This window comes from Eulemur rufifrons, chromosome 2, assembly GCF_041146395.1.
Source record: "Eulemur rufifrons isolate Redbay chromosome 2, OSU_ERuf_1, whole genome shotgun sequence".
Lineage (NCBI taxonomy): Eukaryota > Metazoa > Chordata > Mammalia > Primates > Lemuridae > Eulemur > Eulemur rufifrons.
In genome coordinates this window covers 89,412,503-89,484,591 of record NC_090984.1, presented here as the reverse complement: position 1 = coordinate 89,484,591, position 72,089 = coordinate 89,412,503, and the positions used below count along the sequence as shown (strand labels likewise).

At 37.1% G+C, this 72,089-nt stretch overlaps 1 protein-coding gene across 6 annotated transcripts; it reads right to left on the bottom strand.

The window, feature by feature from the left end:
* Nucleotides 1-25,856: 25,856 nt before the first annotated feature.
* PPM1A (protein phosphatase, Mg2+/Mn2+ dependent 1A) lies at nucleotides 25,857-71,472 on the bottom strand. Of its 6 annotated transcripts, none has more exons than XM_069465017.1 (10): nucleotides 71,068-71,472; nucleotides 70,243-70,346; nucleotides 69,165-69,252; nucleotides 42,318-42,370; nucleotides 40,652-40,784; nucleotides 36,479-37,332; nucleotides 34,373-34,490; nucleotides 30,144-30,252; nucleotides 28,390-28,447; nucleotides 25,857-27,398 (listed from the first exon to the last, which is right to left on the bottom strand). In XM_069465017.1, exons 6-10 carry the CDS (start codon nucleotides 37,310-37,312, stop codon nucleotides 27,369-27,371), a joined length of 1,149 nt encoding a protein of 382 aa, XP_069321118.1. In that variant the 5' UTR covers nucleotides 37,313-37,332; nucleotides 40,652-40,784; nucleotides 42,318-42,370; nucleotides 69,165-69,252; nucleotides 70,243-70,346; nucleotides 71,068-71,472; the 3' UTR covers nucleotides 25,857-27,368. The 6 variants fall into 6 exon arrangements, with proteins under 6 accessions (XP_069321118.1, XP_069321119.1, XP_069321125.1 ...); XM_069465018.1 differs by having other exon boundaries at nucleotides 40,628-40,762; XM_069465024.1 differs by lacking the exon at nucleotides 40,652-40,784.
* Nucleotides 71,473-72,089: the final 617 nt, after the last annotated feature.

Sequence of the window (72,089 nt, the reverse complement as noted above, 5' to 3'; positions counted from 1 at the left end):
CAACATGCAAAAGAGATAACTTCATCACCAATGAAAAGAAAACCAGTGTAAAGAACAATGCTTTGGATGAAAACATTTGACAGCCAACAGTATCTCCTTAAATTGGAAAGCATTTATGGGAGAATTTAAAGAGCAGAAATGTTTCCAGACAATATTGTTCTACCTATTCTCATGGTACCATTTCTTCAAGATGGCTTTAGTAGTAACAGAGTTGTCATGTATGTATCTGGAACAGATGGTAAGGACAGGGGCAGCCGGCGAGTTAGCATTGCTGTATCTATGCTAGTAACATCTGGTCCAACGCTGAGCCATCTCACAACCTAGAGGTGTCTGAGTTCTGGGCATAGAGAGAGCCAGCACTTTGTCACGAGATACCATGCGACCGACTGTCAACATGATGGGGCAAGTAGGTAAAGCAAAATATAAACATTTTTAAATTTAAAAACGTCCACAGTAGTATTTATCGTTAGCCTAAATGACAGGGCTTTATGTGTGGGTACTATTTCATTTAATCCTCTCAATAACCTTATGAATAATGACTGTTATTATCCCTATTATACAAATAAGACGACAGAGCTCAGAGAAGGCGAGACACTTTCCCAAGGCCACACAACTAGAAAGTGGCAGAGCCAGGACTGGAACCCCCTTCTGTCTGATTCCAGAATGTCCCCAGTAAGCTCAACCACATGATAACAAATCTAGCTTGCCATTTGGAATTTTCTAAGGCTATGTCTGCTACTATAAGCAGTTTGTTCATAGTTTCCTCAGGCTTTGGTCTAAATATTTTTCAAAAGCAGCCTTTTAATTTTTTAATTAGCTTGGTTCCCCAAAGATAAAGCTCTTTAAAGGTCAGATGTTAACTTAATCCTCTTTGGGTTATCGTTGAAAAAGATCAGCTGAATTGACCTTGACAAAACCGCCTCTGAGGCTCGGGGGCAGACGGTCTTTTCGATATCAGTGAACACAGATAACTGCTGTTATGGGAAGGGGCATTTTCTATGCCTTTGATAGCAGGCAGATTTGTTTTTCTTGACAAGACCCGGAGTAAAAAGACTTAATATCCATCTTCAATGTGAATCGAGTCGTGCCCTACTGACATTAGATCCTAGCCCCAGGGAACACCAGACTGGCCGCTGGGGGCCTGATTAGGCCGACCGGATGATCAGAGAAGAAACAGAGCATGACAGGAGCCCAGCTGCTTAGCCAGGGAGGGCGGGCTGGTCGCACTCGTCCGCCTGCCTTTACCGCAGAGCACGGGCAAGGCCCACAGTTCGCATAACCCTTTCATAAGGACACTCGGGATTCCCAAGATACCGACCTAAAACTCAAGAGTTTGACTGAGAAGAACAGAACTCTATCAGCTGAACTCTATCAGACTGTAACAAATAATTTTATACATGACAAACATAAAAGGGCACTGCAGTTCCGGGAGTGCTAGGACAAAGATGGGGGTGTGCTGGACCAACCCCAGGCAAGATGCTGATGTGAGGGACACGGGGTGATTGATGTCTGTGCCTGCCTCCGTCCCCACTCACGGGGGAGGAACAGCTATGACCCGCCCCCCAGCAGGGCCCCCATTGGCTAGGCGGATACATGACCACAGCAGGGTCAATCAGAGTCCTTGCCTAGAATTTTTTTAAAACTGGCAGTGAGAAAAGTGGCAATGGTAGAGGAATTGAGGCTTGGGGCTATCTGCAGCCATTTGTCCCCCCATGTGGAGGAGGCCGCTCTGACCAGTGTAGAAGATAAGAAAGACAGGGGAGAGGGCATAGAGGGCGCTCACATGCCCGGTGTCAGTCGTTCCTGAGGCCCAGCTGCATTCCTGACCAACCACAATTTAATTGTTCAAGCTTAGATTCTCTGAGCTAATAAATCTCCCCCTCTGCCCAACCTACTTTAAGTTCCTATCACTTGTAACCAAGAAAGTCCTGGCTCATTCGGAGACAGCGAGTGGGATTTGCTTTTAGCCCCTCCCACTTCATTTTTAGTATCTTCTCCTCTAAAGTGAACAAATAGTACTTCCCTACAGGGAACACTGTTTTCTTCCATTTTACTTTTTATCTTTTTTTTCATTTATTTTTTATTTGTATATATTCATAAGGTACAAGTGCAATTTTTCTACATTGATATATTGCACTGTGGTGAAGTCAGGGCCTTCAGTGCATCTGTCACTGAAGCAACACATTTCGTACTCACCGAGCAACCTTCCGTTATGCACCCTCCTCCCACTCCCTTGTCCATCATCCCACACTCTGCTTCCGTGTGTACACATTATTTAGCTCCTACTTGTGAGAACATGCGGTGTTTGTCTTTCTGTGTTCCAGTTGTTCCACTTAAGATACTGGCCTTCAGTTCCATCCATGTTGCTGTAAAAGACATGATTTCCTTCTTTTTTATGGAGAATAGTATTCCGTTAATGTGCATATACCTCGTTTTCTCTATCCATTCATTCATTTATGGACATGTAGGTTGATTCCATCTCTTTGCTATTGTGAATAGTGCTGTGATAAACATATGAGTGCAGGTATCTTTTTTCTATATTGATTTCTCTTCCTTTGGGTAGATAGCCAGTAGTGGGATTGCTGGATCAGAGGGCAGTTCTATTTTTAGTCCTTTGAGAAATCTCCATACTATTTTCCATAGAGGTTGCACTAAATCACATTCCCATCAGCAGTGTATGAGTTCCCTTTTCTCTGCATCCTCACCAACATCTGTTATTTTTTGTCTTTTTAATAATAGCCATTTTGATTGATATCTCATTGTGGTTTCAATTTGCATTTCTCTGATTAGTGATGTTGAACATTTTTTTCATAGCTTTTTGGCCATTTGTTTGTCTTCTTTTGAAAAAATGTCTATTCGTTTCCTTAGCCCACTTTTTAATGGATTTGTTGTTGTTGTTGTTGTTGAGTTGTTTGAGTTCTTTGCAAATTCTGGATATTAGTCCCCTGTCGGATGCATAGTTTGCAAATATTTTCTCCCATTCTTCAGGTTGTCTGTTCACTCTGTTGACTATTTCTTTTGTTATGCAGAAACATTGTACTTTAAAAAGTCTCCTTTTTTATTTTTTGTTTTTGTTGCCTGTGCTTTTAAGGTTGTAGTCATGAATTCTTTGTTTAGACCAACATCCAGAAGAGTTTTCCCTAGGTTTTTTTCTAGTATTTTTATAGTTTCAAGTCTTACATTCAAGCCTTTAATACATCTTGTGTATGGTGAGAGATAGGGTCCAGTTTCTTACTTTGTATATGGCAATCCAGTTTTCCCAGCATCATTTACTGAAAAGGATGTCCTTTCCCCAGTGTATGTTCTTGTCAACTTTGTGACTTTTTTTCTGGATTCTCTATTCTGTTCCATTGACCTATGTGTCTATTTGCTATTACTATGCTGTTTTGGTTACTGTAGCCTTGAAATATAATTTGAAGTCAGACAATATGATGCGCCTCCAGCTTTGTTCTTTTTGCTCAAGATTGCTTTCGCTATTCGGGCTCTTTTTTGGTTTCATATGAACTTTAGAATTGTTTTTTTCTAATTCTTTGAAAAATGTCAGTATTTTGACAGGAATTGCATTGAATCTGTAAATTGCTTTAGGTAGTATGGTCATATTAATTCTGATCCATAAGCATGGGATGTTTATCCATTTGTTTGTGGTGTCATCTACAATTTCTTTCATCAGTGTTTTGTAGTTTCCCTTGTAGAGATCTTTCACCTCCTTGGTTAAATATATTTCTAGGTATTTTTTTTTGTAACTATTGTAAATGGGATTGCCTTCTTGCTTTGGTCCTTGGCTAGATCATTATTGCTGTATAGAAATGCTACTGATTTCTGTGTGTTGATTTTGTATCCTGAAACTTTACTGAATTCATTTATCAAATCTAAGAGTTTTCTGGTGGAGTTTTTAGAGTTTTCTTGATATGAGATCATATCATCAGCAAACATTGACAATTTGACTTCCTCTTTGCCAATTTAGATGCCTTTTTTTTCTCTTGCCTGATTGCTCTGGTGAGAACTTCTAGTACTCTGTTGAACAAAAGTGGTGAGGGTGAGCACCCTTGTTTTCTCCCATTTTAAAACCTGACTGATGATGGCTCCTTCACAGAGGATCTGGCCCCTGGCTTTCCGGCATGTGGCTTTAAGAAAATGCTAAAAACTAAAACTTTCTTCTTTGGGGAAAATTTGCATTTTTTCATGAGAATAGGAAAAGAAATGCATTTTAACTCAGTAAGTTGGAGAGAGAGTCGGTCTTCCAGCTGTTGCTCAAATGACCTCACAGTGTTGATCCTAGAAGTATAGGAATGGAAAGAGGTAGGCATTTATTGAATGTTCATCACATGCCTGAAATGTGTGAGGCACATTTTACAAAATACCCTTTTCCAGTAATCCTCACTATCGGATACAAATCGCTAGTCAATTTTTTAGATGTAGTTGAGAAATATGATTTTAACTATTTCTAAATCGTGTATCCTTTCTGTTACCATTCAAACATCCATGGGGACCTCCATATGCCCTCCCTTTAGGGTTCCACTAATATGCCTAGAAGAAAGAAGGAAATCCTTGAAATTTGAGTTCAAAGGTAGACTTTGAAAATATATAGCAGATTAGGCTGATTTTCACATGCAAGAGGCAGGTAGTAGAATAATTTTTCTTTTTTTAAATTCTAAAAACTTGTTTTTAAATACTAAGTACCAAAGACAAGAGGACATAGAGCTCAACTTTATAGTATAAACAAAGGGTCAGCAAACTACACCCTGTGTAAGTAAAGTTTTTTGTAAATTAAGTTTTACTAAAGCACAGCCACACCCTTTTGGTTACATATTGTCTACAGCTAGAGCCATAGAACAGCAGAGCTGAGGAGTTGCAACAGAGACACTGTGGCCCACAAAGCCTAAAATATTTACTACTGGGCCCTTTTCAGAAAGTTTGCTGACCCTTGGTTTTTGGCATTTGGATGTTTAGATTATTTTCTGGGTATAAAATGTACCATAAACCATAAAAAGGAGGGAGAACTCAACAAGAGGAGAGAGATGTTTTCTCCCCCAAAAGGAGATAAGGGTTTGACTTACAGCAGGAAGGGAGAAATTTAAGTGTAGATGACTAGAGCTCAGAGCTTTCTGGGCCCCGGAGATTAGCACAGAGCCTACCAGAATGGGCACAGAGCCCACCATACTGACCTAAGTCCAAAAGAGAGAATGGGAAATAGAAACCACAGATCAACTTGAAGGAAATTAGAGAGCAGAAGAATCTTTGCTTGAAGGTGACCAGTCAGAAGGGTCTGAAGGAAACCTCAATGCAGAGTGGTATCTGCAAGAGTACCCAGAAGCTTCCCTTGTTCCCTACAGAGTGCTGGAGGTGATGGAGAGGGCCGACAGACAAGACGAAGTGTCTCAGTTACTACATGTCAGTGCCATCAACAAAGAAGCTGGAACATACACTTCGGAGGCCTCACCTGGACCAAAAAGGGACAGAGTCAACATCCAAATGCCAACAAGGACAGAGGGGGTCATACATCCAGGTGTCACACCCTCAATGTCATTCTTGGAGCCCCTACTTCACCCTCAGAATTTAGATTACCCCTAGAGAGAAGGACATGGAAGACAGAATCATTGAATAAGTGGTTTCCGAAAGTGTTGAGTGGGCTGTGTGTAGGTTTATATCTACCTCACTGTTAACTATGGCTTTTAACTTACTCTTTAGAAGTTCTGCCCAACAAAGTGTCATCAGCATTAGGACAATAATGCTGGTGTCTGGGACGGCACTGTCCCGCAGCACTTTCTGCTGTAATGGACACGTTCTATATCTGCACTGTCCCAATATGGTAGCCACAAGCCACATGTGGATATTGACCACTTGAAGTACAGCTAGTGCAACCGAGCAATTAAATTTTTAATTTTACCTGATGTTCATTCGTTTTAATTAGAATTTAAATACCCACAATGCATGTCTAAGAGATCAGATTATTTCTAGGTACAAACTGTACTAACACCACTTCAAAATTAAAAGGAGTAACTGAGGAAGTCTAGGTTGAAGGACAGTGGATGTCACGGCCTCTGTTTTCTAATCCCCACAGTAATTACCTCTGGAGTAAATTCTTAGAGTGTTCTGGCAGGTTCTTAGACATAATACAGATCAGAGAACCCACCAGAAGAAGCAAAACACAGATGATTTGACACGAGGATGCCTCAAGAGCTTTTATTTTGATCCTCACAGTCCATCTGGTGCTGCTGTGCGAAGATGGACACAGATCTGAGATCAGGAGACACACAGATCAGAAAAAGAAACCCAAGGTAAGGAGCAGAAGGTGGAGGTGCAAAGATGGGGTGGGAGGAGGGAGATTAAAAGTACCTGCTATGTAACATCCTCAGCTGTAGGTTTTTCCGCTGGGGCCCAGAGCCCCTGTGAGGCAGCCTCCCCCGCTCAGCTGTATTTGGCCTGCCTTCCTCCCTGCTTTCTTCCCTCTGCAAGCCTGTAATTACAGACACCAGGTGCACTGCTTCCACTCCTCTCCCGTGACTTTATCATTCACCAAGCTGTGAATGGTAATTTGCCAACCTCCATCGAAGTTTCTTTTTAAAAGCAGGATATGCTGGGTGTAATGTTACATTGCTAAGAAGCCTGAGACAATAGAAAAGGAAATGGAATTTACCCAGGGAACAAAAGAGTCTGCAGCTCACTTCTCTTTAGCCCTGGATAACAGTGTAGAATTGACTGTAGGGCTCTGGGGGGCAGAGGTTGTGCCCAGAACAAGGAAGCAGCTCACTGCAGGGGAAGCCAGTGGGGTAGGTGCTTAGCTGCTGTAAGTGGGGCATTTGCTCTAATGCCAAATTGAGATTAAGGCAAGGAGGCAAAAGGCTATAGTTCATCCACTCAACAGATTGTAAGTGGGGACCATAGAGTGGGTAGGAGCCTGGACTTAAAGGCAGAATTTTTTTGGTTCAAATCCTGGCTTAACCAGTTGGTAGTGATGCACTCTTGGGCAGCTCGTGTACCTTCTCTCAGCTTCAGTTTTTCATCTGAGTAATGGTAATGGTGATTATCATGCCTGCATCATGGTGTTAGTTTGAAAATTTAAATGAGATGCTACATGGAAGCACTTAGTGTTGTACCTGGCATGGGGTAAACACACAATAAATGTCAACTGACTGGCAGTATCAGTTCCATTTGCTTTGCCTGGCCCTGGGCAAAGTGGCTGTGGCAGACAATAGCCATGTTCTTTTGGACATACTCCTCTAAGCCTTTTCTGTCTTACGTTTTCTGTCTTGAAGAGAACAAGGCATCTGAAGCTAGTTTTACATGTCCATGGGCCTCCGTGCAAGTCTTTCCTTAGGAAGGCGCAGGGAACAAGACCACTCCCTCCTTCCACGCCCTCACCACGCTCAGGAAACCTACTGTTCTGGACTGTGAAGTTGGAAGGTCCCCTCCAGTGAAGTAAAGAGACAAGAGGGGAGTAGTTAGCAAATACTTCTCATCCTGGATGACAGAGGGATGAACAAACTACCTATGGCAACTCAACTCAACCACCTATGGCAGGGGCCTCTCAGCTCTGTGTGCGCGGCCTGTCTTCTCTGTTTCTCGGGTGGGATGAGGCCTGGAGTCAGCTGCAGCGCAATAAATCCCACGGCTCCCCAGCAGGGGAGCGGAGCGTCTCCTGTCCCTTTGAGATCAATGCATTTTCTAAGAAGCTGATTCTGGAGGATTCAGTAATCCTATCCTAGAAATCGGGTGTCCTTGCCCCGCCTCCCCACCACCCTCTTGTGGCCTGCGTTGCCCTTCAGGGCTTGGTGGGACAAGACCCTCCCTCCTGGACAACACCAGCCCCTGGCCATGCTCCTTCTCTCAGGGAAGGGGCTTGAGTCAAGGCTGCAGGAACAAGGAGGAGTGGCGATGTGGGGCGCCCGGGAGGGAGAGGCTCCAGGGAGGATCAGCAGCCTCCCCCAGGGGGTGCTCAGCCACTCTCCCTTCCAGACTCACTCCCGGGCTCAGTCTCCACCCTGCACCAACTGAAAACACTGCCATCCTCCACTTAAAAAAGAAGCAATCGGTCGTGGTTTACAAGTCAGGAATTAGGCCAGATTTAGTCACAGGAATGCAATTCATAGTCACATCCCTTGAAGCCAACTCTCCTGGCCAGGAGGAAGCAGTTACTGAGGAGGTGGCCTCTGCCCCTGGCCCCCTGAAGGTGGTGGCCACTTCGCTGGTGAGCCTGGTGACCACAGTGCTGGCTTCTGTGCTCCCCAAAGGCTGAAAACCTGCCCAAATATATTTTGAAGGTGATTTTTTCACAATTGTGCTTACATGTGACCTTTTTTGTGGTTAAAAGATGAATTGGCCGATTGGAACTTAAGACTGAAATGAACTTTAGAAGTAGTCTCTGCTGTGCTACATGAAATATTTCTTACTGTTCATTCAACTTGCCTCACCCTGATCTGGGAAGAATAATACATTTGAGGACAGGGGGTCACCGGCCTGCAAAGCGGTGGGTGGGTCCCCCACATGAGCCCTCCTCTGCTCTTGGTGATCACAAGTCTAGCTCTACAGGAGCTGGGGACAAAGCAAACAAAGCCACTTGCTGTTCAGGAGGAACCTCAAGCCAACCATTGTGGTTTATGGCTTTGAAGAAGTGGAAGGTGCCACAGAGAACCCAGCAAGCGTCCATCTGAATCCACAGATCCCAAGACTGACATCTGAGTTGTGCCCTAGGAAAGGATGGTGTCAGCCGCCTGCTGACAAGCCAAGGGTTGCGGGGGCGGGGCGGGGGCGGGCGCTGGAGTACTGAAGCCACTCAACACTTCCTCAAGTGCCAGAGCAGGGGGCCCACACCGCACACTGGGCCAGCCAAAGTGCACATCTGGGCTCAGGGCAGCCCTGGGGGAATAGTTCAGAGCTGTTTGGAAAGACAGTGGCAGCCCCTGCGGAGCTCCCCTGCCCTGCTCTCTCTCAATTTGCAAAAGCAGCTGCACCACCAGGGACTGGCTGTGCTGTTCCCAACCCTTCTTGGTCCCCATAACTGGGTGGGACTCGAGAACATGCCTGGGAGGCTCTGGGATGGGCTTTATCTGCTGTCTCCATAGTGACAGGTAACCCTTACTGAGCTCTCACTCTGGGGCGGGCTCTGCCATTCTTTCACTCTGCTGTGAGTCCCCTGGCTTGTCTCAGAATTGTGTCCAGCATCTTTCGATATTCCTCAGTGACAGGAATAAAGTATCCTACAAAGACTGGCTCAGGGGCTTGCATGCGCTGCTGCAAATGTTAAGTGAAATCCTCTCCCTCCATCCTGCATGTGGGGTACTGAGCAGCTGGCACGCTCACAGCCTCTTTTGGTGACCTGGATCTTGCTTTATGTCATGTGACCTTGCTGCCCTACATCAGAGGATGGCACCTGAGTCTAAGGCGGCTGTCTCACACACGGGCCTGTAGCCTGGAAGTGGCCCAAAGGAGGGGCTCAGTCCAACAAGAACTCACAGTTTGGCTGTTTTTCATTTTGATTTACGCTCCCAAACTATTTCACAGTACTTATAAATTTCGATGATGGTTTTAGAAGAGTAAATGTGTCTCTAAATAACGCATGCAATTTTAACTGGACAAATAAAGCCTCAGGGTTACAGCATTCAAGGATATAATAGCTCCAGCCTCTCCCACTTGGGCATCTGTTGCTGTTCACTTTCAAGATTCCACCACATTTGTGACTCCACTTGTTTCTACTACTTTTGTGGCCACCAACTGATGGATCCCTCCACAGATCTTTAACCAAATTTCCCAGAGAGAAGATCTGATTGGTACACAGTCTTTTTCTATTCTCACTATAGTTTATTTGTCCCCAGAGAATGGGAAGTTGAGTATTCTCAATTAATCCACATATATCCATACATATCCCTATAAGATGTTTACATGACAGGCATTGTCAACAAATGTGACACAATAATCAATAATGGCTACCTTCTAAAAAATAAGTCTTGGGCTTAGCTAATAACATGACCAGCCTGTACAAAATTTCCTTTTCCAAATCACTGAGGATTTGAGGGCATCCATCCTGGATGTAATCAGAAGGAAAAAAAGGTCATTGAGTTTCTAATAGGAAAACTACAAGATAAATGATACTAGATAAGTGTTGCCCAAAAGACACAGTGGTTCCTAAAGGTTCCTGATCATGACTGGTGCCGCCTAGGGTGGCCTCCAGGAATCCCCGATGGTCCCAGCTGGCCTACGGCTTAAAGGTCTGGTGTTGTCAAGAACCAAGGGAATTCCGATTCCACTCAAGATGGAGTATCAGGGACCAGATTAATCCTTCCACATAAAGCAACTAAAGAAACAGACAAAATATACGAAACAAAGGTTCTCAAGACATTGGATAACCAAGCAGCAAGGCACAGGGATCCCCAAGAGAAAGGAAACCTGAGCCTGAGGAGCACTTCATCCTCCTGCCCAGGGGGAGGTTCCAGGCCATGGCACAGGGCGCTGAACACGATGAAGCCCAGCGGCTTGGTGAGCAGACAGAATTGCAAGTCCAGGGAAGGCAATGTCATTAGAATTCTCAAACCAGGGTCCCTGAGAAAGCTGAAGAGGAGAAGGGCCGTGGAAATCTGCAGAGATTCCTGCAAGTTGTCAGCTGAGTTCCAATTAGCATGGGAGGAAATCTATCCAAGCCCTGGGGTGGAACCACCCAGCCCAGACAATGATGTAAACATGCCACAAGTTCAGTAGCTAACTTTCAGTGACTTCAGTTTAACTGAGGAATTTAAAAAGTATCACCGTCTATTTGATGAATAAAGAATACAAGTTAATAACAAAACCTTCTTTTACACTGGCTGCTAGGAAGACCAAAACTGAATGGTCTTCCATTCAGTTTAAGCGCATAAGACATGCACTTTGTACACTGGCCTTACTGCAGGCTTTGTCTTACTTATGCTACCCTGCTTCCCTTAATCCTAATTCTCTCTCTTAAAAAAAAAACCCCACCAGATTGTATAGTTTTGAAAACTACCCTTTAGAATAAGTTTTAAACAAATAGTAAAATCAGGACTCATGTTTTGAGAAGAAAAATTCTAGTTTTGATTTTTGGAGAAGCCAATGAGACAAAGATTAGGAGTGGAAGTTTGTCTAAACCTTTCAGGATTGATGGAAAATAGTAAAAATCTACAAGACGTAAAAGAGGGGATAAAAGACAAGGATGGGAAGATTGATGTAATGTTCTCTCAGAAATAAATGCTTTTGATAATACATTGTCAGCGTCCACTCTGCTCTCCAGGGCACACTCCAGACTCCAGGCCAAAGATGGGCTTGGGGAGAGGGAGACAGGAAACTCGGGATGGCTGAAGCCTGGAGACAGAGGATTTGGAATGGGCCGGCAGTGACAAATGAGCTCACGGTCGGAGAGGAGAGTGACAGTGGGTTGAGTCTCAGGACAGAGGAAAGAAGGGGTGGGGAGAGAATACATTAAGCACATTTGTTAATTTTAAGAAACTAAAAGTTGGAGAGAAAAGGCAAAGCCTTTCCTTATAGCAGAAGGAAGGAAGGAATGGAGTTAGAAAATCAACTGATCCTAAAATTAGTGGGTGAGAGTTAAATGAGGGATAGGCTAGGCTATTTACATAGCCTTGAATAATCTCCCCATTAGTTACATATTAATTGCAAAGGGAAAAACAATGACTTTACAGTGGAGAAAACCAGCAAGCACCACCTTAACCAAGCGAACACAGAAAACATCACCAGTAACGGGACAAGTAGGTAACATGTGCCTCCTGACGTGATGTGCTAAGACGAACGTGATGTCAGTTCCGTAGGGTTCCTGTCAGCACTGCATAATCTGAAACTGCTAATGACAAAGCACTGGACAAACCCCAATTGAGGGATACTCTCAGAATAACTGGGCTCTACTCCTCAAAAGTGTCAAAGTCAATAAAGATGAAGGCAGGCTGAGGAACTTTTCCAGACTAAGGAAACTTAGGGGTTGTGACAACTGCATGCAACTGCGTAATCCTGGGTTGAAATCTGGAGAGGGAAAAAATAGCCATAATAGACATTTAGGGGTAATCGATGAAATTTGAATATGGACTGTGGATTAGGTAATAGTATTTTATCAATGTTATATTTCCTGTTATATTTGTGATAATTATACTGTGATTGTTAGAAAACCTCCTGGCTCTCAGGAAATATACATTCAAGTATTTAGGGATAAAGAAGCATAAAGTTTCCAACTTCTTAAACAGTTCAGAAAATCAGATATATATAAAGAGAGAGATAAAAACAAACATGGCAAAATATAAACAACTGGTAAATCTAGGTAAATGGTATTGGGAATAAACCAAACTTTACCAAAATTAAAAACTTTTGTGCATAAAATGACACTTACCAAGAGTACATGGCCAGGCACAGCAGGTCACGCCTATAATCCTAGCACTTTGGGAGGCCCAGGCGGGAGAAGTGCTTGAGGCCAGGAGTTGAGACCAGCCTGAGCAAGAACAAGACTCTCTCTCTACAAAAAATAGGAAGATTAGCCGAGCATGGTGGTGTGCACCTGTAGTCCCAGGTACTTAGGAGGCTGAGGCTGGAGGATTGCTTAAGCCCAGGAGTTTGAGATTGCTGTGGGCTACGATGATACCACTGCACTCTAGCCTGGGCAACAGAGCAAGACTCTGTCTCAAAAAAAAAAAAAAAAAAAATTAAGTACAAAGGCAACCCACAGAATGAGAGAAAATATTTGCAAATCACATATCTGATAAGAGATTAATATTCAGAATATATAAAGAACTCCTATAACTCATCACACACCAAAAAACCCAATTCAACTCAAAATGGGCAAAGAACTTAAATAGGTATGTCTCTGACGAAGGTATACAAATGCCAATAAGCACAAGAAAAGATGCTCAACATCATTAGGCATTAGGGAAATGCAAATCAAAACCACAATGAGATACCATTGCACGCCCGTTAGAATGGCTATTATTTAACAAACAGAAAATAAGTGTTGGCAAGGATGTGGAAGAATTGGAACCCTATGTTTTGCTGGTGGGAATGTGAAAGGGTACAGACACTGTGGAAAATGGTTTGGCAGTTCCTCAGTAAGTTGAACACACAATTATCATAACCACATGACCCAGCAATTCCACTCCTAGATATATAACCCAGAGAGTTGAAAACAGGGACTCAAACTTATACACCAGTGTTCACAGCAACATTATCCACAGTAGCCAAAAGGTGGAAGAAACCCAAGTGTTTATCAATGTACAAGTGGATAAACAGAGGTATCCACGTAAGATGGGATACTGTTCTGTCATAAAGAGCAATGACATTCTGATACATGCTACAACATGGATGAACCTTGAAAAGATCTTGCTAAGTGAAATAAGCCAGGCACAAAAGGTCAAATAATGTACAGCAGGTTCTTGAAAAATGTGGTTTCATTCAACGTCATTCAGTCATAGTAATGGGGGAAAAAATTGCTTCCCATCCGGGGCCACTGTGTGGAGTCTGCACACCCCGACATCTCCGTGGGTTTCCTCACACGTCCTAAAGCTGCGTGTGAGGTGAACTGGCCGGTCTCCGTGGGCCCGGTGTGAGTGTGGGTGTGTGCAAGCACGGCCTGCTACGGGATGGCGTCCTGTCCAGGGCTGGGTCCCCGCCTGGCACCCTGAGCTGCCAGATGGGCGCCGGCCACCCCTGACCATGAACTGCAATAAATGAGTAAATAATGATCTTACTTATTTTCATTAATCTTCCTTTAAAGTATGTAAAGCTCACATTTATTTCAATGTTTAACAGTAGAAGTCTTTATTTAGAAGTTTGGTGATGGTTTTGTGACTGGAAATATGCCATAAGAACTCAACTATTGTTTATATCATTGCCTGCGGCAAAACCAGTTTCCTTATGTGTTGTTTCCCTAAAAGTTGGCATTTCCAAAAATCTACCGACCACGTTAAGTAGGGGCTTACTGTATGATTCCTCCTAGATGGAATATCTAGGACAGACAGATTCCTAGAGACAAAGTGGAGTAGAGGTTACCACACTGCGAGAGAAGGGGAGGACAGGGAGGTATTGCTTAAAATAGGGACAGAGTTTCTGTTTGAGATGATGAAAAAGCTGTTTATAGATAGTGGCGATGGTTACACAACACTGTGAATGTACTTAATGGCACTGAATGGTCACTTACAAAGGGTCAAAATGGTAAATTTTGTTATGCATACTTTACCACAATAAAAAAAATTATGCCAAGAAAAATAATAATAACGCTGGTGCGATCTTCCTTGAGAAGTTAATTTGGGTAGCTCATGTTGATCACAGATGTTTGAATCAAAGTGTTTTTTTGCAGACTTGAGAATTTTTTTTGAACAGGGTATTTTAAATTATAGCAGGAGATAAGTCTAGCATATCTTATTAATATTCTTCAACACATACAATAATCCCTACCACTTACTGATTTTTCTGTCTTTCCCCTGTATCACAAGAAAATGACTGGAAAGACTGACCCCAAACCTGGAGGTTTAAGGTAGTCTAACTTAAAACATAGGTCTGTGGCAAACATCAAATTCACCTTAGCAGTCCCAGAAGGATCTCAGAGATAAGGAGTCGTCCTCTAGAGAAGATGCGCGTGGGGCCCGCGTTTATCTGCTGACAGCAGCACGTGCAGCAGACACAGCAAACGGTCACCACGTCTCAAAGGCAGGAACTCAAAACCACAGGTGCCAGCGGCGATTGAGGCCTCTCACAGGAGGCAGGGTTAGTGACAGCAGGGGTTTGTTTGTTCAATGTTGGTTACTCATTCTCCCAGCAACACTGGGTAGGAAGGCTGGAGAGGCACCAAGGGGAAGCCTCTCTAGTGAGCAGAGCCCACTTTCCTTGGGTATTGTTTCTGTTGCTTAACAATTACACTCTGAGAATTTCTACTCTCAAAAATCACACTCGCCAAGACATTATTGTTTTACATCATGTCCTGGCTGCAACTGGTTACTTTTTGAGAATAGGAGAGTATGTTGGGTGGAGGGAAGATTTCTGATAAAACTAAGGGTTTTGCAATGTTTTTGTCCAAATTCCCATATTCAGAATGAATGGACTTGTGTAATAGCTTTAGAAGCGGCTCAACAATATGCACACAATTATACATCTTAGCATAGCCACATCAGAAACAAATTACCGACAAATTGGAAGCTCTGTTTTATAAAGATTTTTACATTATAAAATGTATGTTGTCCATTGTGAAATACTTGAAACGTGGAATATGACAAACTACCAAATTCTTGAATGCTTTTAGCTCTAATTCCACCTTCTGAATGTTAATGTCATTTTGTTCTGGCTTGGAGGGTGGTGGCAGAGAGCAGCGGCGGTGGCAGCGGAGCCAGAGCCAGTGGGAACCCTCAACCCCTCCCAACAGCATCGCACACGGTCTCGGCCTCTGCTCCCACGCACTCGTCTCAAAGCCCACAGTTCAAACCAGACCACGACTCCTGGCACCTGCTGGCCAGACGCTAGCCAGGCCAGCTAAGTGGTGCCTGGCTATGGTTATGAATGAAGACCATTTTCTACGGTGGATTCACAAGTCTGCCAGAACCACTGCCAAGTCTCTCTCCACTCCACATCTCTTCCAGAACACTCCACTTGGGTGGAGGACAGGAACAGGTGAATTTTCCTGACTGGGCAGTCATGCAAAAATTATTTAAAGACTGCTAGGTATGGGGCAGCACTGCATTGGTTGGTGGATGAGGGAAGGACAACTCTTCAAGTATTAAAATGCCACTGGATTTGAGAGTAAAGTTGATTTGAGATAAGCAATGTCTATTCATAAACGGGGTGCCTAGAAACTAAGTGAAAGCTCTTTTTAAGCAAAGGACACAAAAAGCATGCTTTTTCTTAGGGATGTACCTTTTATCTAATCTTCTCTCAGCCCCCTTAGGGCTGAGACCAACATCATCACTGGCCTCTGCTGCCTTCTCTACCTGATGTTTCGTTTGCTCACTTGTTTCTTCTGCGTGGAAAGCTCTTCGTACTTAGCCCGGCCTACGTGAATCCAACCACACCCTCAAAGCCAAGAGCTGCTACTTCTTCCTCACAGATGCAGGAACACTGACCTCTTCTTAATAATTATGAGCACTTAAAATATGAGACTATTTCATGTGGTCTCAGCCTCTCTGCTACCAGCACTCGTCTCAAATGGCACAGTTCAATTAAGACCACATCTCCTGGCAAACACATAACGCCAGTCTCACTTTCTGCAGACCTTCGCGCACACACACAGTCTTTAGTCAGCAAATACATATGGGCAACCATGGTTGCCAAACATTCTGGTTTGTTCTTTCAGATTCCTTTGAACTTGCGTGTGACTTGCTTTGTCCAGTGCAACAATCCAAGCAGGGGGAACAGCTAGTGCAAGTGCCTTTAAGACCTGGGGTTTGAGCGAGACAGGCATGCTCTAGGGACAGACAGGAGACCAATGTGGCTAAATCAAAATGAGGGAGATGAGTGTGAGGGAGGTGAGCCCAAGAAGTCACAGGGACCAGATCATATAGGGGCTCTGTAGGCCACTGAAAAGACTCTGAGTGAAATGCAAACCACGGTAGGAATTTGAACACAGGAGTGACGTGATCTGAGCAGGGACGGGGGGATGCAAGGATTCACTGGGGATGAGAGGATAGGTAACTTTCAGTGTGAAGCTTCCAGCTTAACCTTCACTGCTGAAGGATTTTTAAAGCTTCCCAGGTCATTCTGCTTTGCTGGCAGGTTGAGAACCACTGCTTCAGAGAAGCCAGGGAACCAATAAACAGAAGGGAAATCTGTAATATTTTATTTTAAACCTCATTTTAATTGCTTTCCTGATCAAACCTACAAATGACAGTCAACAATCAAAGTTGCATCATCCCTTCCTTCCCCTAACTCAGCCCCTTTGGAGGAAATAGTAAAAACATAATGGAGGGAGAGAGAAAAAGTCATGACTAATCTACCAGCCACTGACGCATTAGTGACTGCTATAACATGAGGATGATTTATGGTGCCTAAATTAATTTCATTTTGAATTTCAGAAAAATAGAATTTCTTTAACTTTTAAAAAACATAACACTTTGTTTTTCACTTTAAAACAACCCTCTCTTCTTGCCCTTAGTATTACCTCCTTTTCTTTCCCTCCACATTTCCTTTTCCTCTTCCTCCCTTGCCAAATAGAAAAATGCCAACTTCATTAAATGACTCCATGTTAAAATCAAGAAAACCACAGATTCTAAGATTAAAAAGTATACTCATTTTCACATATTCAAATTTTTATACGCGAACAAATGACTTTTTGAACAGAAGTGTTTGACATTCAGTCCAAGAAACTAAAATATCAAGACAGTTCCAAGAGACTTAAGAGAACCAACCATGTGATCTTCAACAATTGCCACTGCATTCATCCTCATCTCAAATTATGGACACTTGCCCTCCAGGAAGTTTCCTTCTTGGAACCCTGCTCCTCTTGAGATGAGGCTTTTACTGACACTGTGGGTCCTGTCAGATGCCAAATCCATCTGGTCGTCAAGCAGGCAAACCATTCTGAATGTCAAGTTGAACCAATAACACTGACAGTCACTGTAGAGTTGACCTTGAACAAGGATATTTATACATGCACATGTAATACACTTAAAATCATATTGTCATTCAATAGCCCAGCCTATTTGATATGTTGCAAAAATCAGGACAGAGAACATGGCAAACAAACCCTTATGAAATAAATGCAAGGATGCAGAATCAATGACTTCAGACTTTTCTAAGAATATTTACAGAAGCCCTAAACCAGAAAGTAGTGTGGGACCTATTATTTAAAACAAAACTAAAGAAAAGAAACAAAGCAAGCATTCTGATTTCACACATAAAATAATACGGAAGAAAGACACCAAGCAAGCTTCCTTTCTGTGATCTAGGCATAGAAGCAGTTTCATTGCTCTTATGAAATGCTAAGACTTCTTTTATTTTATTAAGGATCATTGCTGCAGGGTGTCTACTGAAACACACCAAGAAAGGTGGACAGTTATAAAGTCAAATTTATATCAATTACACGAAGGTGTATTTGCTATGCCTTTTAAACTATGACTAAAGAGTCACTAGGTAATGTACCTCTACTATTTCTAATCACTAGAAAATTTTAGTTTGTTAAGAATGTTCTGAAAACTTTTAGTTAAAAAATCTTTTCAGGTTGTTAGTAAGCAGTTAAAAGTTCAATGGCTAAAATAATTGAGAATAATTCTGCTCTTATAATGATATACAATGATATGTATATGTATATTGTATTATAATGATATACAATACAATCTTTGCAAAAATATTTTCTTCATTAAGTGGAATCAAATATATATATTCAAGATTAATATACTGAGAATTAGAAAAATAATTCCTGGTTTCAGTGTGCTAACAGAAGGTACACACATAACCCTTCTGACCCTGAACAGTAAGTAACAAACTCTTCTAGTAAACCCTTTGATTTTTAAATACTAATACTGGACAATTTTAGTCGATTGTTACCAAAATAAACACAAAGAACAAAATACAAAAAAGATCTTTAGAAAAGGCGCAGCACAGCCACGGCCTAAGTCAGAGTCTGAATGACACCTAGAACAGCTAGAACGCCAGTCACCTTTAACAAAGATTGCACTTCAAAACAACAATTATTTTCAGAGAATTCCTCAATGAGGTCTCAGAGTCATAGACTGAGGTGGATCCACACATCTCATCACCCTAATAAAGTATTAGAAAGGAACTCTCTACTCACCTAGCTTATGTATTAATAATTCAAAATAAATCCTTAAAATTATTTTCCCACCTTATCTTTAGTCTTTATTATAATCCTGCCCTGAACATTTAAATTCATTATCATTCCCAGTCACTGCTGGAATAACAGTTCTCTTACCAATGTCTAAGCAGCATGTTGATATAGCACTGGAGCATCTGTATAAATTTGATTTGTATGTTATCAAACCTCACATTTGCAAATTTATTCAAATATATATAGCTTTTCTTTAAACCTGTCATCTAGTTCTAAGGAAACCCACTTAAAACATAAATAATGAGAGAAGTACCAAATACTGACTTGCTATCTGATCATTCAAGAATAACTTCAGAAACTATGAAATTGAACTAGATAAAACTGCCATTTTGGTAGATCAAAAATGGTCAAATATTGGAAATTTTGCTGGTTCAAATTAATTGCTGGAAAAACTTTTGTTAGAGCTACAGGAAAGTCATAGAGGAAGTGTTTTGGTCTGAAAGACCCAAGCTTGTACCTAAATTATAGCAGAGACATATAGTATGCTTTGCTAGTCCACTATTTAAGTAACAGTACAACTATTAATATGGAACACAATTTTATAAAAAGTGTTTAGATACTCTGAATCATTTAAGATAGGATATTAGAACAAATGTAGACAACAGACTCTTGCTAGTATCTGGTAAGTGGTTGGTGTTCTATCAAACAACCGAAGTTCTATAGAGGGCATGCAAACCAAGTTTTCCAGGGTTGTTCATCAAAAATTATAGTACTTTTTAACTAGAATAAAATTTGACTTCATGGGAAGTTTAATCTGAGCTATTAAATGATAACAAGGAAAGAGAGAAGAGTACTCCAATATTAGTTTCTCAGTAAAGAATTAAGGGAAAAAATAACTGAAATAATTAAAACCTTCCTCAACACTCAAGAGTGAAACTCCCCCTGCCAAAAAAAAAAAAAAAAAAAAACCATAAACAAAACCACAGGATACACTTTAACAAGTGAATCAGTACCAGTTATACATAAATCAAATGAATCCTTATTTGCTTCAACCTTAGTTCTAAGAGTTGCTACCTTTCGTTATAACGCCTCATTACTGTTTTCATTACACATTTTACAATAAACAAAATGAGCTCTTGCAGCTCACTGAATGTCACTTTTATCACTAGTTCAATTCTAAAATCCCTCTAATTATGGAAGCTATGACTAGATTTACTCAAACCGTCACTTTCAGACATTAATGAACATAGGATAGATGTGAAATAACCAATGATCAGAATTAGTAGAGGAAGTAAACACGTCCTTTTCTGTATCCTACACACACACACACACACACACACACACATTTAAGGGCTATTTTGAAGCAAGCACTATACCACAGATACTAGGTGAAGAAGTCCTTTCTCAGAACACTCTCAATTCCCAACCTCAGCTCTTCAAGGGAGTAAGAAAAATATCATCTATTAGAAGACAGACAAATGGGAATGTTCTTGCCAGAAACAACTCTGGCTTATTTCTGGAATGTTTTCATGACAATAACCATCAACTTAAGCTTTTTGGCTTTCAGTAAACTTCCTAAAATTAGGAAGGGACAAGTCTAATTCAAATTGTGACTATCAGATTTAGTTCTTTAAGAAAATTAGCAAGTTCAATTGAAAAAAAATTGTCTTCAAGTCTCCCAATAGCTAATTTCAAAATTTCTTGGCAGTACAAAAATGCTGCTTGCAATATCAAACAATCATAAATACACACACGTTATTCAATTGCCTGTTTATTTAGTGGCACCAGTTTTGCAAACTAGAAATTATTTCTACTTTTCATCTCAAATACAATCTGCAACCATTCACAGGCTGAATGCAATTTCTTCAATGGACTTAAAAACAAAAAGTACATTCTTAAAGTCAGAACTGAGTTCACATATTTTCTTTGGACCAGGAAATGATACATAATACAAAATATACATTTATGGATTTTCTTTAAAAGTTTGGATCACATAAACTGCAAACTGGATTACTGTGGAGAATTCTGTTACACATTGTGTTTAAGAAAAATATTTCTGCAATTGTATTAGTCTTATATTTATAGATTTTTTAAAAAATGATTCTATATATAATGCCACATGCTTTTAACATGTACATGTCTCTCCACTCATAACATTTACACAATTAAGTGAAATAAATCATTTCAAAAGTGAAATCAATCAGTATTGGGGCACATCACTACAAACAAGGTATTTTCCTGCAAATAAGCTATTTAAGTCAAGGGCTAACAAGGTAAAACAAGCTTCTACGCTCCAACATTGTCACAAACCGGAATTAATTGTAAGTGAACATCTAATTTTGGCAACAAATAAAATTTTTTCACTGTATTTATATTTTAGTACAAATCTCATAAACCATGTATTGGTGGTTTGTCCATGTTAGATTCTATTTTAACATTCTGTACTAGTAAGTAAATACCTAATTCCCTAGAATCTGAAATGAATTGAACATTTAATGAACTCTAATACCGGGAAGCTCAAAATCTTAAAACCTGAGCAAGCTCTGACAGTTAAATGTGCTGTTTAATATAGTCTACCTGCACTATGGCAGTCAGAAACATTCCAGACACATTCAATTTGTTTTACCTCTTCTCTGTAGAATTTTAAAAGTGGCAAATCTTAGAGAAAGATATTACCCTCCAAAACTAGTTCGAATACTACGGTTTTTTTTTTTAACCTTTAATCACTCTTTCCCCCCCACAAATACAGTATTTTTTAAAAAGTATATTTTAATATCAGACTCTAGCCAGGCCCCGATCCACCTCCTCTATCTTTTAGAGAGTGTTACAATTCCTTAATATTACCTTGAAATATATGGATGGGCTTTGCAGGAAAAACGATGATGCCCTAATATACTTTAGAATGGGACTTTAACTAAGGGGCCAATAAACCACTGCAGTATCATAAACTTCAGGGAGTTATACATATTAGATGCATTTTCCTGGATGAGGGAGTCCCTGGGATTCATCAGTCTCAAAGGGCCTGTGACCCCAAAGGGTTTTCTTTTTTTTTTTTTTTGAGACCAGAGTCTCACTCTGTTGCCCGGACTAGAGTGCCGTGTCGTCAGCCTAGCTCACAGCAACCTCAAACTCCTGGGCTCAAGCAATCCTCCTGCCTCCGCCTCCTGAGTAGCTGGGACTACAGGCATGTGCCACCATGCCCGGCTAATTTTTTCTATATATTTTTAGTTGTCCAGCTACTTTCTTTCTATTTTTTAGTAGAGATGGGGTCTCGCTCTTGCTCAGGCTGGTCTCGAACTCCTGAGCTCAAACGATCCACCTGCCTTGGCCTCCCACAGTGCTAGGATTACAGGTGTGAGCCACCACGACAGGCCCCCAAAGGGTTAAGAACCATTGCTATTAATGAGCTTGTGCCATTCACTATACTTAATTAGCATATAACTAATTTTGTCCTGCAGCTACCCAACCTCTTACCACAAATCTACCTTACTTTAGATAGTACCATACAAATGCACATAGTACAAAGTAGTCTTTCACTGGATCAGGACTATGAAAAAGGAAAAGAAAAACTCTCAACAATTTTTCTAAACATTTAGTTTAATGAGAAAGCCATTAGTAGAAAACTGGGTTTTAGAGCAATGAAAGAAAATGAAGGGTTCAGTTTTGCATTGAAGAAGCATTACATTTATTTTTCTCAGTTGTTTCTATGTTGAAGAATCAGTAAGTTTTATCATTATCTTCCTTGTTGGAAAACCAAAATATCTGAAGCAGCAAAGGTTGATTCTTGCTGGTTTATGTGACAAAAAAAGTTCTTAAAAATCTACAGCCAGGTCCAAGGAAGACTTTCCTATGGCTTTTAAGAATTGAGAGTAATCCTCCCCTGCCCATTTCACTGCCATTTCCCCATTCCTTCATCTCCCAAGTTTTCTTATTTTCAGCCCAGTTTAACATAGTATTAATAATGTTAATTGGCCTTGATGAGGTAATGCACTAAGCTTTCTTGCTCAGGAAAATGGAATTGGCCTGTTTTGGTTTGAAAAAAGAAAGAGACACCATAAATGAAATGGAGGAAATGGGAGCAACATTTCATGCAGGATAAGTAAAAAAAAAAAAAAAAAAAAAGTCACTTTGTTGCTATGTCAACTTAATCCTTTCCCATCTCATAAAAGTGTAAGTTGTTAACTGCAATTTCAATACCATCTGAGTTTTTCTAATTAGCACTCCCACCCGCTGGTAATATAAATAGGAAAACAATGACAGCAGAGGCCACTAGCTTAGTATAAAAAACAGGTAAAAGGGAAAGAATGTGTTGAGGTGAACAAAAGTGGAAAATGTTCATTTAACAATGAAGTGGAACAATGTCCCTCATCATTTCTGCAGAACATTCTATCAGTAACAACACTGAACTGAGACTTAAAATTTTGACCAAGAAAATAATACAGTATTATACATTTTAAAAATGTAATCTTAAATATTTCAAGCATATTCCAAAGTAATATACAATTTAAAATACAAACCAAAACACATGGCACATTATCGAAGGAAATAAGGTAAAATTAGGCTTCTAAAATTTTAAAATATAAAGACGACCTGCTAAAGCCTAAAAGAAAAACTAATTAAAAGATTAAATACTCAATTAAAAAATGGTCTCCTCACTAGCAGTATCTGTAAGCAAAAGTATATGAAACTCTTTAAGTTCCCTTCAAAGAAAAACCTCAAATGAGAATCATTTATATACTGAAATATTTACATATCTTTTCTAATACCAAATCCTAACACAATACTGTACAAAATATTAATAGCAAAGTATGAACTAAAAGTATACACTATGAATTCAAAATTAAAACAAAAAAATAAAAGAAAAAGCAGTACCCAATTTCATCAGCTCTTTCAGAAATCATAAGTTGAATTCCCAGATGAATTTGTCCAGTAAAGATGGGCAGTGAAATTATTTTAAAATATTAAAACACAATAATCATTTGGCTAAAATTGGATATAATACTGGCAGTGTGATATAAAGAACAGAGTTTTACTTAAATAAGATAAATTTAGCTATTTATATTTTTAAATGCCATAAACTCAACCCCACCTGTATTTCTATGGTTGGAGAATCTAAGAAATACATTACCTATTTCTCTGATTTACTGCTATCAGCAGGAATAGTAAAGGCCAATCGTTAGAAGCAATCAAGCATGGAATTAAGCCTCATAAGTCCTGTTTTATTCTTATGCTAAGCAAAATTTTCTTCTGAATGAGATTAACTTGGGTGAGAAGAAAATAAACAGAAGAAAAGTTCACAGGTGAATAAAGGACAAACAGGTTCAAGGCAGGAGCCTGCTTTGTTCAGGTAAGTACCTGGCAGATAATAAGTGGACAATAACTATTTTTTAAATTAGTGATCCAGTTATGACATTAACATAACTAAATTATAAATTTTGCCTTCATGTAAATTCCTTGAAGGCAAGAACCTATTCATCTCTTTATAGTCCCAAGGTGCTTAACCTAGCACAGTGTTTTGCAGATAACACTCAAAACATTTTGTGGAAAAGCTGAGTTATTAGCTGGATTAACATATGGTCAAACAGATCACTAAAAGTACTGCTGTAATTCAGATTATTTGAATCACATAACTAATTTATTCCTTAATTCAAATTTCTTAATGTTATGAAGTTAGTATAAAAAATTAAGTGGCCACAGCAGTTGCATAGTATTCTAGAAGTTAATCCACTACAATTAAAAATGTTTGAGATAGTTATAAAGCTGTGTAAGTATCACTTTGATTTTTTAAAGTCAATGCTGATACTTAGAACTGCTTCTGTCATCTGTAAAAGAATATTCCCCAAGAAAGTGGAAATTAGGAAATCCTACCTTATTAAAACAGTAATAGATCAGTGAAATTTTTTAATGTTAGGGTAAAAAGAGTCTGCTATATAAAACTGAATTTCCTACTAAACGCAGCAAATAAGACATTTAAATGAAAGTATATTTTGAATACTATATTACTGTCACACAAGAACTTTTTCCCTCCGAAGAACATAGAACGCATCAAACATTTTTGAGGCATTGCCCTGAGATGCTAATTAGCACAAAAAAGCGGGGTGAGGGGTCAAGAATTTAAGTGGTACAAAAACGAAGTGCACAACAGAGGTGCAAAAGTGCCTTTAAAAAGTGTAGTTGGTTCTCCTTCCCCATCATTACCCCCAGGAATCAGGAACACATACAGTCTGCTGTTATAATGTACAGTTCCTTCCTGTATTTTTATAATGAAACATTATATCTAGTATGGCAGTGCTGACTCATGTGGAAAAGATTTAGTCTTCTTAGATCATACTTAAATACAATTTTCTCACTTCCAAGCATAATTTCAATACTAATAATTTTAACAGAGGAAGATTTTAATTTCCTCTTTTTTGTTTAAAGACTCTTAAATTTAAAAAGGCTCTAAATATGCTGTTAGTGATTGAAATATAGCTTTCCATCACATACTCTACTTGTGACTTAAGTTTTGCATCTCAAAAGATTACACAGTCCAGTTCAAGGCTTTGAAATATCTGGAACTAAAAATTTCCGTCTACTTAAAAAATTAAGGAACTGGCTTGTTATTAATAGGGATTTAGCTTTCAGTACTAGTATGTCTGATAATCAATCTACACTAGAAGCACTGGTATTAATTAAATGCACATTTAGATGCTTGCAAAGCCATAACTTAGAACATTATCATACTTCGCACTCTACCACAGATTTAGACAGTAAGCATTTATTGTAAGTACGGAATTGGTTCTGTAATTCCAACTGTTATGAATTTCTAAATATAAATAGTACTTCAGTTTTTCTTCATTCATGCTGGATTAAGATATAAATTAAATACAATTAAGGTACATTTAATCACCTCACAAATAAGAGGGATAATGAAAAGATTTTGCTGGTATGTAACTACTTAAATCTGAGACATTTCACATTACTTTTCCCACTATTCCCCTAACTTTACATTAGTTTTAAGGCTATATATACAAATATGTATATTTCCAAGTTAGGGAAAAAACAAATATAACAAAATGGATTATACTAGCTTTTATACACAAAGTTTTGATTTTGTAATTCAATGTTGTATTTTAGTCTTACATTTTAATAGTTTTCTAGTGGGGAATCTGCCTACTGAATGATTAAATTACATGGTGATAAATACAATATTCAACTTAAAGAGACAAAAATACAGAAGGGCACAGAACAGTAGTCTTTTCAATGTGACAGATTTTAAAACTTACTTTCACATGCTTAATCAGAGGACTTTAAGCCTAAATTAAATTAGGTTTTTATATCTACAATTCTTTAAGCTTTGAAAGTTATTTTTAAAGGCCAACAGCTAAATATTATCAACATGCTATATTTCAAATCACAAATACATCTTAACCACTTGGATTCTAAAGACATGGGCCAATTAAAAAACACAGGCAAACACACACTCACAAACACACACATACACTCCTACCACAGAGTGTTAGATTGTCAAACTTTGACAATTATTTTAATTAAACAGTAGGCAAATTCAAGCTGATGCACATCTTAATGAAAAATAAGCAGCCTAAAAGAAACCTATTTGAAAAACAGATTAAGGAACAACAGAGACTTGAATCTTTTAGTCTTTCTAATGTAAGGGTAACAGTTCATCTATGCCTTGAGTAACAGAGTTGTCCAATTAAAAGAGACTAACATCTTTTCCTATGAGAAACATCTCATTTACAATGGTATGGTGTTTTAAAAGGCCGGGGTAAGAGAGGAAGTACACATACATGATTAAATTTCTTGTTTGTTAAATCAAGCTTTATTGATAAAATGGAATTCAGAATATCTTACTAGGAACAGCAGCAGGCCCAGCCAATCATGATAGCAAAAATGTGGCAGTCTCCTACTATATGTAGGAAGCTGCTGCTTATCAATTAGTAACGTAAGGACTTGTAAAAGAGGTGCAAAGAATCAAGGCATTTTAGCCCCAAGATTGATATTCTTATGAATATACTGTATTACCTGCAATACTCATGGCAACAAGGAGAGAACATCCTGACAGTTAAATGAAGGGACCAGCTTTATCAACAATGCCAATCCCCTACCAAGAACATTAAGATAGTTTTCAATAACTCCTTGGATGTTCAGCGTTGTAAGATTTTGAAATTATTCTCCATCATCATGTGCACGTGTGAATATCTAGCTGAAGTGGCTGCTGCTCTCCCTGTCCCAACCCCAAGTCCAAACACAACATGACTTGAAAGGGCTATATATCTGTTGCATCACACAACAAGCCAAACATTTCTTGTAACTTTGATAGTGATTTAAAGCAGTTCATAATTAAATATGAGCATTTTGTACAAGGACAATTACACTTTACAAAAAAACAAAATCATACAACAAAAATTGCTGGAGTCTGATTTACAACATGAATTACGGTTTGAAATCACGTTTACATAAGTCTCAAATTTACAAAAAAAAAAAAAAAATTCAGTTCTGGGCTAGCTGTTGTACTGCTGAAGTTCTCTGGTGTAATCACTCTCACCCACGTCATATCCCCTTCCTTAAAGTTGAGGATGGATGTTAAAAGGTCAACAAAGTTGAGCTTTACTCTCCTTTGGAGGTGAAGGTAAACTCCATGGCTAGATGAGCAGTTTTACCACATATCATCAGTTGATGTAGAATCCTTTATAAAAGGAAACAAACAAAACAAGGAACTAAATTAAAGCTTAGAGGTGCCAAAATACACTACTTTCTGGATAATGCAGAAAGGTAAGGTTTTTGTAAAGTTGACTTTTAGAATATAAATCTTTTAAAAAGTATATAAGCAGGTATGTGTATATACGAAATAGCAATATTTAATCTGTTCAAAGAATTAACCCTTTGTTTTGAAAAATATTTAAAATATGGTTTTACAGTGAATTTGACCAAATGTATTACTAAATCAATAAAGCTGCTAAAAAGAATTTTCTTTTTGATAAAACCCAATCTACTTTTAGAACACCACTTTTATGGCATCAGAAAAAATTAAGATCTCAGATAATAAGAAATTTGAGGAAGCTTCATAATATAATACATAAAATATTTCAGAGCAGTGCCCAAATGATTTTAAGTTACTACTTTTCTATAAACATCATACAATAGAATTGCAATAGTAAATTTAATTGGAAAATATGGCACTCTAATGTCTATTTATATAAACCTAATACTCTACGTTAATATTTAAATGAAGTACATAGTTCAGGATGCTTGACAAAGGTATTTTCAACCATAAAAACTATTTATTGGAGACGGACATTCTGATGTTCTGTTGCAGCTGCTTACAAAACTCAGAGTAATTCAAGATTCACTGAGTAGAGATATTTTTCCCATTCAAAAAAATAATTAGTGGAGGCAAACCTTCTGAAGTTGATTGCTTGCAGACTCTTAATAAAAACTAGCATGATTCAAAAGGACTTTCTCCTTTTTTGAGAGAGGTGGCCACTCACCATGGTTATGTCCTCAATCACTAGAACTGTGGTGCAGGCAGAGATCAGAGCAAGCAGAGCTCAGAGCAATCAATCAGGGGTGTGTGTAAAAGAATGGGTACAGTGAACAGCTCTGCAAAAACAGGTAGGAAGGATATGCATTTAGAGTGGAGGGGAAGGGAAAGCAGAGGGAGCCAAAATGCTACTTACAGTGTCATCATTTTTGTAAGGATTCAGTCTATTGTAAACGGCTTCAATTACATTCCGCCTAAATTTTAAAAAAATGCAGAAAATTAATTCTTCAGAAAGCACAATATTGCCTAATAACTCACAGCCACGTGTTCATTAAAATTTCAGAGATTATCTTACACTTAGAAATTATTTTAGTTCTATTTCTTGCTGCCAATTAGCAAGCCCCACTTTAAGATATTTGAGTCCCAATGTTAAAGTAGAGGTAAATTTACTCTAAAATGCTAACATTCCACCAAACCAGTTAAGAGAAGACTAAAACTCATGGTTTTTAAAAAAACAGTCTATGTGGTCTACTACTTCTGTTTGAACTGGATTAAAGTGGTTATGAGTCAGCAATGGCTATGCTGTTTTTAAGATATAATACTAATATATATTAGTTACAAGGTGCATCTTAGTTTTGAAGTAGAAATAACTTCAACATCTGTTGTTGTAAAATAATTCAGATACAAAGTTTCTGCTTTTCTTAATCCCCCTTTTAAAAGCTCTATTAAAACTGAAATGTCAAATCTGTCATCTCCACGACAAGTCTAGGAGTTAGTTTTTGAGTAATATTTTATTAAAAAATCTATAGTAGTATTTATAAGTTATAGCCTCCCTACTTCCAAAATGGATTTGAAGTAGTTTTATTGATAGTAATTTCATCGAAAGTCACATAGGAAAAGTTTCCAAAAAATAAAAACTTCAAACAGGAACTTCTATAATACAATCACTATTTAGTGAAATTATTACAAACAACATGGCTACACTTGCAACAGTGGAGAATCAAGAAAGTTAGTCAATAATATATTTTTGTAGGTCAATTATACGAGTATTCAGGGCAAAACTGTTTTAAGCCTTGATTTATAAAATTGCTTGAATTCTCTAGTTTATTATGTAAAGTTGTAAGCTTAATATTTAACAAAATTAGTCCAGTTCTATGAGTGGAAAGGGAAAATGAAAAATATGCATCCTCCTCTATCTTCCCTGACACCAAAACCCAACCAACCAGCAATTAACAACTAAAAATGGTGGGAAAATCATATATAGAAGCATGGCCCAGATGAACTAAGAGAATCTTTGGGGTGCCATGTTTTCCAGAGTTTGCCAAATAAATTATAATACTACTAATGACACTTAGAATTTTGCAGTTCTGTGTAATTTAAAAAATTCTTCCATTATATTATCTATTTATGCTCTATGAGGAAATCAATGTCACCCAAGCTTCGACTAAACACAACCCTCGGTATAATTAACACGTTGACTGCACATGAGAAAAAACATTTTTTTCCTCGGGGTCACGGTGTTTTATTACGAAAATAGAATAAAAACTTTGAAAACGAAATGATCCTCTCTAATTTAATGAAAAATTTGTTATTTTTTATTGTTTTCTGTTACATGAGTCATATGAAACTTGAAAAATAATTCACTCGGCTCCCAAGGTAAGGAGATGTGTGTGTTACATACGCTTCTCTAGGCCCCGGGCTCAAAACTAACATGAGTTAAATACAATTCACACTGCAGTTAATGTGTTAAGTTATAGAAAATAATATTCTATGTCTATTCTAAACAAGCACCAGATATCTTAAACTAAAAAGCATTGAAATCACAGGTTAAATATTTTAAAAACATAGGTAAGTACACATCACTTTAGAAATTAAACACACATTTTATTAATGGACACCTAATATTTTCATATACTGACAAAGTGTAAGAATGTGCAGAATGTAACTTACTTGCTTGCCAATTCACCCCCTGGTGGGAGGCTGGGGATGTTCTCACTCGCTAATGTGCGCATCACATGGACTAAGTCGGGGACGCCTTCCCCCTGCTTCTTTATGATTTCTGGGAATCAGAAGTACTTTTTTTGTAAGTGTTATCAAATTTAATTAAAAAGAAAACTGAAACAAAGATAACTTAGGTTTTTAAAGATGACATTTAACAGATCTGAGATTTTCTGAACTGGTATCATAAAAAAAAAAAAAAAAAAACAAAGCAGGTTGACCATTCAAAATTTATGACAAAGGGATGTACAAAATGACACAAAAGATTAACTTCAAAGAATGAAAATAATCAAGATAAAAATGTGAAAAGAAAAAAATATTTCATGTTAAATCAATGTATTACATAATCAGGGATTATGTGTATAGAAATAAAAACATCCTTTCTTAAGATGACAACTAGTTATTTCTAAGATCACTCTTCTCTTTAGACTGGAAACATATTTCCTGAACTTTACTCTATAAAATACATTGCACAGATTTGAAAAAAAAAATAATAACCTTTAAGTATAGGGGAATTTATTGATTATATACTAACCCAAATTACTTTTATATGTACATTTACACTTATAAGATGATACTTAAGTAGCATGTACAGATTAGATTATGTACTTGAACATCACTCTCAGTTTTTCTCTAAAGTATCTTTAAACAATATATTGTATAGATATACCATTTCCTTCATTGATTACTTGAACAAAGCCTTGACTAGAAAAGGTCTAAATTTCATTACAAAATTTCTAAAAAGAGAAAGATTTGATAAACCATACAACTGCATTTAAAATAATTTTAAAACATCCAGTTATTAAATAGGCATAGTGATATGATTTGCAGTGTTGTCATGCAGATGCATATTGCTATTTATACCACAGAATATAAAAAATTATGAACAAAGAAACTTACAAAGAATTCTAAAATTCTATTCACTTTAAGTAAAAGAAGTTTTAGCACACTTTACGTGCAAATTCAGGCCAAAAGTATTTGTAAGTTATATGTTCAAGTTTTGTTTTCCAATATAGCAAGAAATGGTATTTTCTTTGTCATCACTGAGGCAAGAAATTATCATTATACTTCTCAATTTGTAAATACCTTTGAAAAATAACAATGCATATAAAGATCTTTCATCCTTTGATCAAGCCTCAAATTATTAAAAGACAACATGGCTACCCATAATATTTCTTTACATGGTTTGAATTTTCCTTTTAGAATAAAGGCCAAATTTTACCATCTATTATTTTTCGCCTTTTTTAAAAACCAGTCTTAAATCTGAACAAAATGCAAGGATCTCAGATTTGGTTTGCCAAGTTCCTTTATTGTGCAATCTTTAACATCTAGTATATTTATTCTACATGGTTCTAATGCTGGAAATCTACTGTACAAAAATAAAGGGATTTGATGTTTACCTGAACTGCACAATATCACAATCTAAAGCTGTAATACACTTAACATACAGTCTCTGCTAAGCCAATACAATTATTGGATAGATAACTAGATACAATAGAAATGAACACTGATGATAAATTCAATCAATATGGTTTCAGGTCTAAAAAACATTACCTTGAATCATCTCTATTTGATGTATCTTACATCTCCTTTGTTAAAATGTAAATTAGGATATTTTAACTGTGAAGAACATTACAGGAAAACAAATTCTTTTTTGAAAATGTAAGGCTTTAAAAACAATTAATATCTCCTATTCCATATGGGACAATACATTTAAACTACCTGACCATTAATACTACACTAGCCTTGTTTCTTTCTGCTTTCAAAAAAGAAAAAGAGATGAATTTTAAGAAATATTCCTTTAATTGCTATTGGACTATACATTTTAATTAGAATCTTAAAAAGACTGAATGCTTTGATAAAAAATATATATGTATAGAAGATTCGTGTTTCACATACATATATACAAATACATTCTGATCCCCTGTGACTCTCCTCCACCAAATTTGAAGGATTCTATCAGTTATCTCCAAGTTCACAACTTTAAAGCTCAGGTAGTCTATAGCAAAGATTTGAGAAATATATACAGGAGTATAATCTTAAATTGGCTTAGAAGGACCACAAACTTAATGACAGTATGGTTTAAATTATGAGCTGAATCTTTTCGTATCTCCAGAGAGCCAAGTATTTAGAAAGGGACAAATAACAGGAGAAAGGAGAGCTGGAAAGCCTTTGTTGTTTTCTATGCTGTGGACAGAGAAGCCAACAATGTTTGAAGCAAAGTGAGGTTTAGTAGCCACAGTAATCTTGTGAAGGCATGTATTTATAAAAACAAAGGGAAAAAAAGAAAAAGGTATTCAGTGCCTGCTTTGGAAGCTGAATGCAGTATTTTTCACTGATGAGATACAACAACTTTTACAATACAAACAGTTACATTTTTTCTATGTTTTTAAATAGTAACAGTTTTAATTAATGTAATATTTATTCTCTAGTTGCAGTCTCATCAAATCCATCTGAGTAAAAAATACCATATTTATGACATAATCTCTAATTGAATGGTACAAGTATAACAACACTTCAACATATCAAAAATACTGAGTATTAATGTAAACTCTGTCCAGATGGCATCTCTTCTAGCTTGATAAGTAATATAAAACAATGTAACAAAATTATGTAAAGTAAATATTTCATAATTCCATCTAAAACTTACTTTAAAGAGTATATACTAAAGAGAAAAGTAGCAATTCATTCCTAAAATTTGATCCCATTTTTTAGTAAAAATACTGAAGCACTTATGCTTATTTCTTTAAACCACTAAGACAACATGTATGCCCAAGTTAAAGTGCCAACACATTAAATATCAACTTATCCTTATACATATTCTTATGGTTTCATATACTTCCACTAATCAATAGTTTGATCAATGATTGTAGCATTCTAAATAGTTTATTTTACTATATTATCTATAAATAATTTATATTGAAATGATTAATTTAAAATATAAAAATTCCAGGACCTTTGGTAATAGTAAGGAAACAACCTCATTGAATAGTACGTCTACTGAATGAAATACTAAATAGTACAAACACATACTAGATGTATCACTATCAAGTAGGGGAGGGCAATAAAAACAAAATAACAGCTCTAGACAGTACTGAAAATCAAAGACAATCATGATTCTAATATTAGGCTGATTATAACTGCTATCAAATAGCTAAAAGGGAAAAAACAAAATTAAAGTGAATATTAATTTTAATAATGCAGGCACAGTGGGATGTAATAGTGTGATAGGTCAATGTGTGCATGCTAGTAGAGGTCTTTAACGTGCAAATTAATGACATTAGGAGCCCAAAATGCATTTTAGCACTATTAAAGTCATGTCAGGTTTTTCTGCTTATAGAAACTACACTGCATATATGCATATGCAGTAAACTGGAATTCAATAGAGAGATAATGTTTATACCAAGTAGTAGCTGCATCAAAAATCATTTTAAATTTTTTCAAATATTTAAAGGCATTACATGCGAGAGGTATGAACCTTTCCAATTGTTTCAAAGTAATTTGCAGACTTATAAGAAACATACTTCTGGAATTTCCTAGTCTTAATTAATTTCTTAATTTTACTCAGCAGTTAAATTTCTGTCAGGTAGAGAACTATTATGTCTTCTATTCAGGTCTATCTTGTTTAGGTAAGACAATTTATGGCTTAGACAAGAAGCCTTGAAACAGTTAAAGCAAATTTTTTAAAGCTGTGGTCAATGAAAATTGTTAATAATCAGGCTGTGCCCTTCAAGTTAACAAAAACAAAAACAAAGCCCTAGAGATTTTAAATGAATATACACAGCATTTCACAGAAAGATGGTATTCAAATTATCACCATCATAAATAATGTCTTGGTAATTAAATAAAGCATAAATCAGATTTTCCTGGCATAAAATTATTCATGCCAGTGAATTCATCAAGAATTTTAGAGCATATAAACATTTTTAGCCTTTTAAAACAAAAGTATCCCTGAATAAAATAAAATGTAGGATACTTTCCACAGTAATTGTTATTTCTAATATAACTGTGTTGGGACAACTGCATACATCTAAACAGCTACTGCAGAAATGCCCTTTCCCACTTTTGTACCCTAAACCTAGATATCAAAGGCATGTAAAGATCTAAAAGCTAAATTAAAGTTTGATTGTGTTGAAGATTTTTCTTTAATAAAGCTACTTATTTTTTGTTAAATGATCCACCTTCCACTCTGCATTCCAGGTACTTGTCCAACTCTGCCTCTTTCTTCACTGCTTCTGGCGATACTTTGGGTGCATTTGGAAAACAGATCAAAATCACACTCATGTTGTCTCGACTTCCCTGGGAAGAAAAAAGGGTAAGAATATTTTGGTTTTCTTTTTGCTCTTCAAACCCTTGAAAACCTTTACAGCCATGTCAATTGCAGTTATACACATTCTAGTGAAACTATGTTATTTTTAAAGAGGAAAAAAAATGCCTATGTGTGTGGGGGCAACCACCTCCAACCTCCCATACACTATATAATTCAATATAACCAACACTCCAAAAGATAGGAGAGAAACATTACAGGTTAAATCCCACTGTAATAATCACTTTTTGTAATTCTATAAAACAAAACTATTTCTAAACATTTACTAGTGGCCTACTTAACTTGAATTGATACCTAACACAAATACACACATACACACACATTCATTCCATACCAGACAGAAACTTTCAGTGGCATTCTTTAAAATAGGGTTTGACCTTCAGTTACATGTATATTTGACAATTTTACATTTAAAATAAATTATAATAAATTATGGGGCTAATATACTCATTTCTTAAGTAGAAATATGGAATTAGAAGTAAAACTATAAAATTTATAAACCAGCTTTTAACTTTCATAATTAGAAAAACTGACTTTTAGGAAGTATATTCATTTGAAAAGACACCTAAGTAATTAAAATATTTGAATCGGTGTTAGCCTCCCTGGACCTATTAGTAATTTTACATTTAAGTATGTAAACCAGTTATATGGAAAAACTGACCTTACATCATTAAACAACAAACAATACAGTTTGTCCAAAATTCAGAAATTGACAGAATGCACTGTCAAGTTGTTACTCTATTGATTTTTTCAACATATGTGCTGGATATTACATAAACCTGATTTCTAAGTATAATCAGATTATAATTAAGATTTTAAATACAGCTGGCAGTATGCATAAAACTGCAGAGAGTATTATGTTGGATTTTTATGTCTGCATGTTAAAATATCAAATATATGCCCTCAGAAAAGTTTTGCAAAATCAACATTTGTTTAAAAAAAATCAAGAAATGAGTTAATGAGCATTACTGACAAAATAGAATGTGGTAGAACACTGAACCTAAGTTAAGGGCCTAGATTTTCTAGTCTTAATGCTGCTACTAAAGATGTACAACTCTGTACAAGTCATTTATAAACATGTATGTATTAGAAATATAATATTTAAACTCATTAATTCCTTAACTGTCCAATGAGTGAGATACTATACTAGTATTTCCATTTCATAGCTGAGGGAGGTCAATTTGTTCAAGACTGTAGAGTACAAAAGTAATAGGGGTAAGTTTTGATCCCACGGCTAAGTCTGCAGAACCTTCTCCAGCTTCAGTTTCCTCATCTGTAAAATAAAGGCGCTGAACTAGCTCATCTATGTACATGATCCCATTTGATCCTCTCAACAACCCCATGAGACAGGGCAATAAAATCTGTCTTACTCTTTTTACAATTAAAGCAACTGATTTTCCAGAGAGTTTAAATAGCTTACCTAAAGTCATACATAGTCTCATATCAAGTTCTTCTGACTCCATGTCCAAGGCTATTTCTATTACATCACACCAAACAATCACTAAAGTCCCTTTGTAAGTACTACAGAGTCATGAAACCACAGTCTCAAAGTACTGAGATATCATAAATATACTGAGATATCACATGGTAAAAAATAATTAAAACTCCAAAATGTTTTTCATTTATAGACACTGAGGCCTAACCCTCCCCACTTTCTTTCTTTCAAAACATGTACTCTGATATAATCTTTTTACCTCTGATAATCTTCCACATTATTGTAAAACTCAAATAGTCAGGGTTACTAAAAGACTAAATATTCAGATTATAACTCTTATATAGATGATACCTGGGTAATTTATTTCTAAAAAGTGTTCCTCTGATATATTTTCATAATTGGTGAAAAGTATACTGCAATTGTGCCAAAAACTTATTTTTGAGTACAGGTTCTAAGATGATTAAATAGTAGAATAATTAATAGGACATAAGATAATTTTATGATTTTTTAAAAAAGTCTAGCTACCTTATACAAACAGGTGTCGACTACTTCATTGCAAACTTTCTCAAGGTCATCAGTGACTTCAAGTCTGGATCTTACAAAATCACAGAGCTCTTCGTTTCCCATAACATCCCAGATACCATCACATGCAAGGATAATGAACTGATCATCTTCTTCAGATCTTTCAATATCATGGACTTCAGGCTCTGGTGAGACAAGCTGCTCTGTAGGACCTTTTCCATGGACACATTTGTAATCAAAATCCCCAAGGGCTCTTGATACAGCCAGAGAGCCATTCACACGCTGAATCATTACTGAGCCACCTGCATTCTGAATTCGTTCTTTTTCCAGCGGATTACTTGGTTTGTGATCTTGCGTGAAGAAGTGAACTTTCCTGTTCCTACAAAGTAAACCTCTTGAGTCTCCACAGTTAATGAAATAAGTATGTTGGGGAGAAATTAAGACACCCACAGCTGTTGACCCACTTCTATCTGCACCATGCTTCTTCTCTGACATAACTCTCATGTGTTCATCAATCTCCAGAAAACCTGTTCTGATTCCATTCTTTACATTTTCCACAGAAGGTGATCCTGCAGACCCTTTAAAATCCTGGTTATTGGTAATGTGATCTAACAAATGCTCACAGCAGTATTTGGCAACCTGAGAACCAGCATGCCCATCATACACAGCAAAGAATGACCATGTTTCAAGTCCACTTGGCAAACCGATCACAGCTGTATGTGCATCCTCCATTTCAACACGCCAACCTTGCATGCTGCTTAGCCCATATCGCAACCCATTACCCTGCCCCTGGGCATTATGCTTTTCCATCTTTGGCTTGTCTAAAAATGCTCCCATTATGTCTTGATCCTCTAGGTCTGCAAAGGAAGAGAAACAGGAAAAGTCAATAACTGTCTTATAAATAAAATATGTACCAAACAATCTTCTGAAGAGTGAAGGAGATACACAGCAAGCATTAAATAAGAATTTACCACTCTTGTGATAAACAGACACTACTCGTGTTGCTGACTTGGCATCTGGAGATTAACAAGGAAAAACTGAGAGGAAGGCTGATTAAGCACAGATCAACAGGCAGAGAAAACTAAAGCATTGGGATAAAGGGGAGCAAGTAGAAAGGAGACCTGGCAGTGGCCATCAACTTAAATGAACCAGGCCAAATGTTTCAGGATGCACTAAACATGTACAATCTCTTAGGGAATCTCAGAACTAAGTTGTGTGTATATCAATCAAGACAAACTAAATGAATTTATAGGACATATCAAAAACCTGCTAATTCAAACATCTTAGTGGAACATTCAGAAATTTCCAAAGTTTGATTTCAAACTACCTAGCTTTACTCCCACCACATGAACCCTTTGAAAAACTAAAAAATAATCTACTCAAAATGTTCCAAATTTGCATTCTCTTTCCTTTAAGCCTTTGCTCATGTCAGTCTCCTTAACTGGAATCCCTTGCCTCTCCTCTCTACTTACAGAAAAAAGTATACCCATCTGTTAAAGTCTAGTTCAAATTCCACCTATTCCATAAGGCTTTTCAGTCTTTGATAAAGCCAATAAGTTATTAAATTACTATAAATGGTCCAGCCTCAGTTTTTAATTTGAAAGCAGTTATACATACAAATAATAAAACATGTTATATACAAATATAACAAAATTAATCTACAGGTAAATCTATTAATCTAATGGTAATAACATATCATTATTATACTCTATTACCATTAGGTATAAATAGTAAAGGAGATCAAAGAGTCTAGTGGCAGCCTTGCTGACATGCCTGAAAGTTCAGCTAATTTAATCCTTTCCCAATCCTCAAAAGTTAAAACCCCCAGCCTGAACAAGAGCGAGACCCCATCTCTACTAAAAATAGAAAGAAATTATATGGACAGCTAAAAATATATATAGAAAAAATGAGCCGGGCATGGTGGCGCATGCCTGTAGTCCCAGCTACTCGGGAGGCTGAGACAGGAGGATCGCTTGAGCCCAGGAGTTTGAGGTTGCTGTGAGCTAGGCTGACGCCACGGCACTCACTCTAGCCTGGGCAACAGAGTGAGACTCTGTCTCAAAAAAAAAAAAAAAAAAAAGTTAAAACCCCATGGTCAGGAATGGGCCCATACTAGGCAAGGAGACAGTTTGTCAGGATTTAGATTGGCCCTTACTTGAGTAATAGCTTAGGAATGTGCAGACTTGGGGTTCAAGTAATCAAATGAGTTACAACTGAACTAAAGGCAATCTGAAAGAATAGAATGATAAACGGAGATTTAATGGTGGTGAAGAGGAACTGGGTAGTAGGGGATAAGGGTGGGTAGGGGATAGGTAAATTACTATGCAGTTTTGAGACTAGATTGATGATGTTAGTGATGTTAGTATGCTAAGCTCAAAGAGGAAACTGGGGGAGAAAGAGAAGAAGAAAAATTCCTAGGAAGGAAATGAAAACATTTGTTTTCCCAGTAACACTTTCCCCCTTCTTTTTCCTCATTGGTCCAAACTATACAGGCAGAGAAGACTGGCTGATTGGTGTGACAAAAACAATCTGCCTACTTCTCTACCCCCTACTACAATTCCACTAATGGAAGGTAAAGAATGAAAACTAGCTATCATACATCCCTTACGGTGGTATTTATCAGATTACTCTTTTCTGACACTAAGTATTTTTCTGACACCAAGTTGATATACATTAATGCAAAAGTATTCTGACTGGAGAAAGGACAACGTAATGATGACATCTTATCAGCGGACAACGTTTAAGAAGAATTATAAATCATTCTGGTGTTTTAAAAGCATTACCTCATTTACTCTCAACAACCCTCTGAGGTGAGTAATAATATCATCTCTAATTTATAGATGAAGAACCTTAGCCAAGGTTAAAGAACTTGGCTAAAATCACTCAACTAATAAGCTTAAAGGAATCAGGACTCTAATTCAAGTCTGCCTGTCTCTAAAGCATCATTAACCACTAAGGCAATGGGTTCCAACCATAGCTGTGCAACAGAATCTACGGGCCTTTGAAAAATAAATATTTCCAAATCAGAATTCCCAAGGTAGGGCTGAAATCTAGGCATCTGTGTATTTAAAATTTTTCACATGTGATTCTGAGGCACAGCAAGGTTGCAAACCACTGGAAAGGATTATACAGAATAGTAAGGTAGAAGATGAGGAGGGGAAAGAGACAGTCAGATAAGGGCCAAAGAGAAAGAATCAACTCAAAATGTGATCAAGACCAGAATCCTAGGTTACAAGACCACTATCCTAGGCTAGAAATAAGGAGAAGTTGTACGTGAGAGAAGAGTTCACTGCCTGAGAAAGAAAAAAAAAGATATCAGTGAAACTCAAAAACATAAACATATTTAATAGACAAAACAACAAAAGAGAGCAGCAATGACAAACTTTCCTCTGCTAAGAATTTACCAATAGCATAAAGTACTAAAGAACAGAAGTTATGAAGTTACAACAACCTGGATTTAAATTCTGGCTCTACTACTTAGTAATGGTGTGACTAACCTTTCTGAATCTCTCCATCTGTATAATAAGGAGGTACTAATCTTACAGGGTTCTCACGAGGATTAAATGAAATAATATACACAATGCACTTAGTATAGTGTCTAGCACATTGTTAACACTCAATATGACAGATATTAAATAATTATTACACTATTCTTTTCTACCAGAGGGAGTAGTCAGTCATAATAATGTTTCCTCCTTGTCACCAGCTTGGACTACTCTTAAATTAAAAACTTCTACATGATATAGTTTAAAACACACTTTAAACACCTCATTAGTAAACAGGGGAAAGCAAATTTAAAACAAAATGCCATTTCTCATCCATCTGGCAATATCAAGAATTGGTAAGAATGTGGGGAGACAGGAACCCCTATACTGCTGATGGGAGTATAAATTGGTTCAACTATTTTGAAATGTAATAGGCAATAGCTAGTGAAGTTCAAGATGTACATAAGTAACTCCTCAGCAATTCCACTTCTAATTATATACCCTAGAGCAATGTTTTACAAATGGTAGATATGGGTGATGAAATCAATTTAGTGGGTTGTATATGACCTGTATTTTAAAAGGATAAAATAGGGTGCATCCCAGATAGTAAAGGTAAGTAAATACTGTTTCTTGAAGTTTTTTGTTCCAGATGTATACGTGTGCTTACTAAGCTGAGGTATATACTTCTTACTGTGGTCACAATCAAAAGCTTGAGCCAGGCGCAGTGGTGCACGCCTGTAATCCTGGCTGCTCAGGTAGCTGAGGTGGGAGGATTGCTTGAGCCCAGGAGTTCGAGATCAACCTGGGCAACACAGAGAGATCTCCTGTCAAAAAACAAACAAAACAAAAGCCAAAAGAACAAAAAGCTGGAAACATGCTGCCTTAAAGGAACCCTCCCATCTGCCCAAGGTGACATGTTTAATGATCTTTTTGGAGAACTGTAATAGTAAACATGGAAAATAAACTAATTGCTGATTAGAAGGTAGAATGGATAAAAAACAGAATACTATTTAGGTTTAATTATATCAACACAGATACTTTCTCAAAAACAACCATAAAAGGCAATATGCTGAATAATGCAGCAAAACAATTGTATTACTAATATATACATATTTGGTAAAAATGTAAAAACAAGGTTAGGCAGAACATATGCAAACTTCAGACAGAATAGTAGTTGTAAACTCCATGAGAGTAGAGACTTTTTTTTTTTTATTTACTGGTGTCTCCCCAGCACTTGGAACAGAGCCTAACACATAGCAGAAATTCACTATTATTTGTTGAATGACAAGTTTCTCTCTGGGAATAAAAAGAGAGAAGAAAATGGCTTCAGGAAAGGGTCCAAAAAGGGGATTCAGCTGTATCTGCAACTCGTATTTCCTGGACTTTGAAGCAGTAACAGGGATTTTAAGAATATAATCTCTGCTTTACCTTTTTTAGTTTTTCTTTGGTTCATCTAAGGTAAACTGAACTTCCTTCAAAAGTTACTTGTACTAAGAAGTCAAAACAAAACCAAACAAAATCCATACCAGGAGCCAAAGAAAAGCAAACGAAGAAAAAATTTTTAAAAGCACATAGGATTCTCTTAAAACTTAACTAAAATTTACCTCTAGATTAGACATATTAGGAACATGGCTTTTTCTCTCATTCTTCTCTATAGCCCACATCCTCAGCTCTGAACAACCACGTGAAATAACAGGTAGGTACAGGCTTCATAACAACATCTAACATTTATGGAGGGATTACTACTAGCCAAGCACTGTTCTGAAGTTTCATATATGTGTTAACTTCTTTAATCTTCATACTAATCTTAAAAAATAAGTACTTCCATTATCCCTGTTTTACTAATGAAGAAACTGAGCCACAATAAGATTAAGCCATCTGCTGAACCTCCTCATCTGTATAATGGGCATATTAATACTTACCTCTGAATGTTGTTGCAAGGTTTAAATGAGGCTATGGCTGCTTTGCAGCCATACAGAGCCTGGCAAAAATGAGGTACTCAGCAAATGGACACTATTTATTATTACTATGTTCCTACATACACTGCCACATCTAGATTCTGATCTAAACTAGCAGGGAGGCCTTTTATAAACAAGTCCAGTAGTTATTTTTCCAGATATGCATATGAAACTACCAAATAAATAATTTTTTGAAGATAGAGTATACTTTCTAAAAACAAATCTCAGACTTTTGAAAAACATATAGTATACTGGAATGTAAAATGGTAACAAAACAAGTCAACCATCTGATAAAATTTTAGGTCTAGTTCCACAGCAACTATAAAAATACAGTTAAAATCAAATTAATTTTGTGGCTGGACTTTTATATAGCAAAAATAGGCAATTCAGAAATCTTACCTCCTTGGGTTCTGAGTGATTTGCAGAGTCCTGGTGAAGCAGCCAACTATAAGCTACATAAATACAGCAGCTGGTTATGTAAATATAATACCAAAAAGTATTTACTTATTATAAATACTATGTTTACATAGTCATCTTCTGTAAGTGGACTACTAAAGACTCTTTTATTTAGTCAAATGATTAAATTGGCATATATCTATAAATAGTAAATCCCAAGCGGATTCAATTTGTCCATGAAAGTTCAAGTTAGTTCTGAGAGAAATTTTAGTTCTCATCTAGAGTCTTAAATCTACTCTTGAGTACATGCTGAATCTCATCACAACACTGGTATTATCAGTTGATCTCAACTTTTCAAAATAAAGTACTATGACAATCATTAAGACTGAATTCATCTTTGAAATAATCAGAAAATTTGGTGAACATTTTGTCTTTTAGAATCAAACTAATCCCTAAACTGAAAAATTCTAAGGCTGGACCAGGAAGTCATTCACTAATGTTCAGCCATTGCCTTTTATTAAACAAAGCTGATCTCACAGCAGAGCTCTGAACCTTGTCATTTGATTTAAGCCACTAAGAATTATACTGAATAATAATTTTAAAAGCTCTTTTTTATTAAGATCCTTAAGCAATATATTAGCCCCAAAGAAATAAGAATTATTCAACAAACAATTTGGGCAGAGTCCTTAAGAAATTGAATAAAACTCTACCAGGTATTTTTCTGTTTACCTGTGGACACATAGTCTAATATACTCCTCCAGGCTCCATAATCAGAGGAAAAAATAGACACATGTAAACCATGTGGAGAAAACTGTATTCTCTTAGCAAATGATACCAGAACTATTCTTAGGGCATCCCTAAATTTTTCTGAAAAGCACTACTTTGATCAGATACTTAAGGCAGGGGGCGGTAAGGCTCAAAAGATAATACTGTTTAACAAAAGATCAGTGCTAAACAGGCATTCCAAGAAGGGTGGATACTGTTAACTAGAGGTCCTTAGTTTGATGAGTAGGAAGATGGGTTTGGTTTTAAAAATTTGGGAGGAAAATTTGGAGTAGACTTGCATAAGAGACAAGAATTCTAAAGACTGAAGGGAAATCCAGAGAGAAAAAAATATATAGCAAGAGAGACTAGAAGTTCCTTGGGGAAAGTAGGAACCAAAGGAATACTAGCTAATGGCATAGGCAGTAGTGTGTAACATGGCAATATTCAAGTTATTTGCAGTGGAATGTAAACTCTCTATTACTACCAAATCACTATATTCGCCACTGCTCACTAATGCTTATATATAAATGGACTTTGTCCTCAAAGACAAGGACAAATGGTCCTCTGGGATATACAGTTATTGAATGACAGAATATTAAACAATATATTACATAGCTGGAGTTCAGTGAAGAAACACAGAAACACATACTCTTCTAGTCAAATCTCTGTAAAGGATAATTTAGGCTATATAAAATACTTTTAAATTCCCAAATTGTGACACAGTAATTAAAAAATTATATTTTGTAATTCAAGGCAGTCATCTCAAGGTTATCTACGGTAATGACAAATAAGCACCTTAACAAAGCTACAGCAAATCTGGGGGGAAAAACGGCTAATTTTGGGGTCATTTTTCTCCCATTTGGAGTCTGAAATTTCTCACTGACCATTGCTTTAAAAAATGATTACACATATTTATATTTAAAAATTTGATTTTGGTAACTTGTGTAATTAATTAGAGCCAAAATGTAGAAACAATCTGTCTAAGCCTACTTTACAAATGAGAAGGCTCAGAGAAATAAAATAATTTGCCCAAGGTTACAAAGCTAGTTCAGCAGTAAGACTAGGAACAGGTTTCTGGACTTGCACTCCAATTCTTCTACACATGCTATCCGATATACCTGTAAATGAAGTAATAAAAATCTAAATATGTAGGTTTTTAAAAGATAACATAGAAGATAGGGAAGATTGTCACAGAACAAAGCTGAGACTTCCTTCAGTGCCACATTTTTCTCTGCCTACAAATCTATATAATTTCTTCTCTGAATCTCTAAACTGCCAAAGATAAATGACCTAAAAAAAGAGAAGGGAAAAAAGCAAGAAAAGAAAAAAAAATCTAAACTTACTGAAAGAAAACAACAGTGAACTAATTACAAATTCTAGCAAAGCCAATTTCAGGTACTTGGACTAGATAAAATATAAAGATGAGCACAGTAAAATAAGATGACTTTTAAAAAAATACAGAACTTAAAACAGGGGAGACTCAGTATTCATCAGCTCAAAATTAGAAACTACCCATCAAGATATGAGATGACGCTGAAAGAATAAAACAACCACAAACTGTCAATTGAAAAAAAAAAAAGAGGTACTCTGAAAATAGGTTCATGGAAATGAAAAACAATTACTGAACTAAAAATTGCAATAGAGATAATGAATAGCAGATTGGATACCACAGGAAAAACAAACAAATCAATAAATGAGTGGATCACATCAAGGAATTCTTTTAGAACCTATCCTCAAACCTCTCTGTTACAATAGAGGACTCTATGTCCTCTCCCGAATGATAAATCCCTCTACTAGAGCTTGAGCACCAACGCCTCAAAGGAATCTTAAATGAGTTACATGTTTTTTCAGGAACCTTACACTATTACTCCCTTTCCTCCTTTGTTATCAACCTCTCTCTTTCAATTGGAATGTGATTTTTAAAGACACTCAAGTGTCACTCATGTCATCCATTAAAAATAAGTCTTCATGTACCTCATTCCCCTCTAATTTACCCACCTGCCTCTCTTCTCTTCATAGTTAAACTTCTTGAAAAAAGTGTTGATACTTCAAAATATAGTCTGGCCATTCCACCAAATCAAGTTCTTCCATGTCACTTAATCCAATGGACACTTTTAGCCCTCATCTGACTGTTCCCAGTGGCATACACAACACTCCCTCCTGAAACCCTCTTTTCATTGGCTTTTCAAGATGCTACACACTCCCAGCTTTCCTCCTATCCCTAACTTTTCCATCATTGTCTCCTTTGCAGGCTCATCCTCATCTCCCAAGCCATTAAATACTGGCATCCCTCAAGACTTACATCTAGGCCCTCTTCTACTCCATGCTGCCTTCCTAGGCACTCTTTCACATATCTGCTGTTTTTACCAGTGATTTACCATCATCCACCAAAGTGAATAGAAACCAAGGACATCTTTGACACTTCTCTCTACCTCATCTCCCATCAGTCCACCATCAAATCCTATGGATTATTTATTTTCTAAATATTCTTAAACCTGTTCACTGTTTTCTATCACACCCCAGTCTCTTACCTACCATCATTCTCGCTGCAGAATACCAGCTTATTTTTTCTCTTCACATGCATGCTGGCATCCCTAATTCATTCTCAAACTGCAGCCTAACTAAACCTTTCAAAATACAAATTTCAGGCTGGCGCCCGGTGGCTCACACCTGTAATCCTAGCACTCTGGGAGGCCGAGGCAGGCGGATTGTTTGAGCTCAGGAGTTCAAGACCAGCAAGAGCAAGACCCCATCTCTACTAAAAATAGAAAGAAATTATATGGACAACTAAAAATATATATAGAAAAAATTAGCGGACATGATGGCGCACACCTGTAGTCCCAGCTACTCGGGAGGCTGAGGCAGGAGGATTGCTTGAGCCCAGGAGTTTGAGGTTGCTGTGAGCTAGGCTGATGCCACGGCACTCTAACCCGGGCAAATGAGTGAGACTCTGTCTCAAAAAAAAAAAAAAAAAAAAAAAAAAAAATACAAATTTCACTATATCACTTCTGTACTGAAAGTTTTTCAATGGCTTTCCACCGTTTTAGAAGATAAAGAACTGCTTAACATGGCTTACATGAAGGCCCTAAGTAGTCAGACCCTTACCTACCTTCTCCAGCCTCATGTCACTTCATACTGTCTCTGCCCCCACCCTACTCTCTACTCCAACTATAAAAGGCTTTCTTACAGTAGTTAGTACTCACCATGCTTCCTTCCTCCCACTATATAAACAAATACTACTTCCTCTACCTAAACAGCTATTCCCTCATCTTAGTCAATTGCTATTCATTCTTCAGATCTCAATTCAACCATCAGTTCTTCAAGAGATACTTCTTTGAATTCCCTAAATTCCCCTATCACAGAACATATAGTAGACAATCAATAAATATTTGCTGAATAAATGAACTCAAAGAAAAATCAGATGAAAATAAAAATTCAATAACAGAGTAAACATACATACAAAAAATAAGACTTTCTGAAGGAGAAAACAGAGAAGCTATAATTAAAGAAATAAGAGAAGAAAGTTTTCCTCAATTGAAGTCTTTTCAAACTTAAAAAGATCACTGGATTAACTGCTAAAAACCCACTCCTAGTTACCCACAACCATAGATATTCAAGGAAAAGAGAAAATACTAAAATGTAAGATTCTAAACAGAAAACATGAGTACTCAAAGAGCATCAAACTGGTATCAGCCATCTCAACTGCAAAACTGAATCCTAAAAGACAGAGAATAACCTAAGTTCTAAAAGTAAAGGTTCACAAACCTAGAATTACATAACCACTCAAACTATATGTGGGTGTATATTGGGGTGGAGGGGTAGAAGAGGGTACAACACATTTTAAGACACACAAGAACACAAAGAATATACCATACCCATTTTTTATTAAAAAAATTTTTTTCAAGAAAAAATTCCAACTAAGCAAACATTCACTCACTATATTTTAAAACAAAGTTCATCTTTCTATGATTTTTCATTAGTTTAACCCTTTAATAACATTACAGAAAAAGTCAGAAGTAACCTGAATTCTTAAAAATAACATATCTAGAAAATCAAAATCCCAAATGTAAAGTAAAAAAAAAAAACTTAGAAAATTGCCCAATTATCCAATTTAATACTAGGGAGACACTCCTTTCATGTCATCCAACACATCAACATCAAAGCACATATGAACCATCAAAAAAATGGAACCACCTGTCATAAGAGTAAAGTTAAAAAGTTACAGGTCTATTAAGACCTTTAGCTTGTCTAACTTAATCCATTAGCTTAATGTCTAACTTTCCTCACCAATAAATAAGCAACTTGGATTACTTGCCAATTACTTTGTTCTGAGAAATGTATAAGTTGTAAAAGTGAGAAGACTAAAATTCTAGGAATACCTAGGTAAACATTAGTAAATTAATACTTTAGAGGTCAGTCTAAAACCATGCTGATGAATTCCCATTAAAAAAAATCTTATTCTCAATACCAAGATGAAGATTTTAAGAGACATATAAGATTATTTTACTATGGAGAGATCAACTTGTAAGAAATGAAAAAAGAAAAAAGCAGCTACAAACTAGGCCTGCAAACTGATAACCAGAATTTGACCTTGACATATGTTGTTAGCCTTTCTCCCCAGAAAAACATGCATTCATTCTCCGGAGTCCCTACCACTCCTTATTAACCACATTCAGCCCATTTCATCCACTTTTCCACTGTGGCATCTGAGTTTGCATGATTTGGTAAAGAAGACAACATCTCTGATCCTAACAAACAGCACAGATTCTGTGAGACTTTAATCTGATTTTTGACTAATATGGCTGCCTCACCCCAAAGTAGCAAAACAAAATGATACCTATAGTAATCTGAATAAATGGCTCCTGAAACTATCAGCTCCTAATCCTATACATGTTAACTTATTTTGAAAAAAAGACTTTGCAGATGTGACTGAGAATCTTGACACGGAGAGAGAATCCTGGATTATTCAGAGGCCTTTAACTGCAATCACATGTCTTTAGAAGAGCAAAGCAGAGGAAGATTTGATACATGCAGAGAAGGTGATATGAAAACAGAGCAGAGAGAGATTTAAAGACGCAGGCCTTGAATAATGCAGTGATGTGACTAGAAGGCAAATGATGTGGCTGACACCCACCAGAAGGTGGAAAACACAAGGAACAAATTAACGTGTCCCTTAAAGCCTTTGGAGTGAGCACATTCTTGCTGACACCCTGACTGCAGCCCAGTCAAACTGATTTTGGACTTGTGGCCTCCAGAACTGTAAGAGAATAAATCTGTATTGTTTTAAGCCACCAAGTTGGTACTAATTTGTTACAACAGCTATGGAAACTAATACAACATCCAACAGTAAATCCATCTATTGGGGGAAAAAATCTGCCAAGTTAGTGAAGACAGAAATCTGTGGTATTTTTAACAAGCATTAAGAGAAAAATCAATGGAGACAAAGTTTCTTACCAGTAACAGACTAATAGGACCAGCTCCCTATCACTTCTCTTAAAAAACTGGGTATCATAACTAAAATGATAATTCTGCATAATTCAGTTCGTTAAGTTTAAATTCCAAAGGAAAGATATGAATGGTACACAGGTATCCTGAGAGGAAAGGAGTATCTAGCCATGCAATTTTGGGGCAGACAACAGAGAAAATATAAAATATACTTAAATATAGAACAGAAACAAAATTTATGGAACCCATATCAAAATTCTAAAATAATAATTTTTAAAAAGTACTCAAGAACATGATTTCACTGAAAGATTTAACCTAGAAAACAGAAGAAAACAAAATAACTTACATGTAAGAAATTGAAAAAAACCTGATTTGTGAAATAAGAGATAAAAAATAAGAAACTAGAATATAAGAAGTATTAACAGAGCTAAGAAAATAAATTTAAGAGATAAAAAAGTTCTTGTAATATTTTAAATGGCATGAGAAGCAATAACAAGGAGGGAAGACCCTACAGCAAAAAATTTGCAAGGGTAAAAACTGAAATAAGAGAAAAACCATCCAGTATGCAAATAAGCATAAAAAAACAAAAATGAGTAGATTGGAGAAAAGATACAAAACCAACGCAGATCCAATAGTTTAATTAGTACATTGTGAAAAGAAAACCAAATAATGGAAGAGAAATTAAATTTCTAAGAAAGAAATTAATCCTAAACTGAAAGACTGAACTTTATGGTTGAAAGGGTTTATCAGTACTAGATAAATTTAGTAGAAAATAACTAACACCAAAGCATAATTTTAATACTATAAATTTCAAGAATACAATTCAGACAAAATAAACATGCCAAATAATAAATAAAAATAACAATAAATTAGGTTGGCCTCAGACTTCTTTACAACATAAGATGACAGGCAATGAAGTAATGCCTATAAATGCTGAGGGTAAGAGGTATATTCCAAGAATTCTATACTCAGCAGAGTTGTCATTTATTTGTGAAAACAACAGAAAGACATTATCAAATATGTCAGCACTAAAGAAGTGTTATTATCCATGTTCCCTTTCTGAAAAATCTATTTAAAGATATAGATTCATGCAACCAAGAAATTAGTCAAAATCAAGAAACTCTGGCCAGTCACAGTGGCTCATGCCTGTAATCCCAGCACTGTGGAAAGCCAAGGCAGGAGGATCCCTTGAGGACAGGAGTTTGAGACCAGGCTGGGAAACATAGCAAGACCCCATCTATGCAAAAAATTTAAAAAATGAGCCAGGCATGATGGTGCACACCTGTACTCCCAGCTACTTGAGGAGGCTGAGCCAGGAGGATCACTTGAGTTCAAGGCTTCAGTGAGCTATGATCACACCACTGCACTCCAGCCTGGGCGACAGAGCGAGACCCTGTCTCTTAAAAACAAAACAAAATCAAAAAACAAAAACACCAAGAAACTCAAAAGTGAAGATGTCAAAATAAAAGTGCCCTGGGGTAGGAAAAAATTAATAGGCAAATGTAACCAAAGAGAAATAAAGGATTACAATTTTAATTTCAGATGAGGAAAATTACAAGGACTAAAGCAATAATCAGAACAAGATTCATTTTTCAGTTGGTGAAAGATATAGTCCAAACTTATAATTGAACTCTTATGAATTTTTACGTGCCAAATATTTTTATGCCAGATAATTCATAGCAGAACTACCAAAAATACCATACATTGAAATCAGGACTATCTATTCTGTCCAAACACACTTAAAAAGAAAATGAAATGGCACGGATCACATTATCTAATGTTAATAACAGTAGACACTGATAAGGAAACCAAGAAGAAAACCTCAAACATCTGCAAATTGCTTAAAAAAGCATGTTCCTAAGCCATTTTGCATTGAGACTGTGTATTTCTACAGTTATACAATATTTAGAAACAATGAGAAAAATCTCCTACCAAATTCTATGAGAAGTTCAAACCTTATTCAAGAAAATTCAGTTAAAAAAAAAATCAGTATACTAAACATTTGACTCAAAAAGAGAAAAGAATAACCACACACACAAAATATAAGGGAAGTTGAAGGAATATATTATGAAACATTGTGGCAAAATATGTTACATGAGAGAAAAATTAAAATAGGTAAGCCACTAGTTGAGCTAACTGAAAAGAATTATTTAAAATTAAAAACCAAACAGGCTATACTCACCTCTTATAGAGAAATTTAGTTTTAAAAAATAAATCACACTACAATTCTCTTCTAATAAATTTGAAAATATGGATGAAAATGACAGTTCTTGGAAGACAAATTACCTTTTTTTTTAATCAAGACATGCTAGAATAAAGACCAGTTACTCTGGAACAACATGATAAAAGTTATCAAAAAACTGTCCCTCAAAAAACCCCAGCACTCATGAAAAACAAAAACCAAAAGGCTAAAAGACCATTCCAGGTTAAAGGAAATCAAAGAAATATGACAAAACACTGTAATGCATGACTGTGGACTGCCTTAGAAGGGGTAAAGAGTCTAGGGTTGGATTACTATAAAAGGACATTACTGGGACAACTGATAAACTCTGACTATTGGTTTATTGGTTGTATATTAGATAACAGTATTGCATGAATGTAAAATTTCCTAAATTTGATAACTGAACTATGGTTATGAGAGACTATTCTAGTTCTTGTTCTTTAGGGATACACATTTAAACATTTAAGGGTAAAGGGTCATGATGTCCGTTTAGTTTAGCAAAACCACAAACAACAAAATGTGTATGTGGGCACCAAGAGAATATGCAGATACACAAGTATGCACAGAGGGAAAAAAGAAAGTTTAGAAAAGCAATGTGGCAAAATGTTAATAATTGGTCATTAAAATAAATATGGAAGTTCACTGTACTATTTTTACAAATTTTCTTGAAGTTTGGATTGTTTTCAAAATAAAGCTATTAAAAATAAAAGTGTATCAAACAAGATAATTTCAAAATCAATTATCTTCGAAGCCCTAAAGGAATATATAACTCCTAAATTACCTAAACTATGTGAACTATGTAAAAAACTTTCCGCCAACCATAACCCTTATCCAAAATTTGACAAAGATAGCACTAAAAATAAAACTATAGTCCAAACATACTCATTCATTAATACAGATGCAAAAGCTCTAAGTAAAATATATATTACAAATCACCCAACAGGGTTCATTTTAGGAACGTAACTATAAGCCAACATTATGTAGCTTATTTATAATGTAAGTCATCTTTTTAAAAGTTCAAAAAAACCTCTACTATAGGATCTTCTATCATATGCTAAAAGGGATTTGATATAATTCATTCCTTAAAATGATAATACATATTTCAAGCCAAATAGGAAGCACAGTGATTAGCACAATTCCCAGGAAAGAAACAATAACAAGGACACCAAGTCTTATCCCTATAACTTAGCAATGTCTAGAAATTGTAGTCAATGCAGTAAGACAAGATAAAAAGAGGCATAAAATTATAAGAGATTAAATTATGGCTGGGCGCGGTGGCTCACGCCTGTAATCCTAGCACTCTGGGAGGCCGAGGCGGGCGAATCATTTGAGCTCAGGAGTTCGAGACCAGCCTGAGCGAGAGCGAGACCCCCATCTCTACTAAAAATAGAAAGAAATTATATGGGCAGCTAAAAATATTATAGAAAAAAATAGCCAGGCATGGTGGCACATGCCTGTAGTCCCAGCTACTCGGGAGGCTGAGGCAGGAGGATTGCTTGAGCCCAGGAGTTTGAGGTTTGCTGTGAGCTAGGCTGATGCCACGGCACTCACTCTAGCCCAGGCAACAGAGTGAGACTCTGTCTCAAAAAAAAAAAAGAAAAAAAAAAAGAGATTAAATTATCATTTGTAGGCTAATGATTATGTGATGGCAAACTCAAAACTTCAAATATTAGGGAAAAAAATTCATAAGGTTATCTGACTATAGAAAATCATATGAAAAACCATTAACGATAATCCCTTAGAAAATCAATGGAAAACAGTAATAAAAATATAACTAAATTAAATAATTAACAAGAAATATTCAGGACATTTAAGAAGGTTTTGGAATAAAAGACACTCCTTTTTCTTGGATAGGAAGATTCAATGTTGTAATGACGGTTATCCTTCTTTTGTTAATCTATAAATTCAATATAATCACAACTGGACCTTTGTGTTCCCAGACCTTGATGAAATGATTCCAAAATACACAAAAACAAATAAATGTGTGTGAGTGTCCCAAACATTCTTTAAAACATGATAGCTTATAATATCTGATATTAAAACTTAATTCCAAATTATGGTATTTAAGAGGCAGCATTGATATAGGAATAATTAATCAGTGGAAAAGAACTCTCCAAGAGAGTTCTGGGAAGAGAGATTCAATAAATAGTGTTAGAACAGCTAGCAGCTAGCCTATTCCACTCCTGCCCTGCAGTGGTGTTGGTTGAATCCCTACCTTACACCTTAAAATAAATACCAGGAGATTAAAGATTTAAGTTTAAAGTACTAATAATAAAACCATACTAAATAAAACCATAATAAAAACATAAAGATTTAAGTTTAATGTACTACTAATAAAACCATACTAGTATATCTAGGCAAATATTTCTATAATCTTATGTTAGGGAAGGATCTTTCTAAGGATGACAATAATGGTACAAACGAAAAGACTGACTCCAGAGGAATAAAACTTCTACATTATAAAACAAAGTTCTTTTAAGTATTTGCAATATATATGATAAAAGTTAACATTCCTACAATACATACGGACTCTTATAAGACAATAAAAGTGAACACTTCAAAGGAAAAGAAATGGGCAATGAATATGAACAGCCAATTCAATGAATAAAAGAATATAAGTGGCTAACATATGGAGCAATGACCAATCTCACTGGCCATTAAACACAAATTTAGTTTTTACATATTATTTTTTCAAAGATTAAGAATTTATGGGCGACTTCTTGGGCCCCTCTCTTGGGACCCGTTAAAAAAAAAAAAAAAAAGAAAGAAAGAAAGAAAGAATTTATGACCTGGCGTGGTGGCTCACGCCTGTAATCCTAGCACTCTGGGAGGCCGAGGCGGGAGGATCACTCAAGGTCGGGAGTTCAACACCAGCCCCGAGCAAGAGCAAGACCTCATCTCTACTAAAAATAGAAAGAAATTATATGGACAACTAAAAATATATATAGAAAAAATTAGCCGGGCATGGTGGCACATGCCTATAGTCCCAGCTATTCTGGAGGCTGAGGCAGAAGGATTGCTTAAGCCCAGGAGTTTGAGGTTGCTGTGAGCTAGGCTGATGCCACGGCACTCTAGCCTGAGCAACAGAGCCAGACTCTGTTTCAAAAAAAAAAAAAAGAGAATTTATAATGCTCACTACTGGCAAAGAAGTAAAAAATATACTTCTCATAGGTAGGAGAGTAAACTGGTATCTTTCTGAAGAATATGTACCATATACATTAATTTTAAATGCTGACTTCTGCTATGGTTTGAATGTCACCTTCGAAACTCATGTTGAAGCTGAATTGCCATTGTGACAGTATTAAAATATGGGACTGTCAAGAGGTGAATAGGCCATGAGGGCTCTGCTCTTATGAATGGATTAATGCCCTTATCTCAGGAATGGGTTCCTGGTAGAAGTGAGTCTGCCCTGCCCCCCTTGCCCTTCCGCCTTCTGTCATGGAATGTTGCAGCAAGAAGGCCCTCACCAGATGCAACTCCTTGACCTTGGACTTCCCAGCCTCCAGAACCATGAGCCAAATAAACTTCTATTGTTTATAAATTACCCAGTCTGTTGTATTCTGTGATAGGAACATGAAATGGACTAAAAGAACTCCCAATCAAATGGTTTTGTTCAGTTACAAACATATTTAAAAATACATCAACTATAAAAACAGAAAATTTAAGACCAAGCCACTGCAAAAGATAAACCCTTGAAATACAAAACAGTTTGGGCTCCAGGAACAGATGGCCCCAAATCCACATCCTACAGGATTGTAACAGGGCTAAAAAGGTCCCCATGCAAGGCTGGAATACAACTCAGGTTCATTTCTTGAAACCAATGCCTGGGGTGAAGAGGCTCTTCCAGCCTTGTGAGAGAAGCCAGAAAAAGCTACTAACCTTTGCCTGGGGCTATAGTTTAGGTGAAGTTACATGCCCAGTAAGAAGAAATATAAAATCTTCTTAGTCCGTGTCTTATTCTTGGAGAGGTAAGTCTGATCCTGATGTTACCAAGAATCATGGAAACCAAGCCTCCAATAAAAGACACAGTTTCAGATGGAAGCCCCAAGACCAAAATGTAGGTGCATGCAAAAATATTAGATAAGAACAGTGAAAAAAAAAAAAAAAAAACAGAACTTCCATTCAATATAAGACTACTAAACCAAACTCCAAAACACATGAGGAAAACTAAACTAAGATGGTCAGCCAACAAAATCAACAACTGTAGGAATTCAATCCAGAAGGAAAAAAAAAAAAAAACCCTGAAAATAACTTCAAATGTTAAAAGAAGGAACAAAAGCCATCAAGGAGGGTGAATTTTAAAACTAGGCAGAAATCAAACCAGAATAGGTGGCCATTACAGAGAGAAAGAGAGACAGAGACAGAGAGAGAAAGTCTGAATATGGGAAAAAATATTCACTGAAACTTTGTCTCTAGCTAGACAGTCAAGGTGTGAATTAGGAAACCATGATATTGAAGAATTGCCTAGAACATAATGTAGAGACTAAGGAAGAATATTGAAAAAGCAACATTCAGGCTGGGTGCAGTGGCTCACGCCTGTAATCCTAACACTCTGGGAGGCCAAGGCGGGTGGATCGCTCAAGGTCAGGAGTTCGAGACCAGCCTGAGCAAGAGCGAGACCCCATCTCTACTAAAAATAGAAAGAAATTATCTGGCCAACTAAAATATATATAGAAAAAAAAATTAGCTGGGCATGGTGGCGCATGCCTGTAGTCCCAGCTACTCAGCAGGCTGAGGCGAGGCGGAAGGATCGCTTAAGCTCAGGAGTTTGAGGTTGCTGTGAGCTAGGCTGACGCCACGGCACTCACTCTAGCCCGGGCAACAAAGCAAGACTCTGTCTCAAAAAAAAAAAAAAACAAAACAGAAAAAGCAACATTCAAAGATATAAAGACCAAGGAATTTTCTAGCACTGAGAAAGAAGTCTTCTGGTCAACAATATGTTTCAGAGTAGCTATGGATAAAACAACATACACACATACCTAAGCATATCATACAAATGTGTTCAGAACATCCAGTAGGGTAAAACAAAACAAATACTAGTATTTATATTATACTTAAAATATGCAAAGTTCTGTTCTAAGTTCTTCACATATATTAATTTAATCCTCATTACAAGCCTATGATGCAGACACAATTTTATCTCCATTTCAAACTTGTCCAAGGTCACACAGTAAATAGTGGTGACAGGATACAGGAAAGGAATTAAGAAAAAAAAAAACACTAGAGAGAAAAATTATATACAAAGGCATAGCAATCAGGCAGAGACCAGACATCTTAGAGATTCAAGTGTGCAAAGCTTCATAAGACAATGAAGTAATATTCTGAGGGTGCTGATGGGAAGGGGAAAGAAACTTATCAGCCAAGAATTCTATATCCAGTTAAGAAAGAAAATAAAATATACTTGCAGATAAAAACTAAGGACACTTACAAGTCATACTCTCTTCCTAAAAGGATTACTAAAGGACTAAGAAAAGTAAACCCAGAGGAATAAGATGCAAGTGCAGAAACTAGTAAAATATACTGGCTAACTAAATAAGTTATTATATATAATAAAGAAAATGAAACTTTTTATGCTACAAAAAGGGGAAACTAAATTACAGGCAATTATACAGATGATGGAGAAATGTTTAATGTTTAATCAAATGTGAGCTCATTAAAAAAAAAAAAAATCACCAAATGCACAAGGAAACAAGCTACCGTGAATAGGAGTTAGCGTATAACAAATACAACTCCCTAAGGACCTCAGATATTAAAATTAGCAAATACAAGTAAGAAATAAACTATATATGAAACGTTAGGCAAGATTTAAAAAATAAATAAAGAAATTATAAAAAATTACCAGGCAGATCTAGAAAGAACTAAATATCACTTTCAGAAATTAAAAATATGTATACTGCAGATATTAAAAACTCAAAGAATGAGTTAAACAACAGATTACACACAAATGTAGTAAATTAGATGACTGAGTTGAAGAAATAAAAGAATAAAATCAGTTGACTTCAAAATACCTACAACCAAAGGACAAGGGAAAGGAGAAGATAAAAATGAAAATCAAATTCTCCAGCAGTAAATAACATAAGTAGTCCACAGATGTAGGCTCTAAGAAATTTAAGACCTAGACATTGTAGTGCCCCTGAAGCCCAGGAAATATAATCTCTCTGTTCATGTCAACTTCCTAGAACATGGCTAAGGTAGTAGCAGATTTCTCTAATATCAACATTTATGGCACTGAGAGAATCAGAAAACACCAGCAAAATAGTAGTATCTTACTCTATGTAATAGAGCACAGTCTTGTTTAACAAATGCTCTTCTCATATCTCAGATTTTCTAAATATACTTAAATTATAGCAATCTAAATTTCCATATCTTATTTCACTTAGAGACAGTTTTCTTATAGAGTCTATCAGTTTGCAGTTTACAGACCTGTCTCTAGAATATCCCTCCCATTTCCCTCAGCACTAAAAATACTTTCAGATTTCTGTTTAAATATTTTTCAATAAAACTCAATCTTATAGATTAGCCAGTTAAATCAACAGATACTTTTCTCCTTCTATAATACAGATCATCTATAAAACAGTTATGAAGATTTATATAGATGCAATCTTTTATAAAGAAAGAAATCTTTGTTATTAAAAACAAATTAGGCCGGGCGCGGTGGCTCACGCCTGTAATCCTAGCACTCTGGGAGGCCGAGGCGGGTGGATCGCTCAAGGTCAGGAGTTCGAGACCAGCCTGAGCGAGACCCCGTCTCTACTAAAAATAGAAAGACATTATATAGACAACTAAAAATCTATATAGAAAAAATTAGCCGGGCATGGTGGCGCATGCCTGTAGTCCCAGCTACTCGGGAGGCTGAGGCAGTAGGATCGCTTAAGCCGAGGAGTCTGAGGTTGCTGTGAGCTAAGCTGACGCCACGGCACTCACTCTAGCCTGGGCAACAAAGTGAGACTCTGTCTCAACAAAAAAAAAAAAACAAATTAAACATACCCATTTTGTAAACCTGGTTTCCACTACTATAAGCATTCAGTTAAGTCAGATAACATACTTTATCTGTTAAATAATGAATCTCAATTGCCCTAAAGAAAATATAATCTATCTTTATCACCTGCTCCTTAAAAAATTATATGCAAGATATTTTGGCAATATTTCTGATAAGAAACTGAATATAGGGTTTAAAATATATCATCTAGTGATCAATACAGGTATTAACAGTTGCCAACAGTTTCCATTTCCTTACCCCTAAATTTCTAGTTTGCTTGCTACAAGACTTTATTATTGACTTTACAGCTATATGTGGGTTTCTTATTCTCTTTTACTGATTGCCCCTAAAATCTCACTAATAATTCTGATCCAACCAGAAAGCCCTGATCTACGATATCAAGGTAAGATTTTCTTTGGCAGCTGCAATTTCTCATTTAGCTCCACTTTCTGGCTAATGCTAGACCTTTGAAGCAGCCCACTGAGTATAGCGGCACCCAGAATAGGATTCTGCCCTTCCAACTTGGAAACCCAAGGTGGGCTGGTGTCATTTAATCTTCTGGAAGATATCTCTGAAAAATAATCCAAAAGAGATATATATGGGTTTCCTACTCTGCACCATTTCCAACCTGAAGATCTTGGAACAACTTAAAGAGAACACATGATTATGATTCAGTTTCAAAATTCCTACATAAAATTCTAGAAAGAAAATAATCTTAAGGGTACTAAATCTCATCAGAAAAGGGAGCTTTTTGTGCTTCACTGACATATAACTAAAATTCAAAATTCAGAACTGAAAATGTAAAAAATTTCACCTATATTATCTTCTACCACATTATATTATCTTTGCCTTTTGTTTCTTCCCTCTAGGTCTTACTCTCTCCTAAACAGCCTCCAAGTTTCATTCTGCTACCCACAAATTCAGTAGCCTTGAAATTTCAATACTCCCTTTCTAATCTAATCCTACTCTTACCACTTTGCCCTCCTCAGCCCAAGCAATCTCTTCTGTATTTCTTTTCTTGCTTTTAATTCTTCCTCATTCTTGGACTTAGCAGGAGAGTAAGAAGGTAGACTCTAGACAAGCCAGCTGCAAAGGTAAACATATTTCAATAAACTCAATGCAAGTCTGAAGTCCAAGATGTAGGTGAAAAATAGTAATTTTACTACAGTGTCATTTTAGGGAAAGCTGAATGAAGGGCTACTGAGCAATCCACAGTGAAAAGCACTACTGGAGGTGAGGACTAACGATATATATTCTTCTGAGTTATAATGCTAGTAAAGAGCTTGATTCTTGGTTTAAAGTGGGATAGTCTCCCAATTACTGAATATTTTTTCCTGGACATACAACAGGGAAACAATTGTTATTTAAGCTGTGAAATAAGGCCAACTTATTCATAGCTGATCATCTCATGAGACATGCAAGACACGTATAAGGGTTAAAATCACTGATCAAAAAGTTACTGGTATTCGATTTATATGAAATATCCAAAATAGACAAATCTATAGAGACAGAAAGTAGAATTAGTGGTTGAAAAGGGCAGGGAGAATGAGGAGTGACTGCTAATCAGTACAGGGTTTCTCTCTGAGGTAATGAAAATGTTCTAAAATTAAATTGTGGTAATGGTTGTTTAAGTCTGTGAATATACTAAAAACTACTGAACTGTAAACTTTAAACGGTTGAATTTTATGCTATGAGTTATAAGGCCATTTAAAAAGATTACTATGGTTTTATGTTAATTTTCTATATCTCTATTTTATTTTACATAGAAAGGTTAAAAAAGATTATGGATTATACATAGTAATATGAAAAATACTTGTTATATTAAATTTTTTCAAAGATTAAAAGTTACCTGAAAATTTCTCAGCTGCAAAATATTTCATCCTCAGCCTCTACTAAACATTTACATTTTCATTTTTTTCAATTAAATATTTACTTAACCTCCTCCACTAGAAACTTCACCCAAATAAATTCTAATGCAGATTAACTGCTAAATTCAAAGTGCCCAAAATTAAGACCATAAATACAGAACTTCAAAAAGTAAACCAAAATCAACAAATTGAACCAACCAAAATAAGTCAGATAAAGCTCTTCTATGCTAAAGACCATTTCTTCTACCCCCCTAAATTATTAAAAAATAATTAGTCTTAGTTAAATTAAGTAAAAAATTATAAGTACTCAAACCATCGTCAGTTTATACAGAAATTGGCAGAAGTTTCAATCTCACTAACTGCAAGTGAGACAGAGCTTGCCACTTCTGATGTTTCCTTCATATGTTTCACAATCTTTTAATGTATTAACATCTTCTAGACACGTGCTGTGATCTGAATTACATATTCCATAAGGTTGCATTCTTAAATTTCTACAAAGGTATGTACTACACAAGTAAATTGTAATAAGTATGTAATTACATGAAAAATATCTAAGCTAATTAAATTTAGTGAAGCCTCTGTTGACTATAAAAATTAGATACTGACCTATTTTCACTATATCAATTATAGTATAAGCAAAACATTGAAAAGATTTAGATGGCATGCAGCAGTCTCCAACCTTTTTGGCACCAGGGACCAATTCGCACTGCTCACCTCCTGCCATGCAGCCTGTTTTCCTAAGTTTGATGGAAGACAATTTTTCCACCTTCCACCTACAGGCAGGGTGGGGAGAGGTGTGGGGGGATGATGGAGTGGGACAATGGGATGGAGCTCAGGCAGTGACGCGTGGCCAAATTCCTAACAGGCCAAGGACTGGTACCGGGCCATGGCCAGAGGGTTGGGGACGGCAGGCATAAAGCTATTTAGTGTTTAAAGTTTTCTAAGAATGTTCTAGTATTTACAATCCCAATTTGCTTTATGTGTTAACTAACTCAAATTTATCAGTTTTGGATAACTTGCCTGCAAATTCAAGAGTGAATTCAATTCCTAGTTTGCTACTTTTTAATTCCTGCATTACGTAAGAATTCACACTCAGATTAACCCAGAAAATATCTAACTTCCTGAGCCAATCCATCCTTTTTTTTTCTTTTGCTTAAAACAACCCCCTTCCACTGACAGCATTTATAATAACTTTATATACTTAAATTGAAAGAAGGGAAAAATGTAACATTTAAGATGGTAAAAGGTTCATATATACACAAGATGTATGGGGATTCTACGTAGTTTACAAATATGAAATGTTCTTGTGTTAGAAAAAATGCATTTGCTTCTAACAGACTTCTTTCAATAAAATCTAACATTTTTCAAAGCAGAATCATTCACTGAGTCCACAAATTGTCATATGAGATGCTTTACGTACAGGGAAATGGGTGCTAGGGAAAGTAAGAGGGGAAAAATTTTTTTTTTCAAGCGAAAGTTCTATTTAAAAGTTTCAAAGATGTATATCCAACTACTTCCTATATTGAAATAGCCATACCTCAAGTCACATGGCCCAAAATTAACTTCTCAATTCCTTGCCACTTCTCAGTTCTTTGTCTCAGGAAATAGAACTACCATTAGTCATAAGCTCATAGAATTCTATATTTCCCTTAACATAGCACCTGGAGAATTATTTGTCACTTTAGATTTCAAGATCCATGAAGAAAAAGATCACGCCTTTTTTTTGTTCATAGTTAGCACACAATGACACTTGATGTATATGTGAGACAAATGAATGACAGCCATCATCTTGACTTCTCCCTTGTCAACAGTTAGTAATTCCTTTCTATGCAGGGAAAGGTATTCCCAAAGAAGCTAGCCTGCCAACAAACTGTATCCTAGCATTTCCATCTATAGAATACATAGTTCTATTTTTTTATCCCTACAGAAATATCATAAAGGATTTCTAATGAGAAAATACTGGACCCTAAAATAAATCTACAGTTTACCAACCAAAAACTTACTTGATTTTCAGATTACTGTTCATCATCACTTTAAAAAGTTTATCAACATTGGCCGGGCGCGGTGGCTCACGCCTGTAATCCTAGCACTCTGGGAGGCCGAGGTGGGCGGATCCTTTGAGCTCAGGAGTTCGAGACCAGCCTGAGCAAGAGCGAGACCCCATCTCTACTAAAAATAGAAAGAAATTATATGGACAGCTAAAAATATATATAGAAAAAATGAGCCGGGCATGGTGGTGCATGCCTGTAGTCCCAGCTACTCGGGAGGCTGAGACAGGAGGATCGCTTGAGCTCAGGAGTTTGAGGTTGCTGTGAGCTAGGCTGACGCCACGGCACTCACTCTAGCCTGGGCAACAGAGTGAGACTCTGTCTCAAAAAAAAAAAAAGTTTATCAACATCAATAGATACACACTCTCATTACTGAAGAGTGCCACATTATACCTTATGAAGGGACAAAAGAGAAAAGATGTAGCTATGACTAAAGGTTACAGCACACAAATTTTCTTTCCCTGAACTATTTATTCATTCATCTGCTCATTCATTCAACATTCATGGATGGGTTAACTTTTTTAAAAAGTTTTTCTACATGAGAAGCAAAGTATAAGGAAATTTAGACACAAAGAGGAATAATTTCTGGGAGCTAGGAACTCCACTTTCAATGTATTTTAGACAAAAATAACTTAGTCTTTGAGTTTTACTATATAAAACAAATAATTCCATTTACATTTAAGGAGCTCCTTATTCTGCTGACTGTAGCAAACAAGTACAAGATCACACTAGGTGGCTGACTGGTTGTTGAAGCATTTGCTTATAGTATCAGGAAGCGTGCAGACAGAGAAAATGAAGATGACAGATACGGAAAACACACGGTAAACTGTGGGTTGATCACAAAATGAAAACTGCCACTTCTAAGATCTGCCCCTTGCCATCCAAAACAGCCTTACAGGCTTTCAGCAAGGATAATACTCTACTGCTTTCGAAAAGTGAAAATTTTATTTACTATCTACTTAAAATTCTGAAGCATGATGGCATACTGCGAAAATATTTTTTTTTAAAGCCTGGTAAGTTTTGAGATTCTGCTTGGAAAACAAATACAAAACAAAACAAAACAAAAAATACACAGCTTTACCTTATCTTTTATCAGTAATATTTTCATTTCTGAATTTTGGTAACAAAGGTAAGCAAGCTGCACCTTCTGTAGACATAATACCAAATTTGACACAATGTTCTATCACTCGTGCTAAAGAAAAAGGTAGTACTAAAAATCCAAGGCATGCAAAGTCAGTAATGAATTATGTTCTAAGTCTTTGAAACAGCACAACAGACAGTTCTTAAATAAGATATTCTTTAACTAAAATGATTAAGCCACATACAGCATGACTCAAAGAAGAATGTTTATCTACATCCCTGTCTGAGATGTCTGAGACAGTCATATCATAGATGAATACAAAGCACCAGCCTAAATTTAAACTAGATTATACATGACCTATGCTTTCTCATAGTCTGCTGTATTTCTGGCGCACATTCAATTTTCTCTGTCATGTGTTCATATATTGAGAACCTATTTAAAATGAATGAGACAAGGTCCCTGTTTTTAAAGAATTTATTTTCAATAAACTTAACACTGAAGTTTCCATTTATAGTATAATCTCTTTTGTAAGTCCAATTAGGTAGCTTGTGTTTAAGACTATCTTCTTAAACTCATTAAGAATTTCATTTGAATAAAGGACCAATGAAATAATTTATTTCAATGGGTTGCAAAGTAGTGAACATGAATAAAATAAGCCATATGAAAAAATTGTATATGGCTTGTAGAATGAACTGTAGAATAGCTATATGTTATATGCTTTTTTAGTATTAAAAATATAAAGCCCTTTTTGGTGAAAAGTACAAAAGGGAGCTGACAGAACATATAAGATAATTCTCAAATTTAGTATACACTGCCACCTCAGATCCCAATGCAATCATAAGATTCACTCTCTGGATACAATGAACTGTAGTCATATCCTTCATACACAGAGATTTTCTGACCCATCACAACTGCCAACAAACTTTCTTTCAGCAGTAGCAATAAAACTGCAGTCAGTGACCCACATATATAATTATTTTTGAAAAGTCCAAAGACATGTATTTGGCTTCTGTTACTACCTGTGAGACTTAAGGCAAATAACCATTCTGTCTCAATTTTCTCATCTGTTAAGATTAAATAGGTACTAATTCTACCTCATAGGGGTGTTGTGCAGATTTAATGAGACAATAATTAAAAATTTCTTATAATAGCTCCTGACACATAAGTGCTCAATAATGTTAGCTATTATTGTTACTAGCTTACGTTAAGACTAGAAAAATGTAAGAGGCACATAAAGAATCAAATTCTTAATACTGGTCTCATTAGCATCATGCTCCAATAAATGGATCCAAGCAGCCACTGACTATATGAAATTATCCATTCAAAAATCCAATAAAGGAAATTTTACTATTTTCCAAATATTCAAAGTAGTTTAACATTTTAATAAGCTTCAAAGTTTAGCTTAGAGATTTATATGACCACAGACTAGTCACATATTAGACATATGTTTGGTTCAAATTAAATCAGTTGATACTTACCTCCCTTCTTTAACTAATACATTGTCTAATTCCTATGATCCCACAATTCCAATCCAGTCTAATTCCAATCTAATTCCAATCCAGTTAAAAGGATATCACGTTCATGATATTATTTGCAAATGTAAAATACTCTGAAAAGAGATACATGATTATAAATGTCCTGTTAACTCTCAAAGCCAAAGTGTAGGAAGTTAAAATGAAACCTATAGATCCAGAATCAGTCAACCTAGTCCTCTATACCAATATAAAAATTCAGCCACACTTCAGATTTGTATAATCCTGACACTTAAATATCCAGGCTCAGACAAAATAACATACAGGAATTGAGTTAAAAATGTTTGCTACCAGAAAGTTCATAACTACTTGCACTACCTCCTCCTACAGCAATCACTCCCACGCCCAGGTATTTTCCTTAATATTCTCCAAATATCTGAGTGTCTACTATCCACAAAGCACTCCCTAGCCTTTGGGTAAAATAGAAAGATACCGTATTTTTCCCTTCAGGATTAACTGAACACAATTATAATTAAGACACAAATACCTAGAAGGAAAATGATTAAAGCCTACAAATAATACAGAGGCATTGCTATAGAAGTACAGAGAATGGAGAGAAGAAACACACTGGTGGTCAGAGAACATTTTGTGGAGAAGGAAATATTAGAAATGAGCCTTAATAAAAGTGAAAACAAAAGCTAGAGAAAGGGAAAGAATTCCAGGCTGCAAATTAGCATGTGCAAAGATCCATGAACCGAAAAGTAAAGGGTGTGTTCCAGAGATGGCAAGAGTACCAGTTTGGTTGAAATAGATCAGTCCCAAGGTCCATTCATGGAAAGTGTCAAAAGCCAAACCAAGAATTCTGAACTTTTTCCTAGAGGTAAAAGGGAGTCATTTAAGTATAATGAAAAGAGAAACAATCAGGAAAAACAGTATTTTATGAAGAATTTATGATGGTTTATAGACTGGGGTAGGGGATGCAGTACAAGATGCTAACAGTAAAGAGACCAGTTGGAGTGCTAATATGTTGGTTTGGGTAGGAGTAATAAGACCTGAACTGTTCCAAGACAATTTTTAACCTTAAATAACCTAGGACCCAAATATAAAGCCTTAATTCCTTTTATTATATAAAGACTCCATTTTTTAAAAAACTGGAAGAACTGAGTTAATCAGAATGATTTAGTTTCCTTACTTTCGTGCATCTTTTCCTGTAGCAATGCTATCTTCTTGCTCATTTCTAAGCATGAACTATAATTCCTCTTCAAAATACCAACCCTTGTCCCTCCTTACTTACTGATCATTCTAGTCTGACCATTCACCTTTGCTATACTGTTACTCTTTATCTGCAATTTAACCATCTACTCCCACCTAATCATTAATTCCAAACCCATGACTTCTTTCAAGCTTCATGCAACCAAATAAATCTACTCATACTCAACTTTCTCTTTCTTCTATTACCTCTTAACTTTTAGTTTATTCATATGCAAGTTCCATATACCCACAGCTTTTGATAACCTCTTATAAATTCTTTTTTTTTTTATTTATTTTTTTTTTTAATTTTACAGAATCAAAGAGTCTAACAGTATATCTTGTTAGATACAGTATGTCCTCATAATGTATACATTATTTCTTGTACAATGATATGAAATAATATGGGAAATATTCATGATAAATTATTAAGTGAACAGTGCAAGTTAAAAACAATAGTTTCATATTTTTTCCCCACCCCCCCTTTCCCGAGTCAGCACCTTCAAATGTTACCACTCCCCAAACGGTGCGCAATGCACTCATTGTGTAGGCATACCCCCATCCCCTCCCCCACCCCCCACCTCAGTCTGATGTCCAATTGGTGTCGTTTCCAGATTTGTATTTAGGTGATGATCAAGGAAACCAATTTTCTGGTGAGTACATGTGATGCTTGTTTTTCCATTCTTGGGATACTTCACTTAATATAATGGGTTCCAACTCTCTCCAGGAGAACCATAGAGATGTTGTATCTTCATCATTCCTTATAGCTGAGTAGTATTCCATGGTATACATATACCACAGTTTACTAATCCAATCATGTATTGATGGGCATTTGGGTTGTTTCCACATCTTTGCTATTGTGAATTGTGCTGCTATAAACATTTGGGTACACGTGCCTTTGTTACAGAATGACCTTTTTTCCTTTGGGTATATGCCCAGTAATGGGATTGCTGGGTCAAATGGCAGGTCTACTTGAATCTGTTTAAGATACCTCCATAATGCTTTCCACAGAGGTGATAACCTCTTATAAATTCTTTACTCAATCTCTTCTAGTTTGGCATCCAGGCTCACTACAAAAGCTATACTCAAAGACAACCCTCTCATACCCAGCAAGTCTCTATGTCTGTAAGTATCTTAAGATTTCATATACTCAATAATAGCAGCCACCATTTATTTGGCATTGTCTGCATGGTAGAAAATATGTCAAGTGCTTCACAAAGTTATTTCACTGAATCTTCATGGTAACCTTATGAGGAAGGTATTTCCATTTGACAGAGAGAGAAAACTGAGGTTTAGAGAAATCAAATACTTTACTGAGTAACAACCCACTAGGAAGTAAGAGAGTAGGGACTCAAACCCAGACCCTTCTGACTTTCAAGGGCCAGTTATATCACCTTCTCCCCTCTGGGTCCTTCAGTGAAACTCTATTGATTATATCTAAGAAACATTTCCCTAGGTCCTTCATCAAGGATATCGGCCCTTTGAGAATTCACATAAATTCCATTCCTTAATCTAAACAATGGTAATTGAAGAAATAAAATGTTTAACTGTTAACTTCTGAAACTTTGGAAATGAGAAAATTAATCTAATTTCTTAAATCTTTCCCGAATATTTTAGAAGGGATACTTACATTGGAAGACTTAACTACACAAACCTATAAGGACTCTTTTAACTTCAGGAATCTATGAATTAGAAGTGTTAACATTCAGAATTTTTAAATTTTGGTTCCTAGGAACAAGAAAGGTCATCTAACTGGGCAAAATCCACTAAGGAATATTTTGAAAATACTTTTATATCTACACAGATCTGATCCTGGCATGTTACTTAGGTTCTCTGAGCCCATATTTATTTGTAAAATGGAGACAATGCTGTATATTTCAGAGGGTTGTGGCCAAAAATTAAAGCCTGATACAAATAAATGCCCAATAAAGTATGGTTTTCATTATTTACTTTCTTCTGTATCTGGAAGTAGTTGTCTCATAGGATTTTAATTCAAATCGTATCAGTCACAAAAACTAATGCCTTTCAATCCAGATCTTAAATATGAATAATAAATAAAATTGGTCCATGGATTCCAAATAAACACATTAAGAATTATAAAAATTCAAGCCCCCTTCTTTATCACACATTTACTCAAGGAATACTTAAAACAACTTTAATATTATTAATGAAGTATCAATAGAGTCTAATTTATTGATAAACAATATCCAGTACCTTTTCTGCAGTTTCTTAAAAAATTCTAAAGTGTATTACATTTTAGATAAATGTATATGGAAACTCACCTCTTCCTTTAGACCCTCCTACTTGCCTCAACAACAGAAAAGCTAGGTAAAGAGATTATCTAGGACCGTAGTAAATAGATCACAAAGACATACAAAGGTCAAAATCATTAAGGAATATATTCTAGAGAGTCATAATGAAGTATAAAATTGTTACTTGTAAAATATGGAGCACATTAGATATTAGAAAGAGTGAAGGAAGAAAGAATAGAGACAATCAACCTTTTGATTTTGATATAGGTTAACCAAAGCTTCTTTTATATAAGAATGGCTAATAATCCCAGGTCAGAGAATTTATATTTGCTGGCTAATAGTGAAATAATAAGCGAAGCAATAGAAATTAAAATTTTTTTATCTGAGATAGAAAACAGGACATACCGTGACGTAAAATTACTACCCAAGAAATAAGACACAACTTTTACCTAGTTGCCTCACACCTATTCCCCGACCCCAAGGTCCATATATCTCACAGGGCCATGCCTTTTTTAATCTTCTTGCTTAACTCTTACAAAACTCTGCCTGGGTCAATTTTATTACATGGCTGACTCCTTCTGATTTGATCAAGGATGAAAAGTATTCCAGAGTATACTAACTCAGAATCAGGTGCCTAGGAAAAATTGATCATTTCAGGGGATCATCAAAATATTACCTTACAATTAGTTATTTCTACATAAGCAGACTTACACCCAGCTCATGAGTGAGCACTTCAGAGGTAACAAGCTCCCTGTAGACATGTCAGTCTTTGGTTTAAAATTATACAATAAATAAGCATACATAGTTAAACCAGAATCAGCTGTACACACTATTAACCATTATAATAAACAGTGTAGGTGTAATGTGAACAAATTCAAAGACTGTAGGTATTTGGTAACTGCTCAGCAATATTTACAATGTGACAAATGATGTTACTATAGATTTCTTTCAAAAACAAATGAGGTATTAGGGAACAAAGTTTCAAACAAAGGTGCAACAAGATAATTAACACCCAGCTTGAACTGACAGAAAAACCTTTGTAATATGTTCTTATAATGCTCTTCACACCCAACTACCAAGGGTTCTGTGCCTGTGCAAACTATAGTCTCAACCACCCTTTGTCTCCCATGAACTCTCCATCCTCCTCCCTCCCAAGAGTTTCTCTAGACTTCCCAATCCCAACAGAAAAATCAATAAAGGCAGCCTACAAGAATAGATTGTCTTAAAGAAGAATCATCAACTTAAAATTCTTTTAAATAAAACAGAACCCAGACAGAAAAATCAGCTTTAGAAGGCTGAAACATCTAATGCCTCACACATATCAGGTATTTATTTGATAAAGGGTATGTTGAATAGACAATGTTGATAATAAAAAAATAATTGGACAGTACATATGATAATATAACCTATTTATTTGGCTTTACTGATTTGGAAACTGAGACTCAAAAGGTTAAAGAACTTATCCACAGACCTAGATATTTTGGAGCACAGCCATGACTAAACAATTCTTGTCTTCTACTGCAGTGTTCCCTTCAACAGGTTATACTTCAGTCCTTTATCTTAAAATATAAAAAGATATAATCTATGTAAAAAATATACAAAAAGATCCAAGCCATGTAAAAAAACAATCTGATAACTATTATTTCTCAAATATATATTGAGGTAGTTAACTTCAAATGTTACCAGTCTTATTACACCTTTCCCATATTATACTTCATTGATTAAAAATGTTTAATGACATCAAATAAAAATGTCTTAAGCAACTTCCACATGCAATTCACTATAGTTTCAATAATGTGGTATTGTTATAAACCTCCAGGTTAAAAGTAATCATCCCTACATGATTGAACGTTAAATCAGATATACATAAAAAACGTAAATACATAAATTACACATAAGCACAGTACTATAACATAGGCAAGAAATGTTACTTTGTGCTTCAAATTATTTACTGACAAAGAAAATATTCAGTCAATAAAGGTAACATCTAAGATTAGAAAATTGGGGGGGTCACTATCTCCATAGTCTCAGTTTTTATTTGTAAAATAAGCAGTTACAGAAAAACAATCTTTGAAAAAGGCCCAATATGTAAAAAGATAAAAGTATAAAAGTGAAGTGTTTCAGTTAAAGGGAGGTGGGGACCAAAAACTGATGGATTCCTGAGAGCTCTGGAACCCCTAAGGCTCAGCAGAGTACTGTTTAAACGAATAAATCCTTGACTCTTCAGAGTGTTCTGCATCTAAATGGTGGTTGTGTTTAAAATCTCAATGTGTAAGTTTGAAAAGATTACGCCTTTTTCCTTAGAACAATTTTCTAAAGTTCATATTTCTCTCGATAATGTCAATATAACTTATTCCGCAAAAATAATACCCTATCTTCCATACTCTTCCAATTACTTCCTAAAACACATTCGGCTCACTATTTCAATTAGCAGGAAACGTGGGGTGAGGTGAGAGTGGCACATAGGTTCCTTGGCTTGGACAACTGAAGCCATGACCTTTGTGGATTTGTAGGTACCATCTGGTGCTTGAGAACAGAGAAGAAAATACCTCAGGTGATGAAATTTTCAAAACGTATCTAAAACTGCAGTTGGTAGAAGGGGCTCTCCACGGCCAGATGTCTTTCTAGAAAAGGCTCCAAGTTTATTTAAAATCTACAAGCAGAACAAAACCATACCTCAACCAAACTCTAACATCAAGAACTTTTGCCCAATTTACACGGTTAAAAGGACGAGAAATCAGTGGAATTTACTTCAATGGATTTGTTCGATGTCTTAATAATGAATGAATTAGAGGCATCACTGACTAGAGTTCTGAAGGAGCCTCGCTCTCAGCCCTGCCCCCTGTAAACCCTGAAGCAAATTCCCTAGAATTTGGTTTTTCGAGGTTAAGTCCGGTTCGACGGAAGCCTCCTCCCCCGTTCTTTATGCCCGCCTCCCTCCCAGGGGTTGGAGTCCGGGACAGCCGGGGCGGCGCGCCCGGGCGGGTGGGGGCGCTGGGCGCCACGACGCCCCCTCCTCGCTCGGGAAAAGTTCCGCCTGCCCCTCTCGGACCAGGCCACCCCGCGGCCCTCGCTCGCATCGCCGCCACAAACACCCCGCCCGGCCACCGACCGGGGACTGCCCGAGGGTCGCGCCCCCTCCCAGCGCAGCCGCCACAAACACCCCGCCCCCGCCTCCCCGCCACCGCCCTCGCGGAGCGTTAACCCCTCGCCGCCCGGCTCCGGGGAGGAGGCCGGCCAGGGGGTGGAGTTGTCGCGTCTCCTCCCGGGAGCGCCCGGGCAAACGCCCGGCTTGTTTACAGGCCCCAGGCCTGCCCGCCGCCGCCCCCGCGCAGGCCCGCGCCGCCCGCCCTCGGCCCGAGCGCCGCGCTTACCCCGAGCAGCCGCGGGAGGACAGGTCCCTGGTCGGCCGAGGCGGCGGTGGCGGCGGCCGGGGAGGAGGCAGGGAGGGGGTCACCGCGGCGGCGGCGGGCCAGGTCAGGCCCGGGACCAGGCGGAGGAGGGGAGGAGCCGGGCTGCGTCTGGGCCCCCGGCTCTGGGCGCCCTCGCGGCTCAGATCATCCGGGCGTTGGAGCGGCCGGCAAAGAGCGGGTCCCGGAGGAGGTGGAGGAAGAGCCGAGGATTCATCGCTTTCTCGTCCCACCTGCCTGGCGTCCCCCCACCCCCCTCCCCAACCACCCGTTCCGGAGCTGCTGCCGCCAAAGGACCCAAAGCTGTGGGCCGGGCCGGCGCGGAGACCACTGCTCTCTAGCTCCTGAGCGCGTTCCCGTCCCTAGCGCCGCCGCCGCCTCTAGCGCGGCCCCGCGCAGGCGCGCTCACGGTGGTGCCGTGCCGCCCCTCCCCCACTCCTCCGCTCGCCCCGCCCCGCCGGCTCGGCCGCTGCTACAGCTGCGGCGCGGCCCAGCAGCTGGAGAGACCCGGATGTCGTTGGGCAGAAACTGCGGCGAGAGCCGGCGGGCGGGGGAGGGGGTGGCCGCATATGACGTCACTGCCCTACCCAGCGCCTCTAGCCGCCACCGCCTAGCATGCGCCTGGGCCCCAGGCTGAGGCTGAAGGGCTAAGGCAGCGTACGGATCGCTGATTGGAGCTAGGACCTGGGCTTTCACGCCCCGTGCCGGGGGCTGGACAGAGTGTGCGACTGTTTGGAGCCCAGTGGAGCGAGAGCCTCTCCACGCCCGGCCGTTGGCCAACCTGAGACTCGAAAGCTTCCCCCTAGGGCGTCCGCGCCTCGGGTCCTGGCTTTTCCGTCTGCCTGCAAATAAATACACACACCACTCCCTGCAAAGATGGTGTTCACGCAGCCCGGAGGACTGACCCAGAGCTTTCGTCCTCTCCCAGGTGCAGTCACGGTCTGGCCACTGCCCTTCAAACATGCGATCAGTCCCCAGGCAGGCGC

Bases quoted from the DNA above. Each gene is read 5' to 3' on its own strand.
- PPM1A (XM_069465017.1), bottom strand. From the start codon at position 37,312: ATGGGAGCATTTTTAGACAAGCCAAAGATGGAAAAGCATAATGCCCAG. The intron at 28,448-30,143 runs GTAAGTTACATT...TTTAAAATTTAG, and splicing joins GGGGGTGAATTGGCAAGCAA to GCGGAATGTAATTGAAGCCG. The intron at 27,399-28,389 runs GTAAGTAGCATT...CCTTTTATAAAG, and splicing joins CTTACAAAAATGATGACACT to GATTCTACATCAACTGATGA.